General features: G+C 36.5%; 2 protein-coding genes across 2 annotated transcripts; both read left to right on the top strand.

Moving 5' to 3' along the window:
- The first annotated feature begins 35,807 nt into the window (after positions 1-35,807).
- On the top strand, positions 35,808-38,970 carry LOC139850340 (UDP-glucuronate:xylan alpha-glucuronosyltransferase 2). The gene is made up of 3 exons (XM_071839922.1): positions 35,808-35,975; positions 36,115-36,778; positions 37,876-38,970. Exons 1-3 carry the CDS (start codon positions 35,808-35,810, stop codon positions 38,817-38,819), a joined length of 1,776 nt encoding a protein of 591 aa, XP_071696023.1. The 3' UTR covers positions 38,820-38,970.
- A 25,079-nt stretch (positions 38,971-64,049) lies between these two features.
- On the top strand, positions 64,050-64,847 carry LOC139848725 (uncharacterized). Its single transcript, XM_071838431.1, has one exon. The coding sequence runs from the start codon at positions 64,050-64,052 to the stop codon at positions 64,845-64,847; it is 798 nt and encodes a 265-aa protein (XP_071694532.1).
- Positions 64,848-72,089: the final 7,242 nt, after the last annotated feature.

Raw genomic sequence — 72,089 nt, 5'->3', positions numbered from 1 at the left:
GCTTCATGTAAATCAAGATTACATGTCTTCAAAGCCCAAAATGCTTTGTGTTCAATTTCTACTGGAAGATGACATGCTTTTCCATAAACAAGTCTAAAAGGTGTGGTTCCAATTGGAGTTTTGTAGGCTGTTCTAAAAGCCCAGAGTGCATCCTCCAATTTAATGGACCATTCCTTCGGATTTGATCCTACGGTTTTCTCTAGAATACGTTTTAAAGCTCGGTTGGTATTTTCAACTTGTCCACTTGTTTGTGGATGATATGCGGTGGAGATTTTATGAGTTACTCCATATCTTTTAAGAACTTTCTCAAGTTGATTATTACAGAAATGAGTACCCCGATCACTTATTAAAGCTTTCGGTGTTCCAAACCTTGCAAAAAGACGTTTTAAAAAGTTGACTACAACTCGTGCATCGTTAGTTGGGAGAGCTTGTGCTTCCGCCCATTTAGATACATAATCAATGGCTACGAGTATATATAGATTATTATTAGATTTTGGAAATGGACCCATAAAGTCAATACCCCAAATGTCAAATACTTCACATACTTGGATGACATTTTGTGGCATTTCATCACGTTGACTTATTTTTCCGGCCCTTTGACATGCATCACAGGATTTGCAAAGAAGGTGTGCGTCCTTGTAAATTGTAGGCCAATAGAATCCAGCTTCATAAACTTTTCTTGCTGTTAGTTGAGGCCCATAATGCCCTCCTGTTGGTCCTGTGTGACAATGGTTTAAAATTTTACTAGCTTCATCTCCAAATACACATCGGCGTATTATTCCATCGGGACAACTTTTAAACAGATGTGGATCTTCCCAGAAATAGTGTTTTATATCACTGAAGAATTTCTTTCGTCTTTGGTACGATAATCCTTTTTCAAGGAATCCACAAACTAAGTAGTTTGCATAGTCTGCAAACCATGGGATTTCTTTATAATCTATCTTCAATAGATATTCATCAGGAAAGTTGTGTTGTATGGCCGATTCATTTAGAACTTCTAATTCGGGATTTTCAAGACGAGAAAGATGATCAGCGGAGAGATTTTCTGCTCCTCTTTTATCTCGGATTTCAATATCAAACTCTTGTAAGAGTAAGATCCAACGGATTAATCTTGGTTTAGCATCTTGTTTTGAAAATAGGTATCTAAGAGCAGAATGGTCGGTATAGACCACCGTTTTTGCTAGAACGAGATATGATCGAAATTTGTCAAAAGCAAAGACAATAGCAAGGAGTTCTTTTTCAGTAGTTGTATAGTTCGTTTGTGCTCCTTGTAATGTCTTACTAGCATAATATATAGGTTGAAATCGTTTTTCAATCCTTTGTCCTAAAACGGCTCCCATTGCAAAATCACTTGCATCGCACATTAGTTCAAATGGTAGATTCCAATTTGGTGTTATCATGATCGGCGCATTAGTGAGTTTTTCTTTAAGAATATTAAAAGATTTGATACACTCATCTGAAAAGATGAATGGAGCATCCTTTTCTAGGAGTTTATTCATAGGAGTGGCAATTTTAGAAAAATCTTTTATGAAACGTCGGTAAAATCCAGCATGCCATAGAAAACTCCTAACTCCTCTAACATTGGTGGGATGTGGAAGTTTATCAATTACATCTACTTTAGCTCTATCCACTTCAATTCCTTCTTTTGAAATTTTATGTCCAAGAACGATGCCTTCTTTAACCATGAAATGGCATTTCTCCCAATTAAGTACTAGATTTGATTTTTCGCATCTAATTAGCATTCGTTCCAGATTAACTAGACATGATTTAAAGTATCACCGAAGACTGAAAAGTCATCCATGAATACTTCCATGCATTCTTCTATCATGTCATGAAAAATCGCCATCATACACCTTTGAAAGGTTGCAGGGGCGTTACAAAGTCCAAATGGCATGCGTTTGTAAGAAAAAGTACCATAAGGGCACGTGAATGTGGTTTTCTCTTGATCTTCGGGTGCTATTGGAATTTGAAAATATCCGGAAAATCCATCTAGAAAACAATAGTAACTATTTCCGGCTAATCTTTCCAACATTTGATCTATGAAAGGTAAGGGAAAGTGATCTTTTCTGGTGGCGTCATTTAATTTTCTATAATCAATACATACACGCCATCCTGTTACAGTCCTAGTAGGAATAAGCTCATTTTTCTCATTTGTAATGACAGTCATGCCACCCTTCTTAGGCACGCATTGAACTGGGCTTACCCATGGACTATCAGAGATTGGATATATCAAACCTGCATCTAGTAGTTTAATAATCTCTTTCTTAACTACATCTTGCATATTAGGATTTAGTCTTCGTTGGCGTTGCACATACATTTTATGACCTTCTTCCATAAGGATTTTATGTGTGCAATACGAAGGACTTATTCCTTTAATATCATGAATCTTCCATGCAATGGCTGGTTTATGAGCTTTCAACACAGAAATGAGTTGTGATTTCTCATTTTCAGTAAGAGAAGGCGATATTATTACAGGTAATTCAGATTCACCATGTAAATAAGCGTATTCCAAATGGTTTGGAAGTGGCTTTAACTCTAATTTCGGAGGTTCTTCTATCGATGATTTATATCGATATCTGTCTTCTTCTTTTAGCATTTGAATTTCTTCTGTTGTTGGTTCATATCCATTAGCTATAAGTGTAGCTAACATTTCAGCTTCATCAATTGGTTCATTACCTTCTCCTAAAGAACATTCTCCTGTTCCTTGTAATTCTGGAAATTCTTCTAATAATTCTGCATGTGCATCTAAAGTTTGAATATAATAACATGTATCATCTGCAGATTGTGGTTGTTGCATTGCTCTATCAACTGAAAAGGTAACACTCTCATCCTCTATACTTAGGGTCAGTTTCTTACCGAACACGTCTATCATTGCTTTAGCCGTGTTTAAGAATGGTCTTCCTAATATGAGAGGAACTTGAGAATCTTCTTCCATGTCCAAAACAACAAAATCTACTGGAAATACTAAAGTACCAACTTTAACTAGCATGTTCTCCATTATCCCTCTAGGATATTTTATTGATCTATCGGCTAGTTGTATGCTTATTCTGGTTGGTTTTAATTCTCCAAGGTCTAGTTTAGTGTATAGTGAATACGGCATTAGATTTATACTAGCACCTAAGTCTGCCAATGCTTCTATTGAACTAAGACTACCCAGAAAACATGGAATTGTGAAACTTCCTGGATCAGATAATTTTTCTGGTATCTTATTCAACAGCACTGCTGAACAATTAGCATTCATAGTAACAGCCGAGAGTTCTTCCATTTTCTTTCTATTCGTGATTAGATCTTTCAAGAATTTAGCATATCTTGGCATTCCTGAAATCACATCAATGAAAGGAAGATTTACATTTATCTGTTTAAACATATCCAAGAATTTGGATTGCTCGGCTTCAAGTTTTTCTTTCTTCATTTTACTTGGGTAAGGAAGTGGTGGTTGGTATGGTTTAACATAAGGTTTATCCTTAACTGTGTTATTTTCATTAACCTTTTCAACTACCGGTTCTTTTTCCTTATCTTGATCAGGTTGTGGTTCTTGTGGAGTAGGAATGTTTTCATCAGAAGTTACAGGTATTTCAGGTGGTTTAAGTGTTGTACCACTTCTTGTGGTAATAGCTTTAGCTGTTTCATTCCGGGGGTTAGCATTTGTATCACTAGGTAGACTTTCCGGTTTTCTTTCACCTATTAACCTTGCTAGGTTACTTACTTCTTGTTCCAGATTTTGAATAGAAGCTTGTTGATTTCTAAATGCTTGAGCATTTTGTTCATTGGTTTGTTTCTGAGATGTGAAAAACTGTGTTTGAGTTTCAACTAGCTTTGTCATCATATCTTCTAAATTTGGTTTTTTATCATCGGTTTGTTGTGGTGGTTTGTTTTGAAAATTAGGTCTTTGCTGATTATAAGTATTATTGGATACTTGTTGATTGCTAGGACCTTGTTGGTTGTTGTATGGAATATTTCGGTTATAATTCTGGTTTTGATTGTAAATCGGTCTTGGCGGTTGATAATTATTCTGATAATTATTTCCAGGCCTTTGGTTTATGTATGAAATATTCTCTCTTTGTTCCATTGTTAATTCAATACTGAGACAATCTTTTGTCAAATGTGGTCCTCCACACTGCTCACAACTAATTCGTATAGCATGAATATCTTTAGTCATCTTTTCCATTCGTCTCTCGAAAGCATCTATCTTTGCCGAAATGGAATCTAAATCATGGCTAGAATCGGCTCTAGCTGCTTTAGATGATCTAATGATATCTTTTTCTTGATGCCACTCATGTGAGTGGGAAGCAGTATTATCAATAATTTTGTAAGCATCAGTTTCGGTTTTCTTCATAATAGAACCACCAGCTGCTATATCTATGTCTTTTCTTGTAGTGATGTCGCATCCTTGGTAGAATATTTGTACTATTTAACAGGTGTCTAAACCATGTTGCGGACATCCTCTTAACAACTTTCCATATCTTGTCCACGCCTCATATAGAGTTTCATTTGGCTTTTGTGTGAACGTAACAATTTCTGCTTGAAGTCTTACGGCTTTAGATGCAGGAAAGAATTGTTTAAGAAATTTGTCAATTAAAACATCCCATGTATCAATCGCCCCTTCAGGTAACGATTCCAACCAATCTTTGGCTTCTCCCTTTAAAGTCCAGGGAAATAACATGAGATATATCTGTTCATCCTCCACTTCTCGGATTTTAAATAGTGTGCAGATCCTATTAAAGGTACGTAGATGTTCATTTGGATCTTCCTTCGGCGCACCACTAAATTGGCATTGATTAGTCACCATGTGTAGAATTTGTCCTTTGATTTCATAATCTGGCGCATTAATGTCTGGATGAGTAATTGCGTGACCTTGGCCAGTGCGTTTAGCTCTCATTCGGTCTTCCATACTTAAAGGTTCCAGATTCTCCATAATTGAATTTGTTGAATCGGTATCACTAGATGATTCTGTTTTAATAGTTCGTTCCTCAACAATCTCTGTTTGAATGATTGGTGGTTCCGAAGGAAAGTTTAATGGTTCAGGATCTACGAACCGTTCCTGAATATTCTCTGGATTCTCAATTGTGATGTTGGGTTCAAAAAATGGATTATCGGAAATTTGAACTGAAGTACTTGGTTGACTGGATGACGATTCTAAAGAAAAATCAACGGCGGTTATATTTGTTAAACGATGTCTTGATCGAGTTACAGGTGGTGAACGTACAAAAGGTGATGAACGTCTTGCTCGGTGCATTCACTGAATATCTTATTAGTTTTAAAAAGGAAAGAAAAATTATAATAAGTTATCCAATCAATAGACTTTTCTGATTTTGCCCACGTTTCGAATAGCCAAAAGATGCAGCAGAGGGGCAGGATTCGTTTGGTCTCAATATAATTGAGGACTGTTTGGCTCCAATAACCCGGTCCACGTACAAATCCAACTATTACTACGAACCAGAAAATTTTGATGTCTATTAATTTAACCACTTAAAATAAATTTTCGTAATTTTAAGAAATTTAGATAAGAAGTAGAAAAAATTCTAAGTCCTAAAAACTAGAATGGCGAGAAATAAGAGAGAAAAAGAGTTCGTCGAAAAAGGTCGAAAAAGAAAAAATGGTTGAAAAATAAAAGGTGACGGAAAAATAAAAGAAACTTATAAAGACTTAAAAATACTTAACTAACCTAACCTTATTACTACAACTAACTTAAAATTATAATCGCAAATTGAAATTACTAATTGGAATGACAATTGGTACATAGTAAAAGGTCTAAAAATATTAAAGCTTACAAGGAAAAACTAAATCCCAAATGGAAATAACTTAAAAAGAAACTAAAACTTAAAAAGGCGTCGCAAAATTCTAAAGTACCTAAATCTTAGTCTAAAGAAAAAGCACTTAAGGAATTCTACGGCAAAGCCTAAAAATCTAGGAGTAAAAATAACTATAGCAAAAACTAAGTTTAAAATTAAATATGAGCTAAAAATACAAATATTACGCTACAACGATTAAAAAGGTACAAAATATAAAAATATACAAAAAGTTGTAAAAAGTACAATTTTTATAAAAATATTATTTTTATATTATTTATTTTATAAAACTACTAATTTTACAATTTAATAAAACTAATTAATACTAAATACATTAAAAAGTAAAAATAAAAATAAAACTAATAATAATACTACTTAATTAGGGTTTAATAATAATTAATTAATAATTACCGTCATTAATGCAGGATTAGGGTTTTCTGTCGTGTGTCAGATGGTCTCCGCGAGTCGCGGCAATTAAAGAAGAAAACCCCGCGAGTCGCGGGGATCAGAAATTCAGTTGACAGCTTTGAAATTTTACGCGTTTTCTTTATTTATTTATTTATTTTATTTTCTGTTTTTAATTTTTATATAAATAAAAGATATTAAAATTAAACTTATATTTTTATAAACTAAAATAAAAATAAAGAAACTTATAAAACTTAAATATTTAACAAAATCTTAAAAATACTTATATTTTTGTTTTTCTTTTTATATTTTCGAATTTTTAAAACGTATTTTTACAAAAACGACTTTTAATAAAAGTAACTAAAAATCTTTTTTTTTTCTTTTATATTAGCGTTGCGCTTCCGGCTTTTAAGATAGTCCCCGGCAGCGGCGCCAAAAATACTTGATGTCGTACGAGGTGTATATAAAATAGTTATTAATTTTAGCAGAAAACACTATTAAATACGATACAATTTTACACAAGATATTTATTTATTTATAGAATGGATATACTTAAACCTTGCTACAACACTTATAGGCAGTGTACCTAATCGTACAGTAGTGTAGTTTTTAGTAAGTCCGGTTCGTTCCACAGGGAAATCTTTAAACAAAGCTCAACGCTATATTAGTTTACTTTTATAAAAATACAAATATATATATATGTAATATTATTATTATAAAGGGGGGTTTTTACCGTTTAATGACCGGTTTGTCGATTTTAAGATTTTAGTCGCAGTTAAAACCTAATGTAAAATATAAATTAAATACAAGACTTAAATTAAAGCGTAAAGTAAATAACGATAATGAAATTGCGAATAATAAAAATGCGATAAAATAAAATTTGCGATAATTAAAAAGTACGATAATTAAAAGTGCGATTAAATAACAATAAATAAAAGTGCGATAATTAGAAGTGCAATTAAATATAAAATAAAGGAAATTAAATATGAAATAAAAGAATTATGCTTATTTAAACTTCCGTAATCATGATGTTTGACGTGTTGATTTTAGTTTTATGCCCATGGGTTAATTGTCCTTTGTCCTGGATTATTTAATATGTCCGTCTGGTTTTTGTCCATAACAGTCCATCAGTCATAAATATAAAGTGCGAGTGTCCTCATCAAATTATTATTATACCCGAAGATAAATATTCCAACTAATTGGGGATTCGAATTGTAACAAGGTTTTAATACTTTGTTTAATGAATACACCAGGTTATCGACTGCGTGTAAACCAAGGTTTTACTACTTTGTTAACAATTACACCAATTACCCTTGAATGTAATTTCACCCCTGTTTTAATTATTCTAGTGGCTATTAATCCATTCCCGTGTCCGGTTAAATGAACGATTATTCGTACATATAAATACCCCGCCCATCGTGTCCGATCGAGTGTATATGGTAATTTATAGGGACGCCCAATTGTAAATCTTTATATTAACATTAACAAACTTTCATTTAGTTAAACAAATATAAAGCCCATTAATAGCCCATAGTCTAATTTCCACAAGTGTCGTTCTTTTGTCCAAACCCCAATTATGGTACAAAGCCCAATTACCCAATTTTAGTAATTAGCCCAACATCATGATTACTTCGTTTTAAATAAGCATAATAATAACTTAGCTACGAGACATTAATGTAAAAAGGTTGAACATAACTTACAATGATTAAAAATAGCGTAGCGTTACACGGACAGAATTTCGACTTACACCCTTACAACATTCGCTAACATACCCTTATTATTAGAATTATAATTAAAATTAAAATTAAAATATAAATTATATATATATATTACGTATATATTGAGAGAGAGATAGAAATAGAATATGAAATTTGATCAGAATTCGGTTTGCTTTATAGCCAGAGTTGAATTTTGGGGCTCCGCGACTCGCGGCAAAAACCCCTTCAAACTCCGCGAGTCACGGAGGATGTATTTACAGCTCACACCCTTGGAGTTTCTCTGCCGACGGTTTTATATATATAAATATAATATATATATAATTAATATAATTAATTATATATTATATTATATTTATATACATAGTTAACTTGTAATTTTTAGTCCGTTGCGTCGAGCGTTAAGAGTTGACTCTGGTCCCGGTTCCGGATTTTCGAACGTCCTTGCGTACAATTTTATATTTTGTGCTTTGCGTTTTGAATCTTGTACTCTTGTAATTTCGAGACGTTTCTTATCAATAATTGGAACCTTTTTGATTGTCTTTTGTACTTTTGAGCTTTTTGGTCGTTTGTGTCTTCAATTCGTCGAATCTGTCTTTTGTCTTCACCTTTTATTATTTAAACGAATATCACTTGTAAATAGAACAATTGTAACTAAAAGCTTGTCTTTCTTGAGGAATAATGCTATGAAATATATGTTCGTTTTTAGCATTATCACATATGTATGTGTAGGATGGGTGCGGGTCGGGTGAAGTGGTTCTTGGTTATAGAGCTCAATTCACATATAGGTGGATTTGGTGGACTTGTGTATAGGTCCAATTGGCACGGTTGTGCGTTTTGGTTAACCACCCTTGACGAGGTGCACGCTTTGTGTGTACGATATCACACGTGTTTGTGATGTGGATGATATAACCCCAATGGCGAAGGGTTTTGATATTGTGAAGTGAGTCACGTGTGGATGCGGATTCACGATGACGCGTGTAGTTTTCAGTCATCTTATTGAGTTGTGAAGTGGATCACATGTGGATGCGGATTCATGGTGACGCATGTAGTTCGGTCATCTTATTGAGGTAGTGATCTCGTGTAGTTCGGATTCACTAAGGCTCGTGTAGTTCAGCCAACCTCGATGTTGTTGTGGTAATGAAGATAGTAGTCTCGTGTGGATTCGGATTTACTAAGGCTCGTGTAGTTCGGCCAATCTTCATTTTGATAATTGGTAATCGGTTTTGGTATTGGGTTAAGGGGTTAACCTTGGACGTTTGTATATTATTTACATATTGTTATATATATATATATATATATATATATATATATATATATATATATATATATATATATATATATATATATATATATATATATATATATATATATATTAATGTATTGTTGTGATGTAGCTAACCCTCCGGGTGTAGCTTATTGGCGTTGTTCACATCGTTGTTGATGAACTTACTTTATTGTTGTTAGCTTGTTGCTTAGTGATCGTACGGTATGCTTAGATTAGCTTGCCTTATATTTGGATGCTCCGGTATGCGTTATTTGTTTATTGTTGTGGCGTGTCCATTTTATGCATATATATGTATGTAGTATATTCTCACTCACTAAGCATTAGCTTACCCTCTCGTTGTTTACATTTTTATAGATTTCATGGATGCGGTGGCTCGGGTAAGCGTGGGAACTAGTGAACTTGTGTAGTTTGCTTTAGAAGACTTGCTTTTGGATTTGATTAGGATTGGGTAGCGTATACCCAATCTCATGCTCGGTCTATGTTTTGTATAAACTAAATTGGGTCGAAATGGTTACTTTGTTGTAACTTGGGTCGATGGGGGCCCGGTGTTGTAAAACTCGGTTTTATTGTGGAAAACTCTTAGGTTTAACTATTATAACATATTGTGAAAGTGTTTTGGTTTAAAAGTGTCGGGAAGCGGGTTTTTCGCCCGCGTGTAATTGTAAAACTGATCAGAATCTGGCAGACCATTTGGACGCCGTCCAAAGGGCTTGGACGTCGTCCAGTCCTTCAGAGCTGGACGCCATCCAGATAACTGGACGCCGTCCAGATGTGTTGTTTCAGGAAAAAAAAATTTATGGCACGTTTTTGGAAGGATAACGGGTTGGGTCGTTACAAGTGGTATCAGAGCATGGTCTAAGGGATTTAGGTGACTTGAGATAGGTGCCTAGACTTAACTTTTGTGTGTGCTTAATTGTTACGGGACTTGTATGATTACGGGTCGGAATGGGTTATAGTTAGTGCCTTCTTTGTAGGTGGACTAACGTTATATTAGTAATGCAGATATTATTAATATACTATTGTGTGTGATAATAATTCTTGCGTGTGCTTATATCGCGTAGAATTTTGATAGTGTTGTTTATATCAACGAGCGAGGCGGTCGTTGTACTAACGAGTTGATACGGCGTGTGTGCGTAATAAGGACTTGCAAACCTTATTACGGGTGCAAATCGTGTCTAACAAGTGATGTACGACGAGTGTTTAGCAAGATGGGGCGGTGTTTTTGGTTAGCTTTATACGTTCGTGATCTAACCGCTTTGCATTCCTTAGAATGGCGACGGGAACCGGGATCGAGATGAACGATTTGGAGTTTAACACTAGAGTTGCGGCCGCCGTTGCGGAGTAAATGAGTGCGTTTCGAGAAGAGATTGATAGGAAGTATTCCGAACTTCAGTGTAGTGGTGAAATGGAGCATTGTCTTAAGAGCTTCATGAGGACTAAACCCCCGATGTATGACGGGAAACCGGATCCTTTGGTAAGCACAACTTGGGTCTCGGATGTCGAAGGGTGTTTTCGTACTATTGAATGCCCTCCCGAGAAAAAGACAAGACTCGCTACTAGTTTTTTGCGGGGTAGGGCGAGGGATTGGTTAGATGGTAAGATTGATCTTGTCGGTGGTGAAACGTTTATGGCGTTATCGTGGGACGAGTTTAAGAAGGAATTCTTCGAGGAGTTCCGGACTTCAGCCAATTTGTCGAAAATGCGTAATGAGTTGCGAAATTTGCAACAAGGTTCTATGGATTTGAATACTCTCAAGACGACCTTTATGGCAAAGGCTCATTTTTTCCCGGAGTATTTGGGGAATGACCATTTGTTGATGCAAGATTTCTATCGAACTTTGAATGATGACTTGAAGAATAAGATTAGCCGGGGTTACGCAAAATCGTTTTCGGAATTATTCGCCGTGGCTAGAGGTTTCGAGTCATATACGCGATCAAAAATTGGTGAACCTTCAAGTTAGAGAAGGGTTGTATCATATGGTGCTCCAAGTAAGAGGACTAAGGGTCCGAGTGTGAGCACGGGTGGTACACGGACGAGTATATCGGATTCTAGTTCGTCTAGATGTTACAATTGTGACGTGAGGGGTCACAAGTCTTGGGAATGTTCGGTGCCAAAGGGTGATGGCATGGTGTGCTTCATTTGCCAAGAAGAAGGACATCGTAAGTCGGAATGTCCCAAGTTAGCGGGGACGGCTGCGGCAAGGAGACGTTAAGGTACGTTTTGTTTTAATAAATATGCCCTTTGATTATTTATTATGTGCCGTTTGAGTTTGTTAAATGCATTATGTTGTGCATGTTATTGATATGGGTGACGTTCCTAATGGAAGTACCCTATGGTGACGTTTGATTGTCGGGCGAAGGGCGTAAGACTTGGTGCAACCAAGCATTCCTTAGTATTTGGGAAATGTTTCTACCAAGCCATGGAAATGGGTTTTGGTGTTCGATTGTTAAGCTCGTGTTCGCTTTCATGTTGAAGTTGATGAACCATAAAGTTCGACGGGTGGGGTGAAACCCGAGAGATCGAGTGTTTGATCTCGACTTATGTTGGTAAAGGAGTCTACGTGACGCGACATTAGGTGCCTCTTTCATACCTACTAGCGTGGTGATTCGACTCCGATTGTGTTGCGGTTACATTATACTTAGGCTACCGAAGTGAAACCCTTAGGTACATGAGTGATCGGGTGAAATTTGACAAACTAAAGCAATTGGTTGATTGCGAGAGTATAGTTTGTGTAATTTGTGGTACACTTTTCGTTCGAAGTGTTTAAGGATGGGTTAATATCCTTGGTATGCTCAAGGTTGGAGCAAGATATGGGGATGGGTCGTGTGAACCCAATTATTGGTAAAGTCTACCTTTGGTAGCATAGTACGGTTGAACAAGATGCGGTTATGGAACGTAGTTCCAAGTGGGGGAGTTACACTCCCGCATGAGGAAGTTTTAGTGTGAGATTTCGGATGATGCTTTTGGTAGATCCGGAACTTGTGACGGGACCTAGATTTGGTCGATTGTGGTAAAAGTACGGTTTGGAATAAATTGTACTTATGGTTTGGGTTGAGTTATCACCACGGTGGTAATGTGGTGAATCTCGTTGAGAGATAATGGCGTGTTTGACGAGCAAGGTGAGATCCCTCGGCTAAGGGACGTGCGTGTCGGATCCTCTTCTAGAGAATTATTGTTTGTGCATATGTGCGATATAGGTGGTTCTTGCTCGATTGTGTTGGCGTTGTGTACGCGTACGTATGTTGATGGTTAGTGTATTCTGTTAGGATGCACTATGGTGTAGCAGTGCGCGATGTTACACTACTCGTTGATCGAGGCCAAAAGAGCGTGTGTTGATGGTTAGTGTATTCTGTTAGGATGCACTATGGTGTAGCAGTGCGCGATGTTACACTACTCGTCGTGATGGAGGCCAAAGAGCGTGTGTGATGGGAGTAGTGTTATATCGGCATGGTATAACATTATCGGGAAATGCGAGTACCGGTGGGAAATGCGAGTACCATTCATGTGTTGAGATTGTGGAGTGGATCCCGTGTGTTTACGGATTCACGATGACGCGTGTAGTTTCGGTCATCTTATTGTGGAAGTGAGTCGCGTGTAGTTCGGATTCACAAATAACTCGTGTGGTTGCGGTCATTATATCATGGAAATGACTTGTGTGGTTGCGGTCATTCTTTTGGGATAGTGACTCTCGTGTAGTTCGGATTCACTAAGGCGCGTGTAGTTCGGCCAATCCCGATTGTTGTGCGGTGGAGGTAGTGAGTCGCGTGTGGTTGCGGATTCACTAAGGCGCGTGTAGATTTCGGCCAGCCTTCATGTTGTTGGATGCGTGATCTATTAGTTGTTTTATACGCCAATGGTGGGGTCGTGAGGACCATGTTGTGGGATTAGTGATGCGATAGCCGTGATTTGCTCACATGATGTTACGGGTGTGACGATAGTCGATTTTGTACACCTTAGGATTAGCGTTGCCATAGTCGTTGGGCGCAATCGGTTTTTGCCGTTGGATTATGATGTTACGGTAGTTGCGTATTGGTAGTGTTGCGCACTACAAGGGACGTTAAGTGGTGAGTGTTATCCGTAAGGATTCGCTTTTATTCGGTCTTCGTCAGTTTAGATGGTTGACCTTATGTTGGTATGTGGTTACTTTGACATTGTACTTGGTAATGGTACGCTAGAGGGTTGATATCTCGGTTCGAGATTGGTTGAGTTTTCCCGATGTGAGGGATTGAGCAAGGTTTAGTGCTCGGATTGTGATTTGGGAAATTGCGGGTGACGATTTTGTTGTTAAAGGTGATTCATTGGGAAGAATCGTCTAGGAAAGTCGAATTAAGACTTACGTTTGAGGACCGTTGAGTGTGGTCTGTTCGGTTAAATGGCGCAGATCGCGAGGAAGCGATTATGTCTAAGTGGGGGAGAGTTGTAAGACCATGTTTCCATTTCAGTTGATCGGGACGCCGTCCAGGATTCGGGACGCCGTCCAGCAAAGAAGAGCTGGACGCCGTCCAATATTTGGGACGCCGTCCAGTTGGCCTGTCGGGCCAGCTGTGATATTATAGATTTTAAAAAGGGGCAAATGGGTAATTTCACTTGGGTGTCAATTTGGAGCCCTCAAAACTGATCCATTGGTCATTTGTGGATCACATTTCATCCTTACAAACACTCTCATCTATATCTATTGAGAGAGTAAGGGTTTAGAGAGAGAGAGAGAGCTTGATTTGGAGAAGAAGGAGTCGGATTCTCACCAAAGCTCGGGTTCTAAAGTTGTTCATCTCGCTCCTAGCTACGTTTTGGTAGTATTGGTAAGTTCAAACTCCGAATTTCATTTGTTTGATTTGATATTCAAGTTAGGGTTTGAGCTAGATTTGTTGTGAAACCCTTTTAGATGATGAAATGGGTTTATGGTGACTAGTTATTCTTGTCACTTGGCGGGTTTTGGGGTGGTTGACGATTTGGCCTTGATTAGGCTTTGATCATGAGTTTAATCACTAGGTTTAGTGATTATGGAAGTGTTGGAACACTTTTGGGCGTGTTTGATTAACTAATTTTGAAATGGGTCAAAATTAGGGTTTTGGTGTCAAAATGGGTAAGACACGTGTTTAACACTTGTGTTCGGGTTTAATCGGTGTGTTAGGACCATTTTCACTCGTGTTAGTGAATGTTGGTTAGTTTGGGCGCGGTTTGTGCTTGGAGGTGCAATTGGTCGAAATTGCGCTAAGTGTCGTTTTGAGTTGGTTTGTAAATCCACTTTAAGTGTGTTACTTGTATTGTGATAATGGAATAGTTACATTCCATCGGCGAGTTACGGATTATTCGGTTGCATTCTTCAAGACGACAAGGTGAGTGTTAATATCCTACGTACATATGTATGTGTAGGATGGGTGCGGGTCGGGTGAAGTGGTTCTCGGTTATAGAGCTCACTTCACATATAGGTGGATTTGGTGGACTTGTGTATAGGTCCAATTGGCACGGTTGTGCATTTTGGTTGACCACCCTTGACGAGGTGCACGCTTTGTGTGTACGATATCACACGTGTTTGTGATGTGGATGATATAACCCCAATGGCGAAGGGTTTTGATATTGTGAAGTGAGTCACGTGTGGATGCGGATTCACGATGATGCGTGTAGTTTTCGGTCATCTTATTGATTTGTGAAGTGGATCACGTGTGGATGCGGATTCACGGTGACGCGTGTAGTTCGGTCATCTTATTGAGGTAGTGATCTCGTGTAGTTCGGATTCACCAAGGCTCGTGTAGTTCGGCCAACCTCGATGTTGTTATGGTAATGAAGATAGTAGTCTCGTGTGGATGCGGATTTACTAAGGCTCGTGTAGTTCGGCCAATCTTCATTTTGGTAATTGGTAATCGGTTTTGGTATTGGGTTAAAGGGTTAACCTTGGACGTTTGTATATATATATATATATATATATATATATATATATATATATATATATATATATATATATATATATATATATATATATATATATATTAATGTATTGTTGTGATGTAGCTAACCCTCCGGGTGTAGCTTATTGGCGTTGTTCACATCGTCGTTGGTGAACTTACTTTATTGTTGTTAGCTTGTTGCTTAGTGATCGTACGGTATGCTTAGATTAGCTTGCCTTATATTTGGATGCTCCGGTATGCGTTATTTGTTTATTGTTGTGGCGTGTTGAAATGCCCCGTTCATATTAATTATAAACGTTTCATATTAATTGATTTCTTTGCGAGGTTTTGACCTCTATATGAGACGTTTTTAAAAACAACCATAACCTTTATTATTGAATAAAGTTCTTAATGACATAATTTAGATTGTCTATCAAAGACAATCTCCACAAATAAATAAGTTTTTACACAACCCATTACAATATGATCAAATATATTACAACAACACTCCGAATGCAAGTTTAAACAATATAAACAATTATGCCGACTCCAAATCTTGACCTTGGGCTGGCATACAACAGCGGAAGCATTTTTAATATTCACCTGAGAATAAACATGCTTAAAACGTCAACAAAAAAAAATGTTGGTGAGTCATAGGTTTAATTTCTATATAATAATCATAACATTTAATAAGCCACAGGATTTCATTTAATTAAATGCGCAGGATCATTACAACTGCAAAAATCATTCATACGATGAGTCGCCTGGCAACCGACCTTAACATAGAGCGCTTAAGATATCTGGCATCATACATTCCACTATTCAAATGTATGACAAGAACCCTTCGAAGTACTAAAGCATTTCCACTATTCGAAAATGGGGGTGGTTGGTGCCCGTAGATCTACCTTTAGGATTCGCGTCAATTAGTGTTTTTCACTAATTCTTAGGTTACCAAGCATAATAATAATAAGTACAAATATCCGGTATAACAAAACAATCGTAGAATGTAGTTCCATGAACTTGTGCTTATTTTGTAAAACATTTATAAATTTTGCATGTATTCTCATCCCAAAATAATTTAGATAGTAAAAATGGGACTATAACTCACTTGTGATGATTTCCAAATAGATGGTGATAAGACTTGGCCTTTTGACAAATTCACGAACCTAATAATAATATTCTTGTGTCAAGATATATATATATATATATATACATATATATATATATATATATATATATATATATATATATATATATATATATATATACATACATATATATGTATATATATAATTAATATTCCATACTTATGATACTTGTGATAATTTTAATTGTCCATTGTTAGTAGTCTAACGTTCGTAGTCCAATAGTTCAATAGTCCAATAGTCCAACAGTATAAATATATATATATATATATATATATATATATATATATATATATATATATATATATATATATATATATATATATATAAATGCGTATATTGTGTTAGAATTCACTAACACTATAATATATTGTCTTAATATAATAAGACACATAATATGTATATTGTCTGAAGCAATCCGCGACCCATTGTATACATGTCTCAGGCTCGATCACAACTCAAAGTATATAATATTTTGGAATCCACTTTGACCCACAGCTAACTCGAGATTACTGCCAATGGTGTCTAATAGTTCGTTCCAATAATATATATAGAAGAAGTCAAAATGATATGTCAAAACTTTATATACGAATCCACGGTGATCAAGTCATATATATATGGTGCCTTACGATCTTTATTAAGACTATAATATATTGTCGTAGAACTTAATCACGACTATTATAAATTGTATTTCCATAAGTTCAGGAACAAGACATGTATAAATACATGTAGGATACAAGGTAAGTTAGCTAGGATAAGGTTAGCATCCATTTTTATAAATCATGTCGGTAGCTAGACATTTCTTCAGGTTCGAAACATGAAAGGTGTTGTGAATCTTTTCTAATTGTGGAGGTTGTTCAAGTCGATAGGCCACCAGCCCAATGCGTTTTTCGATCTTGAATAGCCCAATGTATCTTGGGCTCAATTTCCCTCGCTTTCTAAAACGAATAACACCCCTTTCCAAGGTGATACCTTAAGCATAACCATATCACCCTCCTCAAACTCTAAAGGTTTCCTTCTAACATCCGCGTAGCTCTTTTTCTGACTCCGGGCTGTTTTCAATCGTTGCTGAATCTGAATGACCTTGTCGGTAGTTTCCTGGATAATTTCCGGACCTATAATCTGTTTTTCCCCCACATCACTCCAACAAATCGAAGACCTGCACTTCCTCCCATAAAGTGCCTCGAATGGTGCCGCCTCAATGCTAGAATGATAGCTGTTGTTGTAGGAAAACTCAGCTAACGGTAGATGTCGATCCCAACTGCTTCCAAAATCAATAACACATGCTCGTAGCATGTCTTCGAGTGTCTGAATCGTCCTTTCACTCTGCGCATCAGTTTGTGGATGATAGGCAGTACTTAAATCTAAACGAGTTCCCAACGCTTCGTGTAATGCCTGCCAGAATCTGGAAGTAAAGCTGCTATCACGATCAAAGATAATAGAGATTGGTATACCATGTCTAGAAACAACTTCTTTCAGGTATAATCGTGCTAATTTCTCTATACCATCCTCTTCTTTTATTGGTAGAAAGTGTGCTGACTTAGTAAGACGATCGACTATTACCCAAATCATATCATAACCACCTGCGGTTCTCGGTAACTTAGCAATGAAATCCATGATAATGTTTTCCCATTTCCATTCTAGGATTTCAGGTTGTTGGAGTAGACCCGATGGTTTCTGATATTCAGCCTTGACTTTAAAACAAGTCAAACATGCTCCTACATATGTGGCTATATCGGCCTTCATTCCTGGCCACCAAAAGTTTCTCTTGAGGTCTTGGTACATTTTCCCCGCTCCGGGATGTATTGAATATCTGGTTTTATGTGCTTCATCTAGTACCACTTTCCTCAAATCCTCATTCTTTGGTACCCAAATTCTTTCAGCTAAATACCTGGTTGCGTCTTCCCGAATATTAAGCTGTTTTTCTAATCCTTTGGGTATTTCCTTTCCAAAAATTCCTTCCTTCAAAACCTCTTGATGTGCCTCTTTTATTCGAGTAGTAAGATTAGTATGAATAATCATGTTCATAGCTTTTACTCGAATAGGTTCTCTTTCTTTTCGACTCAAGGCATCGGCTACCACATTCGCTTTCCCCGGGTGGTTACGGATTTCACAATCATAATCATTTAGCAGCTCAACCCACCTACGCTGCCTCATATTTAGTTGCTTTTGATTTAAAATATGTTGAAGACTTTTGTGGTCGGTGTATACAATAAACATGACCCCATATAGATAATGTCTCCACATCTTTAATGCAAAAACAACGGCGCCCAATTCCAGATAATGTGTACTGTAGTTTTGTTCATGAATTTTGAGTTGTCGAGAAACATATGCAATCACCTTCTTCCGTTGCATAAGAACACACCCAAAACCCAATCTTGATGCGTCGCATTAGATAACAAAATCTTCCATTCCGTCAGGTAATGATAAAATAGGTGCCGTAGTCAACTTCTTTTTCAACAATTGGAAGGCACCCTCTTGTTCGGAAGTCCATTCATACTTTTTCCCCTTGTGTGTCAAGGCAGTTAAAGGTTTGGCTACTCGGGAGAAATCTTGAATAAATCTCCTATAATAACCGGATAAACCCAAAAATTGACGTATTTGCGTTGGAGTTTTCGGAGTTTCCCAATTTTTTATGGCTTCGATCTTGACGGGATCAACTTTGATTCCATTACTACTGACTACGTGGCCAAGAAATTCTACTTCATTTAATCAAAAAGCGCACTTAGAGAATTTTGCATAAAGTTGTTCTTTTCTTAACAACTCTAATACAAGTCTCAAATGTTGTTCGTGTTCTTGGTTATTCTTCGAATAGATAAGAATGTCATCAATAAAGACAATAACAAACTTATCTAAATATGGACTACATACTCGGTGCATGAGATCCATGAAAACTGCAGGTGCATTGGTTAGACCGAATGGCATAACCATGAATTAGTAATGGCCATAACGAGTTCTGAAGGCTGTTTTTGGTATATTGGCTTCTTTAACCCTCAGTTGATGATAACCCAACCTTAAGTCAATTTTGGAGTATACGCTCGAACCTTGGAGTTGATCAAATAGGTCGTCGATTCGGGGTAAAGGGTATCAGTTTTTTATGGTTACTTTGTTCAGCTCACGGTAATCAATACACATGCGAAAAGACCCATCTTTCTTTTTAACGAATAAAATTGGAGCTCCCCATGGTGACGTACTCGGTCGGATAAAACCACGTTCTAATAATTCTAGTAACTGACTTTGTAATTCTTTTATTTCGGTGGGCGCAAGTCTATATGGTGCACGAGCTATTGGTGCGGCTCCTGGTACAAGATCTATTTGAAATTCAACGGATCGGTGTGGAGGTAGTCCTGGTAATTCGTCCGGAAACACCTCAGGAAATTCTCTTGCAACAGGAACGTCATCGATTTTATTTTCTTCTTTTTCAACCTTCTCGACGTGTGCTAGTATAGCATAGCAACCTTTTCTTATTAGTTTGTGCGCCTTCAAACTACTAATAAGATTTAATTTGGCATTACCCTTTTCTCCGTACACCATTAAGGGTAACCCGTTTTCTCTCGGAATGCAAATCGCCTTCTCATGACAAATAACTTCGGCTTTCACCTTGGAAATCCAGTCCATTCCAATAATTACGTCGAAGCTTCCCAATTCCACCGGTATTAAATCAATTGCAAACGTTTCGCTAACTAAACTAATTTTTCGATTTCGGCAAATTTTATCAACCTTAATTAGTTTACCGTTTGCTACTTCAACTATACACTTTTTATCCAAAGGCGTTAACGGGCAATTTAATTTGGCACAAAATTCTCTACTCATATAACTTCTATCGGCACCCGAATCAAATAAAACATAAGCAGGTGTATTGTTGATAAGAAACGTACCCGTAACAAGCTCCGGGTCTTCCTGTGCTTTCTCCCCATTAATGTTGAAGGCTCTCCCACGGCCTTGCCTATTTCCATTCCTGCACTGGTTTATGGTATGGCCCGGTTTTCCACATCCATAGCAAACAACGCCGTTATTATTTGTTCCGGCATTATTTACTCCTTTGTTTCTATTTGGTCCGTAGATTTCACACTTTGCCGCAATATGGCCATTCCTATTACACTTGGTACATAATTCTCTACAAAACCATTCCGTATGAAACGTATCACACCTGGGGCATATAGTTCTTTGCCTTTTGTTGTCGTTGTTGTTGTTGTTGTTGTTGTTGTTGTTAGGGTTATTGTTGTTGAGTCGTTTGTTGTTGTTATTGTTGTGATTGGATTGTTGTTGTTGTTATTATTATTGGGATGGTTGTTTTGTTGCGATTATTGTTGTTGTTAGGGTAGTTGCAATTGTTGTTGTAGTTGTTGTTTTGATTGTTGTTGTTGTACTGGTGACCCTGATCACTGCTTTCCTCCCACTTTCTTTTTCCTTGTTTCATTATGGCCTCCTCGGCCGCTTCTTTATTTATCCTTCCTGTAATTTGGCCTATCAATTTATGGGCTATACGGCTCGCTTTCTGCATTGTTGCAGGGTCGTTAGCACCTACATGCTCTTGGATTCGTTCCGGCAACCCTTTTATGAATGCTTCAATTTTTGCTTCTTCGTCCTTAAATGCTTCGGGACACATTAAAGCCAATTCATTGAAACGTCGCTCGTAGGTAGTGACATCTAACCCTTGGGTTGTCAGTGCTTTAAGCTCTGCCTTGAGCTTGTTGATTTCGGTTCTGGGACGGTACTCTTCCGTCATCATGTGCTTGAAAGCGGACCATGGAAGTGCGTAGGCGGTATTCTGTCCTACGTAATCCATGTAGGTATTCCACCATGTCAAAGCAGTACCCCTGAAAGTATGTGTGGCATTCTTAACTTTATCCTCTTCTGCGCAGTTGCTGATTGCGAACACGGCTTCAACCTTCTCTGTCCATCGCTTTAGTCCAACGGGTCCTTCGGTTCCTTCAAACTCATTGGGTTTGCAGGCCATAAAAGCTTTGTAGGAACATCCTACCCGGTTGCCATTGTTTCCTCCACTGCTGGAACCCGATTGGTTATTGTTGTTCATTACATTCACCACTGCAGCCATATTTGCAGCGAAAGCTTGAAGTTCTTCTGTGTTCAATTGTTGTTGTCTAGTAGCTGGAGGATCCATTTTCTTCAAAAATAGCCGACTGAGTTAATCATATAGAATTTTAGAAGTAGCCAAAAAGTATTTTGTAGCTTAATATGAACTTATTATTATAAAAGTCTTTTCTTCATATTAGCGTTTTATAACTATGATAATGTTCATACTTAGCAGCTAACACACAAATTAACTACTAAAATTCTAATATGAAAAACTATGGTAAGTTATTACGTTACTACGTAATAATAAGTTGTAATAATAATAATAAACCTTCCATGCTTATTCTTATTATTATACAATCATAAGGAAAATTACATTGCGGATTTTCTTACAAACTTAAACACACAATATAATACATATTATACAATGCATGGAATACAGGATAGCTGCCGATGGTTCAAGAACGGCGAGATTTCTTAGATGTTGACGTTGTTTCTTTCTCGGCCAAACGTTTGGATTTTCGTTTGGATAGTTCTTTTTCCAATTCCTCCCAATTGGTTCTTTCGGCTAATTGTTTGGGAGCAAAATCAACAGTCGTTATACGAGCGGTCATTTTATAAACTGGTCTCTTAGGTGGTTCATGTGGATGATTACAAACATTTTGGGTCATAATAGATTCATCGGGTTTGGGATCGGTGCCAAAGATTTTCCCAAATCACGTTGTGGTTCGGTAATTTCCACAACTTCTTCAGGATCCTCTTCTTCGGGTTCCTCTTCGGGATCTTCATCTGGATCCTCTTCTGGAACCTCTACTAGCAATTGTGAATCTTTCCAATTTTTCCAACAATTTTCCACTTTAATGGTAGCACCAAAAGTTAACTTTTCTGTTGGTTCATAAGTCGTATGCTTTGACTTAGCCTCCGAATCACTTGATAAGTAAATGAAATCTGAATCACTAGAGATGCTTATATGATCGGATGAAGTCATCTATCACATAATAGCAGGCACGTTAAGAGAATGATATATCTTATAATATTTATATGTTAATAATCTTATGTTTCCAACAACTATATTAAGCAATCATTTTTAAAACAATTACGGTCAAAGTCCAGACTCACTAATGCATCAAAAATCAGTTAGACACACTAATGAAAAATTTTCTGATTCTCTAAGACCAACGCTCGGATACCAACTGAAATGCCCCGTTCATATTAATTATAAACGTTTCATATTAATTGGTTTCTTTGCGAAGTTTTGACCTCTATATGAGACGTTTTTCAAATCTTGCATTTTTTTTTAAAGACAACCATAACCTTTATTATTGAATAAAGGTCTTAATGACATAATTTAGATTGTCTATCAAAGACAATCTCCACAAATAAATAAGTTTTTACACAACCCATTACAATATGATCAAATATATTACAACAACACTCCGAATGCAAGTTTAAACAATATAAACAATTATGCCGACTCCAAATCTTGACCTTGGGTTGGCATACGACAGCGGAAGCGTTTTTAATATTCACTTGAGAATAAATATACTTAAAACGTCAACAAAAAAAAATGTTGGTGAGTCATAGGTTTAATTTCTATATAATAATCATAACATTTAATAAGCCACAAGATTTCATTTAATTAAATGCACAGGATCATTACAACTGCAAAAATCATTCATACGATGAGTCGCCTGGTAACCGACCTTAACATAGAGCGCTTAAGATATCTGGCATCATACATTCCACTATTCAAATGTATGACAAGAACCCTTCGAAGTACTAAAGCATTTCCACTATTCGAAAATGGGGGTGGTTGGTGCCCGTAGATCTACCTTTAGGATTCGCGTCAATTAGTGTTTTTCACTAATTCTTAGGTTATCAAGCATAATAATAATAAGTACAGATATCCGGTATAACAAAACAATCGTAGAATGTAGTTCCATGAACTTGTGCTTACTTTGTAAAACATTTATAAATTTTGCATGTATTCTCATCCCAAAATAATTTAGATAGTAAAAATGAGACTATAACTCACTTGTGATGATTTTCGAATAGATGGTGATAAGACTTGGCCTTTTGACAAATTCACGAACCTAATAATAATATTCTTGTGTCAAGATATATATATATATATATATATATATATATATATATATATATATATATATATATATATATATATATATATATATATATATATATATATATATATATATATATATATATATATATATATATATATATATATAATATATAATTAATATTCCATACTTATGATACTTTGTGATAATTTTAATTGTCCATTGTTAGTAGTCTAACGTTCGTAGTCCAATAGTATAAATATATATATAAATATAAATGCGTATATTGTGTTAGAATTCACTAACACTATAATATATTGTCTTAATATAATAAGACATATAATATGTATATTGTCTGAAGCAATCCGCGACCCATTGTATACATGTCTCAGGCTCGATCACAACTCAAAGTATATAATATTTTGGAATCCACTTCGACCCACAGCTAACTCGAGATTACTGCCAATGGTGTCTAATAGTTCGTTCCAATAATATATATAGAAGAACTCAAAATGATATGTCAAAACTTTGTATACGAATCCACGGTGATCAAGTCATATATATATATATATATATATATATATATATATATATATATATATATATATATATATATATATATATATATATATATATATATATATATATGGTGCCTTACGATCTTTATTAAGACTATAATATATTGTCGTAGAACTTAATCACGACTATTATAAATTGTATTTCCATAAGTTCGGGAACAAGACATGTATAAATACATGTAGGATACAAGGTAAGTTAGCTAGGATAATGTTAGCATCCATTTTTATAAATCATGTCCGTAGCTAAAAATTAAGAAAAATATCCAATTTGTTTTACCCATAATTTCTTCGTTACAAATCCATTTTAAGTGATTCGAGTTGCCATGGTTTCGTATCGAACTCAACATTATTAATCTTAACAGAAAAAGTATAGGTTTATAGTCAAAAATACAGCTTAGGTGTCAAATAAGAGAAGATAGTCATATCCGTCGTAAAAACGACATCTTGATGACCCTTTTGAAAAATATACTTCCACTTAGAGTTTAACCATGAATTTTGAATATATTTCATATCCATATAAAATAAGATTTTTCACCAAAGGAAATATTTTAATTCAAAGTTTAAGATAGGTTTTTAAAATTAAACCCAAAACAGCCCTCGTTCGATAAGACGGCGTATATTCAATTTTAAGGTGTTCTTCGTGTTTACAAGTTTTATATCCTTATGTTAGCTTGATATACTGTCATAATACATGTGTTGAAGTATTTTAAAAGTCAAGTTAGAAGGATTAAGTTTATTTGCAAATAAGTTTAGAAATAATCTAAACTATGTTCTTGTTGTTATTAGTTATAACTAAAAATTAGATAGCTATGTGAATATGAATCGAATAAGATTATGAATAAGGCTACTACCTCAAATCAAATGAACAAAGTTGCTGGAAAAATAAGGAGAATATCTTGAGTTCAAAGATACCCTTGATGGCTTGGAATTCTTGAAGTAAAATCATGAAATGAACAAAAGTTTGAATAAGAATTCTATCTTGAAATAAGATAGTTATAAGTATATGAATTGAACTAAAGCTTATATATAATTCTTACCTTGATTATAAGATGAAAATCTACTGGAAAGAAAGTAGAATTAGTGATCCTAAAGAGTTGTTGAGTTAGCTTGAAAGACTGGAAGTAAACTTTTTCATGTTGGAAGGTTATCTTGATATGTTCTTGAATGATTCTTGTTATGATGTTTTAAGCTTGTTCTTGAAGTGGTTTATGAGATATATGATGAAAGGTTGCTGAATACTTTGAGTATGTGTTTAAGAGTGAGTTAAAATGAAGATGTAAATGAAATGAGATGTGTATATATACACATGTGAATATAGATATAGATATATGATATGTATAGTTTTGTTTTGTTACAAATAAGTCATGGTTAATGACAAAGGATGGTTCCCACAAGTCTCCATCATATCTATACATGTCTAACAACTGATTGAGGGCTGCTAAGATCAATGATTTGGTATGTATATACCAATAGTAATTACATTGAGAAGCTAGGTATGATACGGGTATAAATACCGAATAAATACGAGTAGAATTCTTGATAGAGTTGAATGAGATTATGAGTATAGCTATCTTTGTTGAGTATAATTATGTTGATATATGTATTTAAGTCTTTCAAAAGTGTATTAATACATCTTAATACAATACATATACATTTAGTTTAAATTAGGGTTTAAGACGTCGAAAAACATTACATATATGTATATTGTTTTGAAGTCTTTAAGTTAGTAGTCTCATTTTATATATATAACCAATTGTTAATATACTTAATGAAATACTTAAATATCATTTTAACAATTTATAAATATATATATCCATATATATATTCCATTAAATAATTATTACACGTTATGACGTTCGTGAATCGTCAGACAAACTGGGTGGCCAAACGTTTGTATGAAATTCATTTCAAATAGACAAGTCTTAACAAGTTGGATTGCTTAACATGTTGGAAACATTTAATTATGTAAATATTAATCTTATATATATTAGCGGAAAAATCCGGGTCGTTACACGTGTCCATTTTATGCATATATATGTATGTAGTATATTCTCACTCACTAAGCGTTAGCTTACCCTCTCGTTGTTTACATTTTTATAGATTGCATGGATGCGGTGGCTCGGGTAAGCGTGGGAACTAGTGAACTTGCGTAGTTTGCTTTAGAAGACTTGCTTTTGGATTTGATTAGGATTGGGTAGCGTATCCCCAATCCCATGCTCGGTCTATGTTTTATATAAACTAAATTGGGTCGAAATGGTCACTTTGTGGTAACTTGGGTCGATGTGGGCCCGGTGTTGTAAAACTCGGTTTTATTGTGAAAAACTCTTTGGCTTAACTATTATAACATATTGTGAAAGTGTTTTGGTTTAAAAGTGTCGGGAAGCGGGTTTTTCGCCCGCGTGTAATTGTAAAACTGATCAGAATCTGGCAGACCATTTGGACGCCGTCTAAAGGGCTTGGACGTCGTCCAGTCCTTCAGAGCTGGACGCCGTCCAGATAACTGGACGCCGTCCAGATGTGTTGTTTCAGGGAAAAAAAAATTTATGGCACGTTTTTGGAAGGATAACGGGTTGGGTCGTTACAGTACAATTGATGTAGACCATACAAGAAACCACTATTCTTGTAATGGAGCATAGTTTGTCTAAGTGTTGTATGCTGCTACCAGCTATACTGGTTCTTCTACTGGTTCACTTGATCTTCGTAATTTGTTGGGCACACATCCTGTGCTTATTGAAGAATACTGCCTACCTTGTGCTGGTAGACTAGGCAGCATACTGGCACACTTGACACATCAACAAATGTTGTCTATACATAAATAAACATGTGATGGCTGCACATAACACTTTAATGTACATAATTGCTGTTTTATCATAATTAAATTCTTAATTATTTTGGGGACTCAACACTTTGCGTGACCGATAGGATGAACAATTTACTTTTGTTGACTCAAAAATAAGTCCTTCGTGAATGGGATGACTTCAAACACCAAGGAACTATGAGAGATCTCCAAGATCTTTATGGGAAAATTTATTGGCTAAACATTGAATGAACTCGTTTAAAAGAGTTGTGTCGAGGCTTGTGAGAACAATGTCATCAACATAGACAATGAGATATATGGGTGCACCTCAAGTGAGATTAATAAATAATGATAAATCCGACAATGATCTCTTGAATCAATAACTTTGTAAAAAAGTAGCATGTTCATTGCACACGCCTTGAGAGCTTGTTTTAGCTCTTAGATAGCTTTGTTGAGTTTACACATGCGTGAAGGAAATCTTAGATAGCTTTGTTGAGTCAATAAAAAGGAATTCTGGAGTCAATAAAGTCCGGAGGTTGTGACATATATACATGCTCGTGTAAAGTGCCATTAAGAAAAACATTGTTGATGCATGTCGAGTTGACGAAAGGATTAATTTTGAGTAACGCCAATAATGTACCTATGGTTCTAGGTTTAACCACGAGACAAAAAAATTCGTATGGGATCAACTGTTGAAACCCTTTTCCAACCATGCTAGCATGGTAGCTTTCAAGAATTTTTTTTTGAAATAGTAATATTTTTTAATATGTTTATAAAACTAGAAATTTGGAAAAAATCTTTACAAAACTAGTAAAACCGGAATTTCAAACTCCGGTTTGGGCCAAACCGGTGTTCCAAAGTCCGGTTTCTATCTACTTTGCCCACATGGCAGAGTGACATGGCAAACCGGACTTTGAAACACCGGTTTGCCACGTGGAATTTTTTTTTTTTTTTTTTTGTTTTTTTAAGGATTTTGGGATGAGCTCGTTTATTTGTTTAGAAAATAATTTTAATTGTTTTAAAAGTTATATATATATATATATATATATATATATATATATATATATATATATATATATATATATATATATATATATATATATAGTTAAATAATGCGTAGATGACATGATGACTTCTCATACTACATTAAAAGAAGTTTCAAATTAGCTTATTAATAATTGATATTCGTCCCCTAAATCTAGCAAAAATAATTAAAACTTTTTTCTAAAAAAATAAATGAGCTCATCCCAGAATTCCTAAAAAAAAAAAAAAAAAAAAAAAACCACGTGGCAAACCGGTGTTTCAAAGTCCGGTTTGCCATGTCACTCTGCCATGTGGTCAAAGTAGATAGAAACCGGACTTTGGAACACCGATTTGGCCAAACCGGAGTTTGAAACTCCGGTTTTACTAGTTTTGTAAAGTTTTTTTCAAAATTTCTAGTTTTGTAAACATATTAAAAAATATTACTATTTCAAAAAAAAATTCTAGCTTTCAATGGGCAACTTCAAGTTCACCCTTTTGCAACTCATCAAATAATGTTAACTTTAAGTGATTATGATAACTTTATGTGAAAATTACATAAAATAGAATTTTAGGACTTGGAGAATAAGTCATACTCTGTAATATATAAGGTTCATTTTAGCGGAAAAGTTACAGAAGAATTTTCATCTTATATTAAGAAATTTTGTTAAAATAGTTTCAACGTTCTATTTTTCATATCCTTTTTTATTTTCCTCTTGGCTACATAGGTGAAGTTGAATTTTTTAATTGAATGCGAAAATGATAACATGACTATAATTTTGGAGAAGACGATCGAGTAATGTGTATAATTCATAAATAATTAACAAATAATAAAATTTACAAATTAAATTAGAGATCAATTATCAAGATAATCAATCATAATTTATATTAAATATTAATATTAGTTTCCCTCTTTTTTATCTCTCTTTTTACTTGTGTGCTGATTATGGGCTTAGCATCGACCATTTCATAACTTTTAGTCGATTAAATTTCTAAGTTATGATGCTAGATTGAATCTGTTACATTTATTATTTGATAACTATAAGTAAGTAAATTATGGTCCATGTTTATATAAATTATTATTATTAGGTTGATGGTAGCTTCGCTATTTCGTAACGCTAATAGTGACATTTCATCTCTCATTAGAAAACTTAGAAAGTTGACAACTGAACTAATGAGTTGTTGGCCATGCGTTACATACCAACATTATCATTGTTGCATATTTACTGTTATACCCCTGTACATGTTTATTACTCCGTATTTCGAACAGCTTTGGTGCGTCTAACGAATTCTTAATTTTTCCAAATATTACAAATCACAAATATAACTAATCAATAAATACATTAAAAAATTAAATATTGGATTGAACTAGTTTACGAACCCTCGCTTCGCGCCGGGGTTCGGTTTTCAATGTATTTTATTGCGTTTAGTTTGTAAAATTATTTCGTGGCTAACGACGATGTCGTTGAAGCGCAACTCGAGTCGAACTAAAAGGTATAATCCGTGAAAGATTTAAATGTTATTTTAAATTAACAATATATGTGCATCTTCGCGTTTCGCTATGGAGTTGTCGACTTTTAAAAATTTAACGCAAAATCAACGTGTATGAAAAGTACCTCAAATATTTAGCGTTTTTTAAAAAGCATCCGTTTTGCGTATAGTTAGTGACATTGTGTTCCTAAAATTATTTCGAGTTTAACGATGGTGTCGGAAAAATTTAACTCGTTACGAGCGAGAAGATATGATCCGTTGAATATTTGGGTAGAGTTTAGTTAAGATTTTTTATGAAAATGATTATTTGACACTTTACCCCCTGTTTGAGGAGCCGCTATTAATTTTAGAACAAAGTTTGGGTTTTTTTTTTGGAAAAAGGAAAAAAAAAAGGTGAAAACACCAAAAAAAAAAAAAAGTGAAAAGCCGAAAGTGCCACTGATTACTATTCACGGTTTTTGCCTATTAAATAGTATATAAATTACTAAAAATAAAATAAAATTCAAATGCTAATATTTAAAAAAATTGACTAATTAAAAAATTAAATTAAATACAACTTAATACTATAACATAAACGACAATAGGGAAAAAAAAAAAAAAAAAAAAAAAAAAAAAAAAAAAACAAAGCCCCCATTTAGAAACACTTTACTAAGGAGTAATATTATCTACATCCGAATCGAATTACAGTACGTGCGCGATCAGTCCACAATAACAACGGTGTCTTCAGTTCAGTTTCATTGGGTTTGGTTTCGGGATCCAACGGGGAGAACATCGAATGAATTAGGTGAAGTTGAAAATCTGGTGCGGTCATTTTCTTTCGATTTTAATGCTCATGAATTTTGGAGGTGGGTGCTTGCAAACAATGGTCTATTTACGATTAAAAGGTTGTCTTCGTTACTTGATGTGCAAATTCTTGGCAACACAAATCACTCCTTACAAAAAACATTAAGAAATAACCGTGTACCAAAAAAGGTTGAAATATTTGTGAGGAGAGCCTTGAAGAAGCGCATTCCGGTTCGGATCGAACTCATAAAAGATGCATTGATCTTTATACTGTCCGGTGCCCGCTATGCGATGATGATCTCGAATTGATTGATCATACGTTAATAAAATGTAAGCAATCTTTGGATGTGTGGAACGAGTATTCAAGTGGTGGAATTTTGGTGTTTGTTCTCAAACAAATTTTTCCGACTTCCTCCATGGTAATTCGCCGCATGCCATGTCCTCTCTCGGCTTAAAAATTTGGCAAGCCGTCGAATGGGTATGTCCTTATTACTTATGGAGGAATCGAAATATGATGGTGTTTCAAAATAAAGGTTGGAGTGTTCCGGTTTTACTTAATGAAATTCAAGTGAAGTCGTATGAATGGATTTCGGATAGGATCAAGGACAAAAGCATCGATTGGATTAGTTGGCTCACAAACCCTTCTTTGTATTTAAATTTGTAAATTTCGTGTGGGTTGCAGCCTTTGCACCCTTGTTGTAGTTTGTGATGTTTTTGGCTGGGCCTTTCTTATGTACGGTCGTAGCCTTTTGTAAGACATTGATAGTTTTATATAAAATTCCTTGCTTTTCAAAAAAAAAAAAAGTTACATATATTGATATTAATATAATAAATGGTCTGAAAAAATAATCTAAGTTATCTAATTTGATAATAAAGTTAACGCCCAATTTGCTAATGCCCAAAAAGAATTACGATTTTTTATTTGGTACAGAAAAGAACTACGATTTCAAAAAGTGTGAAATGGGGGTAACATCGTCAGATATCATAACGATCGTTAGTAAAAAACACACGATTGGTCCCTGAAGTTTGTTAAAAAATTGCACCAACATCCTCTCTATTATCTTCGTCATCTTCTTCATACCTTGTTTTAACATGTGATAAAGTTTTAAAAAAAACTCATAATATAAACGAATACTAAACCTAATCCTTCATACTAAACTTGATCTCAGCTACTCTTGCCCTCTTTGAAGAACGTTGAACCCTCGAATTTTGGCCCCCCTCTTCAACACTTTGTACCTTTAAAATCAACAAAAAAAAAAAAATTTACTAATTTTTGTCATATTGAAACACAATCAGTGGACCAAAGTCTAAAACTAATTAAACTACACTTAACAACTTAATAATGCATAATACCTCAAAATTATTCCCTAAATTTCATCAACAACAATGTCAATTGTAGTTGAAAACTTAACAACTGTACTTGATTAACTTCTGACAAATAAAACGAGCTCAAATCAGAAAATTGGATGTTCGGATCAGTAAACTCGGATGAATAATCACCACAACCGGAACTCCGCCTCGATTTGAGAAATCAACGGAACTCCGCCATTGCTTTCACCGGAACTCGACACGATCTGAATATTCACCACAACCGGAACTCGCCACTGCGTTCGAACCTTCGATTCCGATTTAACAATTTCAGACCACCACAAACTTTGATTTTGATTTTAAAAGGTTTAGATCCGATTTCGATTTTTCAGTGTGTGACGCCCCGTACAAAACCATCGTGTACGGTTCATCAACAACAGGACCATTACAAGGTCAAACACTATATGCTGTTTGAAAACCTAGTTTTACATTCATAAAAGATAACGTTTTACAAAAGATAACGTGCTTCCTATGAATAGAAGCATTAACATAAGTAAGTGACACAAAGGTCGTTACAAAGCCATTGTTTGAAAATAACGTAAGTTGCAAATGCACAATAAAAGTTTCATGATTGAGACATCTCTAAGTAATGCAGCGGAAATCTAACACAGCAGGTCCATAACAGCAAGTCTATAACACCAAGACAGCAAGTCTAACAGCGGAAGCAACAACGTCTAAGCACCTGAGAAATACACGCTTAAAAAGTCAACACGAATGTTGGTGAGCTATAGTTTGTTTGTAATCAGTAACGTAATGTAGACCACGAGATTTCAGTGCTTCAAACAGCGTTTCAAAACAGTAAGATAAAGTATATGCTTAACCATGGGCACCCGGTAACTAACTTAACGTAATAATAATACCCCCTAAAAGTACACTTGGAGAGTGCGTATGTCCTTGAAGTATTAAACACCCGTTAAATGCTAGCGCGACTAGCCCGAGTGGGGATGTCAAACCCTATGGATCCATATCTAATATTCGCGTTCACCGGTTCAAATATCAATAATTAAACGTTACCGTGCTAAGGGGAAAGTTTATGCCGTTATATAACCCACACATATGTAAAGTTTAAGTACTCGTGTCAAGTAAGTAAAACATAAAAAACGCATGTATTTTCAGTCCCAAGAATAGTATAAGTAAAAAGGGAAGCTATAACTCACAGTGAATAAGCAGTAAAAGTCGATATGAAACGTATGCAGGTAGTAAGTCGGTCCGAAAGGTCGTCAACCTAAGTCAAAGGTCACTAGGTCAGTACGTCATCTCAAAAGTTTAAAAGTGAATAAATTAAGTTTAAGTGTCATCATCAACATCATCATTATCATCATCATTCATCAACACTAAGGTAAGTTTAGCAAGAATAGAGATCGAAATAAAAGGCTGACTTCGGACAGCTGTTACGACCTCTATAAAAATCGAAAAGACGCGTAGTTAGTGGTCATGGCTCCATATGTGAGTCCTATAACAGCTGACCAATTTTCAGAACCTAACTCGTCTTCGTTTGACCGTGGCGACGGTTTAAGTGCTAGTAGGTCAGAAATTTCAGCACAACGTTACAAAGGCGTAGTGACTTTCGGAAGGCTATAAATCCTAAACCGTATATCGGATTAAGTCGACACCTAAACGAAAAGTCATCTACTCGAAACGAACTATCTGACAATCAATTTTCTAGAAGCCCATAAGTCTGATCAGACCCCGAAAATCAGCAAACAAATGCTCCGGTGAGGTTCTTGGTGCTTGATGCTCATCACGGTTCTCATCCTTGATGCTTGTAAGCTTCAAGCAGAGGCGGATCTAGAGTGTAAGGAGGGGGGGCGCCCGCCCCCGGTGGATTTCGAAATTTTAGTGTAAAAATTTTGGATTTTTCGACTTTACCCCCGGTGAATTTTTTTTTTTGCCCCAAAAGCTTTATATTTTGCCCCAAAACCTTCAAATTTTGTTCAAAATTCTCCAAATTTTGACCCAAAACCTTCAAATTTTACCCACAAATGTTCAAATTTTGCCTAAAAACTTCAATTTTTTGCCCCAAAACCTCCATATTTTACTCAAAAAAATTGCTATGGTTTTAAAAAAAATTTCGCCCCCGGTGGGAAAAAATTCTGGATCCGCCACTGGCTTCAAGTGTACAACTCGTTGATGTTTTAGCATCACTTTGACCAAGGTTCAACCATCAATAAACAACTAAGAGTAAAATCTATCATCCTACAAGTTTTGACCATCAAGATTTTTCTTTATTGCATAGATCCAATAAATCTTCAACCTTTGTCCATTTTACACAAGTTTATGCATCTCCATCATATATGATGATGAAGACTTGATCTTTATCATCACAACAAACACAAAAAGGTTCCAAGTAAGTGAGATCTACAATAATAACTTAGATCTCAAGTATTAAAAAAACTCTAAGCTAGAAAGCTTGGATCTTTACAAGATTAATGAGACCATAAGCTAGAAAGCTAAAATCTTTAACAAAATAATGAAAGTAATGAGACCATAAGCTAAAAAGCTAAGATCTTTAACATATTAATGAAACCCTGAGCTAGAAAGCTTGGATCTTTAGTGTTCTTGAAGATCTTGAAGCATAAAGCTTGGATCTTTAAGATACATGAAGATCATAAACACAAGTTTTGATCTTTATAATAAAATAAAGAAATCACAAGCTAGATCTAACAAGTAAATGAAGATTCCAAGCTAGAAAGCTTGAATCTTTCATGTTCTTGAAGGATTCAAACCCAAGTTTGAATCTACAAGATATAACAAGATCAAAAGCTAAAAGCTAGATCCATTAAATGATGATGATGATGTCGACTTTATGAAGAAGAAAAGAAGAATAAGAAAAATTTAAAACTTACACTTTTTAGAGTGAGAAAGACTAGAGAGAGAATTAGAGAGTAAGTGTGTGTAATTTGTAAATGAAATCAAGTGTGAAATGAATGGGATAAGCTTGGTATTTATAGGAAGTGAGGGTATGGGGAGGGTATCAAAACTGTAGGTACGGAGGGGGACAAGTGGGGGACAACTTTTGCTTTTTGGTTAATGGTTGTCTAAAGTTGGTGCTTATGTTAGGATCCCATGCAACATTAAGGATAATGCTTAACAAAAATGCTAGTATGTTCCCTCTAATAAATGGGCATTTGTCTTTCATTATTATGGATCACTAACTTATTATAATTGGGCTAATTAAATAGTCCAATAGCTAGTGTAGGGTGGGCTAAAGTCCAACAAGGTAGAAAGTCCAACAAGACTAACTAGTGTGCTCTAGTAAATTACTAAGCGTAATTAAGCATCCAAAAACTCAAGTAATTGCTATTATAAAATAACAATTAGTGTTTCGTAGTCATAATATTCCGAGTATGACCAAAGTTAAACGTGTACCGAAATACATAGCTCGTTTCAAACGTCAAGTGACACCAACGGTCGTAAAAGCTTTCGGGGATCAAGTTAAGTGATTACACACTTAATAGCACGTTGTAAGATATTAACCAAAGTAATTAATCATTAAATAAGATCCCAGAGCATAAACTAGCTCAGTACGCACATATACGCAGTTTCGTGAAAGCACAAAGCACAAAAGCAAGTCGAAAAAGCCGGGTCGTTACACAGTGAAACAAGTGGCGGCGGTGGTGGTTTCGACGGGATTAGTGGCGGTGGTGGTGGTCGGAACCTTGCCCCGATTATTTGCAAGAAGAAGATGAAGATTGGGATTGAAGCTGATGATGAAGATGATAAAGAGGATGTTTGGTGCAACTTATTAACCAACTTCAGGGACCAACCATGTATTTTTTACTGACGAACGTTAATAAATTTGACGATGGTACCCCAAATTTAACACGTTTTCAATTCATAGTCCTTTCTGTGCCAAATTAAAAATTGTAATCCTTATCGGGCATTAGCAAATTGGGCATTATCTTTATTGTCAAATTATTAGATAATTTATGTTACCTTTTCGGGTCATTTGCCCTATTAATACTCCTATTGATTACCTCCAAAGCATTGTTTACTCTGTATTATTTTTAGCTACAACTACAATAATACCGTAAAAGGTTTCTAAATCATATGTTATTATCTTAAATTATTATTGGTGCTAATTAAAATAAATAGAAGTTCATGTTTATTTGAAGAAGCCAAACGTGATGGGCACTTTTGGAATCTCACTAACACGTACGTTTAGGAACCATGGCCAATTCGCCATAAAAACCAACTTTACATATATTTCGTGCAAGTCAGCAAATCAAGAATATTGTTCATTGTGGTTCTCAAAAATTTGACACTTGGAGACCTTCAACTACTACATATTTTTCTTTGATTAAAATTCAATTCTAACCTCTTCCCATTCCCGTTTATATCAAGTCCAGTAAACAAAAAAATTAGTACTTAGGATCAGATTCACCAATTTTGGAGTCTTGTTTCCCCCATTCAATTTCAAGAAAAATGTGGAAGGTAACACCTTCTAAATCTTTAGTCATTAGGATCAATCTTGTTTTCCTATCTTGTTTTCTTATTATTTATGCCACCCTCCTTCTTTGGCCATCAACCTCGGCGTATCAAGAAAACGCAACGGCTTATGTTCGTTGCTCACTCCGTGATTGCCATCACAAGGTAAGGTGAGCTGGCACCCTACTTGCCTAAAAAACTTGCATTACTGAATGCAAGTTTTTCGGGCAATTTGTATTCATATATATTGTTTTTGTACATTTTTTTTTTTTATCATTGTGGCACCTTTTTGTTTGTTAATTAGGTGGAAACCGGATACAAGATGAAAGCGGTGTTGTTAGAAGATGAAATAAAGTCAAGTAGTAATCATTCAAAGAAAAATAGTGTTGTAAGGAAAATGGTGAAAAGAGAAAGGCCAAGTTTCTTGAATGCAAGTGGTTTTATGGGGAGAGGAATGAGAATGGGAATGGTGAATATGGAAGGTGAGGATTTAAGCGATTGGAACGTTTTAGGAAAGACGATTCCTATAGCGTTTGAAAAGGTATCCGATTACTTTGAATGGAAAGATTTGTTTCCGGAGTGGATAGATGAAGAAGAAGAGATGCATGGAACAATGTGTCCCGAAATTCCTATGCCGGTTTACAAGAAATACGGGTACATGGACATGATAGTTGTCAAGGTACCGTGTAAGTATCCGAATGAAGGGTGGGCTAGAGATGTTTTTCGGCTACAATTGCATCTTATAGCGGCGAATTTGGTGGTGAGGAGAGGGAGGAAGAGTTGGAATATGAAGCCAAAAGTGGTTGTTTTGAGCAAATGTAGGCCAATGTTGGAGATTTTTAGGTGTGATGATATGTTGGTGCATGATGGTAATTGGTGGTATTATGAACCTGATATTAAGAGATTGGAACAGAAGGTTGAGTTGCCTGTTGGTACTTGCAAGTTGGCTTTGCCTCTATGGGAAAAAGGTATAATTTTTACTATTTTTTGTTTAAATTAACTTAAATTGTTCATATAACAGCCTAAGATAATTCTTGTCACAACTTTAACTCTTAGAAGACTAATACAACAAGTCAACAACTAATTAAAGGTTTTATCACTATCATGTTGGTTGTAATCGGTTCTTAGTTGATAAAGGAAATCATCATCTAAAAAATAAAAAATATAGAAGGATATGGTATAGTAGGTGATTGGGGGTGGGAAGCACATCATTGTTTGAACTTTAAAGTAGTTGAGACTTCATGCAAAGGACATTGTTTGGTATACATCCAAGTCTTAGTGAAAAGTTAGCTTTTCACCTACAAGATTATAAAGGTGCAAAACTTTTTTTTTTTTTTTTTTTTTTTTTTTTTTTTTTTTAAAGATGAAAAAAGCTCTATAACACTCTTATGTGAAATCGTGAAGTCCTTCATTTCATTCTGAGTTTTTTCATCGGAAAGTAAAAGAAACGGATTAATTTAGAAAATATAGTCATTCTTGAGTATTTATTAAAAGCGGAAGAAAAAGGAAAGTCGAATATTAGGAATGAGAGTGTAAAAGTTTTTTTGTTAACAACAATTTTCGACTATATTTGAATGAATTTCAAGAGAAATCTACCTACTTATCTTAATATCATATTAGAAATTAGAATACGGAGTATCATCCACTATACTATTAACATATTATGACATTATTATCCGTTATACGTAATAAGAAAGGGCAAATGGCAATTAGCCCGAAAAGATAACCTATAATATTAAATTTGATAATAAGGGTAATATGACTTTTTCAAATGCCCGAAAAGGATTACGTGTTTCAATTTTTGCCAAAAAGGATTATGATTTGAAAAAGCATTTGAGGTAATATCGTCAAATTTATTAACGATCGTTAGTCAAATTTCATTAAATGCTCACATGTGTTTGACATGTGAGGGACAAAATCACACAGATGGTCTCTAAAACCTTATAAAAGAATATTGTGTAAATACCAAACAATGTAAAATACAGAATTTAATGATAATTATAAGTTATTTATCATATGGAAACAATTACGCACATATACATAAATCTTACGTTATCTTCAACAGGAATCGATGAAGTATACGATGTAACAAAAATTACAAAAGTCAACTCAAAGTCAAAATCAACAAAACGAGAAGCTTACGCCACAGTTCTCCACTCGTCAGAATCATATGTTTGTGGGGCAATCATGTTAGCTCAATCAATACTAAAAACCGGAACAAATCGCGACTTAATTCTCCTCATCGACACTTCAATCTCAATCGCTAAACGCGAAGCTTTAACAGCCGCTGGTTGGACCATACAAATCATCGAACGTATTCGCAACCCACGAGCTGAAACTGGCACTTACAACGAGTTCAATTATAGCAAGTTCCGATTATGGCAACTCAGTGACTACGATAAAATCATCTTCATAGACGCTGACATCATCGTTCTTCGTAATCTCGATCTCATCTTCTCATTCCCACAAATGTCAGCAGTTGGAAACGATAATTCGATCTTCAATTCGGGGATTATGGTAATCGAACCATCGAATTGTATGTTCATGCATTTCATGCAACAAACGAACGAGATTATATCGTATAATGGGGGTGATCAAGGGTTTTTAAATGAGGTATTTGTGTATTGGCATAGATTACCAAGAAGGGTTAACTTCTTGAAGAATTTTTGGTCGAATACGACGGTTGAATCGAGTATGAAGAATCAATTATTTGGTGCCGATCCACCGAAACTTTATTCGATACATTACTTGGGACTCAAGCCATGGTTATGTTATAGAGATTATGATTGTAATTGGGATATTGATGATCAAAGAGTTTATGCAAGTGATGTTGCGCATCGAACGTGGTGGAAACTTCACGATACGATCGATGAAGGATTGAAGAATCATTGTAATTTAAGTAAAAAACGAAAGATCGAGCTAAAATGGGATCGAATGCAAGCTAAAAAAATTGGGTTTGGTGATGAACATTGGAGGATTAATGTTACCGATCCAAGACGACGAGGTTGATGTAATTAAACCGATATATATGATCGATTACATGTTTTGAATATTGGTTGATTTTGATCGATTTTGTTAAACATTTTTTATTGTTCATGTTGTTGTAGTGAATTATTGATGTACATAGGAAATATGTATATGTATCTGTATGTACGGATATAATATATGGTTACGAGTTGGGTTATAGTTAATTATTGATTTAATAAAGATAATTAATTAATAATAAATAATTCTTTTACGGTAATTGATTTGATTTTAATTGATGGATTTACATTTTCGCGATAGCGAAACTGTGACGCCCCGCACAAAACCATCATGTACGGATCATCAACAACAGGATCATCACAAGGTCAAACACTATATGCTGTTTGAAAACCGATTTGCATTCATTAAAAAGATAACGTTTTACAAAGATAACATGTCATAAGACTTATTACAAACCATTGTTCCAAAATAACATAAGTTTACGAATGCAAAACATAATTTTCATAATTTGAGACATCTCTAGTAATGCAGCGGATAACTAGTACAGTAGGTCCATAACAGCAATTCAATAACAGCATGACAGCAAGTGTAACAGCAGAAGCAATAAACCTCTAGGCACCTGAGAAATACACGCTTAAAAAGTCAACACGAATGTTGGTGAGCTATAGTTTAAGTTGTAATAGTAACGTAAGATAGGCCACGAGATTTCAGTGCTGCAACAGCATAACAAAACAGTATGACAAGTATATGCATAACCGTGGGCACCCGGTAACTAGACTTAACGTTTATAACCCCTGAAAGTACACTTGGCGAGTGCGTATGTTCACGAAGTATTAAACACCCGTTAAATGCTAGAGCGACTAGCCCGAGTGGGGATGTCAAACCCTATGGATCCATATATAAGATTCGCGTTCACCGGTTCAAAAACCAATGACTAAACGTTACCGTGCTGTGATGACCCGAAATTTTTTGACTTATTTAAACCAATTCTCTATACGATTTATTATTTTAACACGCTAAACAAAGTCTGTTAGATTGAGTCTCAAAATTTTAGAACTGTTTCATATATACAATTACCTTTGATTACTCTCGACGATTCATGAACAATTATATGTATGTATATATATATATGTACAAGTAAAAACGACTTTCCTACAGTAAAACCCTATTTGCTACAGTAAAAATTACTTTGCTACAGTAAAACACAATTTGCTACAGTAAAACACTATTTGCTACAGTAAAACCGTATTTTGCTACAGTGCTATTTGTATTAATGCAACGCACAAAAGTCATCGCATACGCCTCACGACAACTAAAAATTCATGAAAAGAACTATACGACGCACGATTTGGAACTTGGAGCAGTAGTTTTTGCACTCAAAATATGGAGACACTATCTATATGGCACCAAGTGTACAGTGTACACCGACCATAAGAGTCTTCAGCATATTTTTGATCAAAAACAACTCAATATGAGGCAACGTCGCTGGGTAGAGTTGTTAAACGATTACGATTGTGAAATCCGTTACCACCCCGGAAAGGCTAATGTTGTAGCTGATGCCCTAAGTCGAAAAGAAAGAGTAAAACCTCTTAGGGTCCGAGCTTTGAATATTACAATTCGTACTGATCTCACAAAGCAAATTCAAGCAGCACAGTTAGAGGCTTTAAAAGAAGAAAATGAAAAAGGCGAAATGAGCAGAGGGTTAGAAAAACAGCTTGAAGTAAAAGCCGATGGAACCCTGTATTTTGCTGATAGGATATGGGTACCAAAACATGGTAATCTAAGGCAACTAGTACTAGATGAAGCACACAAAACGAGGTACTCAATTCACCCAGGAAACGGGAAAATGTACCACGATCTCAAGAAGTTTTATTGGTGGCCTAATATGAAGACAGAAATTGCTACTTATGTAAGCAAATGTTTGACGTGTGCAAAGGTCAAAGCTGAGCACCAAAAGCCGTCAGGATTACTGCAACAACCAGAAATTCCGCAGTGGAAATGGGAAAGAATAACTATGGATTTCATTACGAAATTGCCAAGGACTGCAAGTAGTCATGATACTATTTGGGTGATAGTTGATCGTCTAACTAAATCAGCTCACTTTCTACCAATAAAGGAGACAGACAGTATGGAGAAATTAGCACGCCTATATTTGAAGGAAGTAGTTTCCAGGCATGGTGTACCCATCTCTATCATATCTGATCGCGACACCCAATTCACATCACGTTTCTGGCAGTCATTACAAAAAGCATTGGAAACTCGATTAGATATGAGCACCGCTTATCACCCACAGACAGATGGTCAAAGTGAAAGAACAATACAAACATTGGAAGACATGTTACGGGCATGCGTGATTGACTTTGGAACCAGTTGGGATCGACACTTACCGTTGGCAGAATTTTCATACAATAACAGCTATCATACGAGCATCAACGCAGCGCCATTTGAAGCACTTTACGGTAGAAAGTGCAGATCTCCTATATGTTGGAGTGAAGTAGGAGAAAGACAACTTACTGGACCAGAAATTATTCACGAAACCACCGAAAAGATCATTCAAATACAACAGCGATTGAAAACGGCCATGAGTCGCCAAAAGAGTTATGCTGATGTAAGAAGAAAACCGCTAGAATTTCAAGTGGGCGACAAAGTCATGTTGAAAGTGTCACCCTGGAAAGGCGTTGTACGATTCGGTAAACGAGAAAAGCTAAGTCCTAGGTACGTAGGACCCTTTGAAATCACCGAAAGAATTGGAACAGTTGCTTATCGATTAAAGCTACCGCAAGAACTTAGTAGTGTTCACAACACATTTCACGTGTCAAATTTGAAGAAATGTTTAGCTGAAGAGGATGTCGTAATTCCTCTTGACGAAATACGAATCAATGATAAACTCCATTTTATCGAAGAACCTGTTGAAATCATGGACCGTGAGGTCAAACAATTAAAACAAATTAAAATACCGATAGTTAGGGTTCGTTGGAACGCAAGACGAGGACCCGAGTTTACTTGGGAACGTGAAGATCAGATGAAGCAAAAGTATCCACATTTGTTCACTGATATCGCTCATGAAACAGGTACTACTCAAAATTTCGGGACGAAATTTTCTTTAACGGGGAGGTACTGTGATGACCCGAAAATTTTTGACTTATTTAAACCAATTCTCTATACGATTTATTATTTTAACACGCTAAACAAAGTCTGTTAGATTGAGTCTCAAAATTTTAGAACTGTTTCATATATACAATTACCTTTGATTACTCTCGACGATTCATGAACAATTATATGTATCCTACATTAAAACCCTATTTGCTACAGTAAAAATTACTTTGCTACAGTAAAACACAATTTCTACAGTAAAACACTATTTGCTACAGTAAAACCGTATTTTGCTACAGTGCTACAGTGAAAACACTATTTGCTACAGTGAAACACTATTTGATACAGTAAAACACTATTTGCTACAGTAAAAACACTATTTGCTACAGTAAACAGTATTTGCTACAGTAAACACTGCTTGCTACAGTAAACACTATTTGCTACAGTAAACACTATTTGATGTCGACGAACTAGCAAACAAAAACAGAAAAGGCGGCCATGCGGTCGCATGGCAAAAACACTGAAAACTCATGCGATCGCATGAGCTACAGTAAATCGAAAAGTACTATAAAAGTTCAGTTTTGCTCGACGATTTTTTTTCATTCTTATTCTGTACTTAAAATTTATATTTATAATTTTAATTATAATTTTAAGTTTAATAATAATAAAGTATATTCGAGGGTATTTTTAATTCGGGTTTCAAACCGTTTTAAAATAAGGAAATATTGGGTATTGTTCGGGGTATTGTTCTTGAATCCAAGGCCAACCATACATTCGTCTACCATCATCACGTCTACGCAATTTGCCTACAATATTGAGTCTCAATATTGAATCGTGAGTTATAGTCTCCCTTTTTAAATACTTTAAATATTTTTGGGCTGAGAATACATGCAATTTATTTTAAACGCAATAAGACACAAGTACATACTAAATTCTACACTGAGTTAAACCGAAAATCCCTTAGCTTTGGTAACTAGTAGCTGCCAGTACATAGGATATGGACTGGTAGACGCGAATAATTGTATATGGATTCATAGGGCTTGACATCCCCGTCCGAGCTAGAGCGCTAGCCTTTTAACAGACGTATGTTATTTGAGTTTAAGACACGTTGGTTTGCGTGTATTAAAACGAATGTGGTAATTATCACTATAGTGTTAAGTTTAGTTACCAGGGTGCTCTGTTACGTAGAATCTATTGATAAACTTTTGATGAAATCTTGTGGTCTATCTTTATACATGTTTATGACTCGAGCAATTAAACCTATAACTCACCAACATTCGTGTTGACTTTTTAGCATGTTTTATTCTCAGGTCCTTAGAATGCTTCCGCTGTGATGTGCTTGTTGCCTGCATGGAGTCTCTCATGCTTTGTACAAAGTTTATTGCATTCAAAATAAAACTGCGTTGTGTAATAAATAATTGGACTGTGATGGCAACCTGTAAATTAAAGACTTATGTATTTCGGGGTTTTGCTTATACCCAAACACTCGCCCACATGTTTATAACTTTCTATGTTTAGAAAGTCACTTATTTTAATGAATGCAATATTTTATCAAAACGTATCATATAGAGGTCAAAACCTCACTGTGGAATCAATGATTAACGTGCCGCGTCAATAGCGATTTTGACGGGTCGTTACACGTGCTAAGGGGAATGTTTATGCCGTTGTATAACCCACACACATATAAAGTTTAAGTACTCATGCCTAGTATGTAAAACATAAAAAGCGCATGTATTCTCAGTCCCAAAATAGTTAAAGTAAAAAGGGATGCTATAACTCACAGTGATAAAAGCGGTAAAGTCGGTAATGAAAGTACGCAAGTAGTAAGTCGGTCCAAAAGGTCGTCAACCAAAATCAAAGGTTACTAGGTCAGTAGGTTGTCTTTATAAGTTCAAATAGTTCATAATTAAGTTTAAGTGTCATCATCATCATCATTCATCATCATAAAAACTAAGTAAGTTCGACGAGAATAGAGATCGAAACAATAGGCTGACTTCGGTCAGCTGCTACGACATCTACGTAAATTGAAAAGACGCATAGTCAGTGGCTATGGCTCCGTATATGAGTTCCCTAACATCTGACCAATTTCTAGAACCTAACTCGTCTTCGTTTGACCGTGGCGACGGTTTAAGAGCGAGTAGGTCAGAAATTTCAGCACAACGTTAATAGGGTGTAGTGACTCTCGGAGGGCCATTAATCCTAAACCGTAACTCGGATTAAGACGAGGCCTAAACGGAAAATCATCTACTCGAATCGAACTAACTAAAAATCAACTTTCCAGTAGCCCAGGTGGTCTGATTAGATACGAAAAACAGTAGGTAAGTGCTCCGGTGGGGTTCTTAGTGCTTGATGCTCATCACGGTTCTCATCCTTGATGCTTGTAGCTTCAAGTGTACAACTCGTTGATGGTTTAGCATCACTTTTGACCAAGATTCACCATCAATACACAATATGTTAAGACTAAGTAAGAACACAACTCATTCATGAGTCTTAGATGGATGATGAACCAAGGTTACATCATATCCTTAGTCTTAACACAATTTCAATTCACAATAACAACTAAAGCTACAAACTTTACATCATTTCAACAAGTATAAGCACAATCCAAGTCAAAAGAGGTGATGGAACCCTAAGCTAGAGAGCTTGGATCCATTTCACACAAGTTACAAGGTTGCAAAGCTAGAAAGCTTGAACCTTTGATGTTCTTGAAGATCTTGAAGCATAAAGCTTGGATCTTTAAGATATATGAAGATAACAAACACAAGTTTGAATCTTTTTAACAAAACAACATGATCAAAGCAAAAAGAACTTAGATCTAACAAAAAGATATGAAGATTCAAGCTAGAAAGCTTGCATCTTAATTGTTCTTGAAGATCTTGAAGCATAAAGCTTGGATCTTGAAGATGCATGAAGATTACAAACAAAAGTTTGAATCTTTATCACAAAATAGAAAGATTAAAGTATAAAAGAAGTAGATCTACAAAAGATATGAAGATTCAAGCTAGAAAGCTTGAATCTTCCATGTTCTTACAAGATTCATGCTTGAATCAACAAGATATAAGTAAGATCAAAGCTAAAAGGAACTTTGATCTCCATAAAATGATGATGATGATCATGAAATTGAAAAGAAAAAGGAAGAAGAAAGAAAACTTACAAGTATTACTAGAAAGGAAAGAAAGAAAGGACAAGTGTGTGTGAAAATCAAATGAACAAGTGAGAGGTAAATGGCTAGTATTTATAAGAAAAAATTGACAAGGATTGGTGAGGTGTAGGCCATAGTGGCCGAAATTTTGAGGAAGGGGGGAGGGGGACACCATGTTGCTTTTTGGTTAGTGGTTGTCTAAAGCATGTACTAATGCTAGAATCTCATGTGACAAATAGATAATCCTTATCCATTATGCTAGTATAACTCATTAATTAATTTCTTTATTTATTTATTTATTATTATGGGCTACTAGTAATAATACTTGGGCTAATTAATTGGGTCACTAGCTAGAGTAGGGTGGGCTCGAGCCCAACAAGGTAAAAAGTCCAACAAGACTAACTATTGGGCTTTAGCAAATAAATAAATAAAATTAAGCATCCAAAGGCCCAAGTAATTATTATTATAAAATAATAATTAATATTTCGCAGTCCAAAAGTTCCGGTTCCGACAAAAGTCAAACGTGCGCGCAGTTCGCGGTTTATTCGAAACGTTAAATAACACTAACGGTTATAAAAGAATCCAATGGACAAGTTAAGCATTCTACATACACCAAGGCACGTTTTAAAGTATATATGAATATAAAACACGTGTGCCAAGGTTCTGGAGTAATAAAGTAACACAGTACGCACAAATACGCAGTTTCGCAAAAATACAAGGCATAAAAGCAAGTCGAAAAAGTCTGGTTGTTACATTACCCACCTGTTATTGGAAATTTCATCCCGAAATTTAAGCTGAGGCAGGTGTTAGAGTTGGGAAAAGGTGAGAGTACTTCTGCATCATTTGATCCTCTCGCTCCCAGGTAAACTCAGGTCCACGCTTGGCATTCCATCGAACTCGGACAATTGGAATCTTATTGCGTTTCAAGGTTTTGACCTCACGGTCCATAATTTCTACAGGTTCCTCCACGAAGTGGAGTTTGTCATCAATCGTAAGTTCTTCCAATGGTATGATAAGTTCCGGTAGAGCATGACACTTTTTCAAATTTGATACATGGAAGGTAGGATGAACAGCACTCAACTGAGTCAGAAGATCCAAACGGTAAGCAACGGGTCCAACACGTTCCAAAATTTCAAAAGGACCAATGTATCGTGGGTTTAACTTTCCGCGCTTTCCAAAGCGAATTACACCCTTCCAAGGTGCGACCTTCAACATCACACGGTCAACTACGTTGAATTCGAAGTCTTTACGTTTAAGATCAGCATAACTCTTTTGGCGATCACAGGCCGTCTTAAGTCTTGCCTGAATCTGAGAAATCTTCTCCGTCGTTTCATGGACTATCTCAGGTCCGGTGATTTGCACTTCGCCTAACTCGGCCCAACAAATAGGAGAACGGCACTTGCGACCATACAACGCTTCAAAAGGCACGGCTTTAATACTCGAATGATAACTGTTGTTGTAAGAGAATTCGGCTAGCGGCAGATGCCTTTCCCAAGACTTTCCAAAGTCAATAACACAGGCACGCAACATGTCCTCCATTGTATGAATTGTTCGTTCACTCTGACCGTCGGTCTGTGGGTGATAAGCGGTGCTCATATCAAGATGATTTCCCAAGGCTTCTTGCAAAGATCGCCAGAATCTGGAAGCAAAACGGGGATCGCGATCGGAGATAATTGATAAGGGCACACCATGACGAGATACAACCTCTTTAATGTACAGTTGAGCAAGTCTCTCCATTGTATCTGTTTCTTTCATCGCTAGAAAATGAGCAGATTTAGTAAGACGGTCAACGATAACCCAGATTGTATCTTATTCACCCACCGTCTTTGGTAGCTTCGTGATGAAATCCATTGTAATTGCTTCCCATTTCCATTGTGGGATTTCTGGTTGTTGAAGTAATCCAGATGGCCTCTGATGTTCAGCCTTAACCCTCGAACAAGTCAAACACCTTCCAACATAAGTTGCAACATCCTTCTTAAGATTTGGCCACCAATACTGTTCCTTAAGATCGTGGTACATTTTTCCGGCTCCTGGATGAATCGAATATCTCGACTTGTGGGCTTCATCAAGTATAAGGTTCCGTAGATCTCCATAACGAGGTACCCAAATTCTTCCGACATAACATCGGAGTCCAGATTCCCTAACCTCGAATTTAGAGACGAGAATGTTCAAGTATTCATAACGTAAGTTCTTCTCGATGAGAGCCTCTTCTTGGGCTACTCAGATCTGGCTATGGAGGTTCGAATGGATGGTGATGTTCAGAGCCCGAACACGAAGAGGTACCATTCTCTCCTTTCAACTCAGAGCGTCAGCTACAACATTGGCCTTACCAGGATGGTAACGAAGTTCACAATTATAGTCGTTCAGTGTCTCAATCCATCATCGCTGTCTCATGTTCAGCTGCTTCTGATCAAAGATGTGCTGGAGGCTTTTGTGATCGGTGAATATGGTACTCTTTGTTCCATAGAGATAGTGTCTCCACAGCTTCAATGCGAAGACAACGGCTCCAAGTGCGAGATCGTGAGTAGTGTAGTTTCGCTCGTAGACCTTCAGTTGACGAGATTCATAGGCAATGACCTTCGTTCTTTGCATCAACATACAACCAAAACCATTCTTCGAAGCATCGCAGTACACAACGAAGTCGTCACTGCCTTCAGGAAGAGATAAGATAGGTGCGGTGGTTAACTTCTGCTTCAGGGTTTGAAATGCTGCTTTTTGTTCTTTTTCCCAAACAAACTTCTTCCCTTTATGAGTTAACGCAGTCAAAGGACGCAAAATCAAAGAGAAACCTTCAATGAACCTTCGGTAATAACCGGCAAGACCTAGAAATTGGCGGATGTGAGTCGGAGTAGTGGGTGTCTCCCACTTGCTGATAGCTTCAATCTTGGCGGGGTCAACTTTGATACCTTGATCACTCACAATATGACCCAAAAATTGGACTTCCTTCAGCCAAAATTCATACTTGGAGAATTTGGCATAAAGTTGCTCTTGTCTCAAGAGTTCAAGCACTAGTCGGAGATGTTTCTCATGTTCTTCTTCGCTCTTGGAGTAGATGCAGATATCATCAATGAAGACGATAACGAATTTATCCAGATAAGGCTTGCAGACACGATTCATGAGGTCCATGAACACGGCTGGTGCGTTGGTTAATCCGAATGGCATCACGAGAAACTCGTAATGATCATAGCGGGTTCTAAACGCAGTCTTCATCACATCACTCTCTTTCACTCTCAACTGGTGATAACCGGATCGCAAATCGATCTTAGAGTAAACGCTTGATCCTTGCAGCTGATCAAAAAGATCGTCAATTCGGGGAAGAGGATATCGATTCTTGATGGTCAATTTATTGAGTTCGCGGTAGTCGATACACATGCGGAAAGATCCGTCCTTCTTCTTCGCGAATAAAACAGGTGCGCCCCAAGGCGACTAGCTCGGTTGGATAAACCCTCGGTCGAGCAATTCCTGTAGTTGACTCTGCAATTCTTGCAGTTCTGAAGGTGCCAGACGATAAGGCGCACGAGCTACGGGTGCAGCTCCCGGCACTAGATCGATCTGGAACTCCACGGCTCTCGGTGGCGGTAATCCAGGCAGTTCTTCCGGAAAGACGTCGGGGAATTCATTCACGATTCGCACATCATTCACACTCTTCTCTTCTGTTTCTAAAACCTTCACGTGTGCTAAAACAGCAAGACGTCCTTTTTTCATGATCTTCTGCGCTTTCATACAACTAATGAGGTTCAGTTTCGAACTACATCTCTCTCCATATATAACCAGTGGCTCACCATCTCCTTGTGGTATACGAAGAGCTTTATCTCCACAGATAACATCAGCCCTTACTTTAGTCAACCAGTCTATGCCGACAATCACGTTAAAGCTTCCCAATTTGATGGGTATCAAGTCAATTTCGAAATCCACGCCAGCTATGTTAATAATAGCTCATCGGCCAAATTGGTCAACTTTCTCAAGTTTCCCATTGGCTACCTCAACTAGCATACTTTCTTTTAAAGGAACTAATGACCAATTTATCTTATTGCAAAAGTGTCTACATACATAACTTCTATCGGCACCAGTATCAAATAGGACAGAAGCTAAAAGGTTGTTGATAGTGAATATACCTGTCACCAAGTCGGGGTTCTCGCGTGCATCCCTTGCATTAACATTAAAAGCTCTACCTCGCGGTAGTCCGCAGCCTTTTCGCTTGTCGGGACACTCATTCCTGAAGTGGCCCGTCTTTCAGCATCCGTAGCACTTCTTCGGCCCGGTGGGGTTTGCCCTTGCATTCAAAGTAGTGACCTTGCAATCCTTACCTATATGCCCAGACCGTTGGCACTTCTCACAAACAACATTACAATACCCAGTGTGGTGTTTGTAACACCTCTTGCATTGCGGTAGGGTACCTTTGTAGTTCGGGTTGGAGTTTGTGCCGGGGTTGGGGTTTCCACCGTTGTTGTGTCTCTTAGCGGGGGTTTGATCATAGGTCCTCCCCTTACTGTTATCCCACTTTCGCTTGTCACTACTACCCGCTTCAGACTTGGACTTCTCCGGTTCATCGATGAGAATCTGATTCATGAGTGTATTCACCATGCGCATTGCTTTGGGAACATTCGGTGGCTTGGACGAGGTGACATTACCCTTGATGGACTTAGGGAGTCCCCAAAAGTATCTCTCCATACGCTTAAATTTCGGGGTGACCATGGTAGGACACATAAGAGCTAACTTAAGAAACCTCCGATTGTAACCATCGAGATCGTTGCCAACAGCTTTCAATTGCATAAACTCCATTTCCATCTTTTGTATCTCGGTTCTCGGACAATACTCATCAATCATAGCCGCTTTGAACTCCTCCCATGGCGTAGCATACGCATCATCAATACCTTGTGCCTGTGCCATGGTGTTCCACCACGTAAGGGCGCCATCAGATAGCGTGCAGGAAGCAAATTTGGTTTTGTTGGACTCGGAACAGTTGCTGACTCGGAATACTGATTCAAGCTTTTCAAACCATCTTGTGAGACCAACAGGCCCCTCAGTTCCGCTGAAGTTATGTGGTTTACAGCTCTGGAATTCCTTGTAGGTGCACCCGTTTCGAACGGGTTGGATAACCGGCAGTGGTTCAGTTTGAGGGTTCATTTTCGCCAAGGCTGCGGCGACTCGTTCATTAATCATTTCTTCGATTTGAGCTGCTGTGGGTGTTGTTCGTGTGTTTGCCATTGCCCTTCGAAACAAAAGTTTTGACTTAAGTCAAAATCCAGCATACAACATACAATAATACAGTATATAGTAAACAGGGAAACAACACAACGCATGCCAATATAGTAACGCAACTAGGTACAAATACAACAAAACCAACATACAGTAACGTAAATAGAACACTATGCAAGGATTAAACAACGCAAAGTTCCATTAATTAATAAAGAGTTGCATACATTCGCATAAGTTCGCACATTACATAAGGAAAATATGGAACTACAAACGAGATTACAAAATGAAACCTACTACAAAGCTCTATGGTGACGGTGGGTAAAGGATGTCCAGCACATGGGACATCTGCTCCTCGAGCTCAGTTACCCGAGCATGGAGGATCTCCACCTCCCTCTTCAGTTCCTCGACAGAGGGAGGGGCTGGCAGAGCAGGCGGAGCTGCTGGTGCAGGTGGTGCAGATGGTCCGGCTCCAGAGGTAGATGCTGCATGGAGGTAAGGCTTACACACGAACGGATCAGCCGGGTAAGGCACGACCCACTTACGGGCGGTAACCCTACAACGCTGGCCATGTGCGTCAGTGAATGCTCGTCCTCTGTTGATCCCCGGAATGACGGTACCATCAAAACGGTACCGCTTCTTCGGTGGGGTGGAGGGTGGCTGCACAGGTGCATCATCAAGGTCCTCCTCGTCGGAGTTATCATCACTAGAGTCATCTGTGGATGAGCCGTCGGATGATGAATCAGCTGGGAGTGGCTGCACGGGTGGATGTACTGGCTGTCCTCGGGCGGCCATCATCTGTCGGTATCTGCCGGGTGGAATCGGCACAAGACGTCCATCAGGAGTGCGTCGGCACCACATGCGTAAATAATTACGGAATGGACCTTCCTAGAATTCTGCGGGAATCACAACACCACCGGGGCTGGGCTGTGGCTCCTGAGGTACTGGGGCAACTGGAGCTGAAATCTCCGGAGGGTCCTGGGCTCCGACTGTGGTAACCACTGGTACAGGTGTATGGCTGCTGGTTCCGGAGGATGAAGCGCCAAGGTCACTGGTTAACGGGATCTGTGTGTCGGTAGCAGCAGTAGGTGAGGTGGCTGACGAGTCCGAATCGCTGTCCAAAATGATGACAGGTGGAATATCCGACATCTGAACAAGGAAAATAAATTTTCCATATCAGTAAGTCATAAGCAAGCAAGTATTAGGCACTATAGCAACCTAGCATGGTAATCAGTACTAATCAGAGATAACATGTGAAAGCAGATAGTAATCATGCAAAGGCAGAAATAGGCATACAGCAGGTTCGCATGGCAGTGAAGATAAGCAATAGTATGTAGTAAGATCACATAGCAGTAAAAGTAAGCAGTAGCACGTAGTAAGTCTCGCAGAAACAAGTAAACTAGCAAGTTGTAGATTAGTCCTATTAGTGAATCCTACTCGGGTCGGTCTAGACTCACTAATGCAACCTAATTCCCTACAACCAATGCTCTGATACCAACTGTGGCCCCCCGCACAAAACCATCATGTACGGATCATCAACAACAGGATCATCATAAGGTCAAACACTAAATGCTGTTTGAAAACCGATTTGCATTCATTAAAAAGATAACGTTTTACAAAGATAACATGTCATAAGACTTATTACAAACAATTGTTCCAAAATAACATAAGTTTACGAATGCAAAACATAAGTTTCATAATTTGAGACATCTCTAGTAATGCAGCGGATAACTAGTACAGTAGGTCCATAACAGCAATTCAATAACAGCATGACAGCAAGTGTAACAGCGAAAGCAATAAACCTCTAGGCACCTGAGAAATACACTCTTAAAAAGTCAACACGAATGTTGGTGAGCTATAGTTTAAGTTGTAATAGTAACGTAAGATAGGCCACGAGATTTCAGTGCTGCAACAGCGTAACAAAACAGTATGAAAAGTATATGCATAACCGTGGGCACCCGGTAACTAGACTTAACGTTTATAACCCCCTGAAAGTACACTTGGCGAGTGCGTATGTTCACGAAGTATTAAACACCCGTTAAATGCTAGCGCGACTAGCCCGAGTGGGGATGTCAAACCCTATGGATCCATATCTAAGATTTGCGTTCACTGGTTCAAAAACCAATGACTAAACGTTACCGTGCTAAGGGGAATGTTTATGCCGTTGTATAACCCACACACATATAAAGTTTAAGTACTCGTGCCTAGTATGTAAAACGTAAAAAGCGCATGTATTCTCAGTCCCAAAATAGTTAAAGTAAAAAGGGATGCTATAACTCACAGTGATAAAAGCGGTAAAGTCGGTAATGAAAGTACGCAAGTAGTAAGTCGGTCCAAAAGGTCGTCAACCTAAATTAAAGGTTACTAGGTCAGTAGGTTGTCTTTATAAGTTCAAATAGTTCATAATTAAGTTTAAGTGTCATCATCATCATCATTCATCATCATAAAAACTAAGTAAGTTCGACGAGAATAGAGATCGAAACAATAGGCTGACTTCGGTCAGCTGCTACGACCTCTACGTAAATCTAAAAGACGCATAGTCAGTGGCTATGGCTCCGTATATGAGTCCCCTAACAGCTGACCAATTTCCAGAACCTAACTAGTCTTCGTTTGACTGTGGCGACGGTTTAAGTGCGAGTAGGTCAGAAATTTCAGCACAACGTTAATAGGGTGTAGTGACTCTCGGAGGGCCATTAATCCTAAACCGTAACTCGGATTAAGACGAGGCCTAAACAGAAAATCATCTACTCGAACCGAACTAACTGAAAATAAACTTTCCAGTAGCCCAGGTGTAACAACCCAAACCAACCCGCGAACAAACCACGTGAAAATACAAAAAAAAAAAAAAAATTGCTGCACAGTGAACTGGCGCGGCGCGCCATTCGGGTCTGTCCGGAAAGTCTCAAAATGCGAAAAAGATTGACTAGTTCCCGACACTTTTAGACGAAACGCTTTTTACCATACATCCAAATATGTAAAACTAACCTGTTTCAAATATAAAATCAATGTTTTACAAGCGGGGCCCACATTGGCCGTTTTACGAGTTTAATACAATTTACGAGTTTCGACCACCAAAAAGTTTAAGTTCCAAACTACACAATGAGCATGGCGTTTGGGATTAAACTACCCAACTATCGGTCAAACTCCAAGAGCTACTAAAGCCAAAAGCGTTCTCTAGCATCAAGCGGGATCTCTAGTCCAAAACGATGCCCTTACCCTTGTCCAAAACCGAACCTATAAAAATAGTAAACAACGAGAGGGTAAGCAAAGCTTAGTGAATGCAATAATTATACGAATACATATATAATTATACCTACCTGCATACACTTACACACCAAACCGCAAACACGCTAGCATACACATTTAGCTTATCGTCACAATAGCAAGCTATAAATCTCCAATACCACAAGCTAGCATAACAACCGCATATGAATATAACTCGAATAATATAATATGCTTACAACACAAATAACCATGGTTAACCAATAGTACAAGGGAACGGCGCTCGCGAAAACGCCATCGGTGTTCGTAACATCCGTTAGGGCACTTAACACCTCGCACCACTAACCCCTAGGGTGGCACCTTAACACCTCGGCACATCACCCCAAGTGGCATCTTAACACCTCGATGCATCACTCATTATTTTACGGAGTGGTGTCTTAACACCTCGATACTACACTCCTAGGTGGCATCTTAACACCTCGATGCTACACCCGAATGGCATCTTAACACCTCGATGCTACACTCTTCACATGAAACGTGGTGTCTTAGCACCTCGACACTACACATTTCACGCTACAACAAATACATACATTATATACATACGCATATAATTATTCCACTCACCTCAAAGTCTTGTGAAAAGATACCCGAGCTTGCAAGACCTCAAAGTAACGTACCTATCATATTATACACATCATCAAACGCAAACTCAAGTCGGTCAACCAAACCCTTTCATCATTCTAAGCCATTTTGACCCAATGGTGCAATTTCAACCCATTTGCACCCTTAACCCTAAATTGGGTCAACACACACCAAAATCCTAATCATTCGTCAAGATGGGTTTAAAACACATTTAGGTCACAAGGCTAACTCGTTTTCATAATTGCTAGGCCACTTAGGTCATTAAAGACTCATTTGACCCATTTCAAAGTCAACACACCCATTTGGGTCATCCATATCCAATAACACCCATTTACATATTATAAAAGTGTTCTAGCCACCAACTAACCAAATTTTAAGACTCAAAAGTCCAATTAACACATTCAAATCCTAGGTTAGTCATCAATGAGTCTTCATAACCCATAATCACCCAAAATCTCCAAAATACTAACAAAATGGGTCTTTGGTTCATCACTAGCCCAAACCCTAACCCTTAAAGCAATTAAAGTAAGAAATTAGGTTTTATAACTTACCAACACAATCACCACGTAGCTATCGACTAGATGAATGACTTTAAAACTTGCACCAAGACCCGATTCAACCTCTTTCACCCTTAAATGGAGCTTTCTCTCTCAAGGATTGCACTCTCTCACTAAACTTCAATTGGAGGAGATGAGGTTGTTGTGGGAGTAGTAAATGAGCTCCCCAAAACTGATCTAGGGTGTTACATTCGGCCCCAAAGTGAAATTACACAATTGCCCTCAAAATATCTATTTTAAAAAGAAGAAAGGAATCTGTTGCAGACAGATGGCGCGGCGCGCGACCCTCCCAGTTCAGCATCTTTTGTCTTTTTAATTATGTGCAACAAAAACCCCAAACTTGAGTAACCCATATACACATATGTACACTACGAATACTCGGGACTTACAACTCTCCCCCACTTATTCGGATTGCGTCCTCGCAATCCAAGCCGCATGACACGAGGGAAGATAAACTAACACGAACTCTTCGGGCTCCCAAGTGAACTCGGAACCTTTACTTCGTTGCCATTGAACCTTAAAGGTCTTCACCTCTTTATTCCTCAACATTTTCACCTTCTCGTCAAGGATAGCAATCGGTTCTTCGACATATTCTAACTTGTTGTTTAGCTAGATCTCGTCTAAAGGCATCCATGAGGAATCATCCGCAAGACACTTAAAAAGGTGGGAAACATGAAATGTATTATGGATCCCCGCAAGCTCTTCGGGTAATTCTAATCGATATGCAACTTCACCAACACGAGCTAAAACCTTGAACGGCCCAATAAACCGAGGAGCTAACTTTCCCCGTTTTTGAAATCGAATAATACCCTTCCTTGGCGAAACCTTAAGCATCACCATATCGCCTTCTTGGAACTCAATCAATCGCCTACGTCTATCGGCATACGACTTTTGCCTATCTTGAGCCTTTTTCAAATGTTCCCGAATCAAATCGATCTTGCTATTGGTCTCTAAAACCAAATCGGTACTTCCGATCTCTCTTTGACCCACTTCTCCCCAACAAACGGGAGTTCGACACCTACGCCCATAAAGCATTTCGTAAGGTGGCATCCCGATACTAGTATGATAACTATTATTGTACGAGAATTCCACTAAAGGCAAATGCTCATCCCAACTACCACCGAAGTCAATGATGCACGCCCGTAGCATATCTTCCAAAGTTTGATTCGTACGTTCGGTTTGACTGTCCGTTTGAGGATGATACGCCGTGCTCAACTTCAATTGCGTACCCATATCTTCATGAAACTTTTCCCAAAACCGAGATGTAAAACGGGTATCTCGATCCGAAATAATAGATATAGGAACTCCATGTCGCGAGACCACTTCCTTGATAAACAACTTAGCCAAGGCCTCCGACGATATCGCTTCTTTAATGGGAAGAAACAAAGCGCTTTTTGTCAATCGGTCAACTATAACCCAAATCGAATCAAATTGGGTTCTCGCCGTTTTAGGTAACTTTGTAATGAAATCCATGGTAATGTGCTCCCATTTCCATTTCGGGATTTCTAACGGTTGCAACTTACCATACGGCTTTTGGTGTTCGGCTTTTACTTGTACACACGTGACACATTGCTCAACATACTTCACAACATCACGTTTCATGCCCGGCCACCAATAATCTTTCTTCAAGTCATGATACATTTTCGTCGCGCCCGAATGAATGGAATATTTTGACTTATGTGCTTCATCAAGTATCACCCGTCGGTAATCACCCATCTTAGGCACCCACACCCTTCCTTGAAAGGACAACAAACCACGCGGGCCCATAGTAATGAACTCCGATTGGCCCACGATTCGTTCCACATGCTTATTGTGAACGTAAGCCTCTATTTGAATCTCGCCAAGCTTTTCAAGAAAATCGTTGGAAATAATCAAACGTAAAGACCCCACTTTTATCGCCGGATGTTGACTCTTTCGAATCAACGCATCCGTGACAACATTCGCCTTACCCGGATGATAAAGTATTTCACAATCGTAGTCTTTCACCACATCCATCCACCTACGTTGGCGATAATTCAAATCTCGTTGATTAAAGAGATGTTTCAAACTCTTATGATCTGAATAAATCATACACTTGACACCATACAAGTAATGGCGCCAAATTTTCAACGCATACACAACCGCCGCCAACTCAAGGTCATGAGTCGGATATCTCGTTTCGTGTTCCTTTAATTGTCGAGAGGCATAACCGATGACTTTACCTCTTTGCATCAGAACACACCCGAGCCCATTTAGCGAAGCATCACAATAAACCGTCATATCTTTGACACCTTTCGGTAATACTAACACCGGAGCTTGACACAACTTCTCTTTTAACAATTGAAAAGCAATTTCTTGCTCGTTCTCCCAATTAAACTTAGCATTCTTTCTCGTCAACTTCGTTAATGGAGAAGCAATCTTAGAAAAGTCTTGGATAAACCGACGATAATAATCGGCCAATCCGAGGAAGCTTCGGATTTCCGTAGGCGTAGTCGGTCGTCCCCAACTCTTCACCGTCTCGATCTTCCCCGGATCTACTTGAATACCGTCTCTGTTCACAATATGACCAAGGAATTGTACTTCCCTTAGCCAAAATTCACATTTGGAGAACTTAGCATACAACTTCTCCTTTTGTAAAGTCTTCAATACTTCACGCAATTGACGTTCATGTTCGTTCATACCTTTCGAGTAGACTAGTATGTCGTCAATGAACACAATAACCGACTTGTCCAACATAGGTTGGCACACCCGGTTCATAAGATCCATGAATGCCGCTGGTGCATTCGTAAGACCAAAAGGCATCACCACAAACTCAAAATGCCCATACCGCGTTCTAAAATCCGTTTTCTCAATGTCTTCCTCACGGACCCGCATTTGGTGATAGCCGGACCGTAGGTCGATCTTAGAGAAATACGTTGCACCTTGAAGTTGATCAAATAAATCGTCAATCCTGGGTAATGGATAACGATTCTTGATCGTCACTTTATTCAACTCACGGTAATCAATGCACATACGCATACTACCATCTTTCTTCTTCACAAATAACACCGGAGCGCCCCATGGCGAAGCACTCGGTCGAATAAAACCCTTCTCGAGCAACTCTTGGGTTTGATTTAACAACTCTTGCATTTCCGTTGGTGCTAAACGATAAGGAGTTTTAGCAATAGGAGTAGCTCCCGGAACCAACTCAATACGAAACTCAACTTGTCTTTCCGCCGGAACACCCGGTAATTCGTCCGAAAAAACGTCTTCTAATTCACTAACAACCGGAATTTCACGAATAGGTGGTGGCTCATTACGAGTATCAACAACATGAGCAAGGAAAACCATGCCACCATTAACAACAAAACGACGTGCCCGTGCAAAAGTGCATATCGGCACCGGTCTCCTTCTCTTATCACCATGAATAATTAACTCTCCCCCACTTAGGGTCTTCACACGAATAAAATTATCATGGCATGCAATATCGGCTCTATAAAGATCGAGCCAATCCATACCAACGACAATATCAAAGTCGCCCAAGGTCATTGGAATAAGATCAATTTTAAAGGTTTCGGCACCAAAAACAACATCACAATTTTCACACATATCAACCACTAGCACCGTCTTGCCGTCTTGCCGTCCGCTATTTCGACTTCTATCGGACGACTTAACTTAGCTAATTGTCTATTAAGTTTAGGCACAAATTTAGGAGACACAAACGACAAATTTGCACCGCTATCGAAAAGAATCCTCGCCGGATTAGAATTAACCATGAAAGTACCTGAGACAACTTCGTTCGATTGTTTGGCTTCATCATTAGTCATCAAGTAGTTGCGACCCCTAGCCGTACCCGCCGCCTTCTCTAACCGCTTCACATTATCGTTTCGCAAGTCGGGACACTCCGGCTTCTTATGCCCCTCTTTGCCGCAATTAAAACAAGTGACTTTGTTTCCGGAAGATGGTTTCGGACACTCACGAGCCATATGACCCGGTTGCCCACAATTGTAGCACGTATAAGAAAACCCACCGGTAGTGCCCTTCTTTGCACTATTGACACTTTCGGCCCCCCTCTTGCTCTTGCTCTTCTTGCTTGAGGCGTTAGAGTAACTAAAACCTTCAAATTTTCTTTTGGAAAACATGAAATCACTCTTTCTTGGAACCTCCGGCTCAAAACCCCGAGCCAACTCGAACAATTCATCAAAAGACTTAGCCATACCCTGACTAATCTTCCCCTTGTACTCATCATTCAAAGTACGGTAGAAATCCTTCATGAGCTTATGATCATCACCCACATATTCTGGGCAAAAACGAGTCTTTGCCAAGAATGTAGACTTGAATGTAACCAAGTCCATTGACCCTTGTTGCAAATGGTGCAACTCGTCCCAGATTCTATCGAGATCGGATGAAGTTCGGTATTCTCTGAAAAATTCTTTCTTGAACTCCTCCCATGTCAAGCCCATACATTATTCTTCACCATACAAGTTGATTTTATCGTCCCACCACAACTTAGCTTCTTCGCGTAACATGCTAGAACCATACCTCGCCTTCTTTTCGGGAGGACATTCCGCGGTACGGAAAGCTCCCTCAATATCGGAGATCCAACATGTACTTTTTAAAGGATCCCGAACCCCATTAAACATCGGGGGTTGAGCATCCTTGAAGTTCTTGTAGTGGAAGTCCCGCCTTCCTTCACCTCCTTCACCGCGAGGATAGATATTCCTAGCGTCAAGGGCCTCTTCGATAGTGGCCTTCATTCGTTCATTAATTAGATCGGTTATTTGCTCATCAATCGAATCTTGAAAGACCTTTCGAACGTCCGCAAGAAAATCCGCTTTTAACTTCTTAAAGACGGCCTCGACCTTGGTTGAGAACTCGGCGTCCTCACTTGTACTTCCGTTATCATGATTGGGTCCGTTTCTCGTCTTCATTCTATAAAACGAAGTAGGTTAAGCGGCGACACAAAAGGACATAACACGTATGTATATTCATATACACCACACTACCCTATCTTGCTCAACAATCGTCGTACATTGCTTGTTCGACACGATTTGCGCCTGTAACAATGGTAGCTAATCATTGTTACGCGAGCACGTCGCATTAACTTGCTAGTACAACGTCCATCTCGCTCGATGCTCGCTAAACATACATAACAAGTAGCGCATGATTAGTTTACATAAACCTATGCACAAACTAATCCCGGTCCGACCCAAAGTCCTACAAGTCCCGCATAACGCACACACAAAAAGTCTAAGTCTAGGCGCCTATCTCAAGTCACCTAAATCCCTTAGACCATGCTCTGATACCACTTGTAACAACCCAAACCAACCCGCGAACAAACCACGTGAAAATACAAAATAAAAATAAAAAATTGCTGCACAGTGAACTGGCGCGGCGCGCCAGGATGGCCGCGCGGCGCGCCATTCGGGTCTGTCCGGAAAGTCTCAAAATGCGAAAAAGATTGACTAGTTCCCGACACTTTTAGACGAAACGGTTTTTACCATACATCCAAATATGTAAAACTAACCTGTTTCAAATATAAAATCAATGTTTTACAAGCGGGGCCCACATCGGCCGTTTTACGAGTTTAATACAATTTACGAGTTTCGACCACCAAAAAGTTTAAGTTCCAAACTACACAATGAGCATGGCGTTTGGGATTAAACTACCCAACTATCGGTCAAACTCCAAGAGCTACTAAAGCCAAAAGCGTCCCCTAGCATCAAGCGGGATCTCTAGTCCAAAACGATGCCCTTACCCTTGTCCAAAACCGAACCTATAAAATTAGTACACAACGAGAGGGTAAGCAAAGCTTAGTGAATGCAATAATTATACGAATACATATATAATTATACCTACTTGCATACACTTACACACCAAACCGCAAACACGCTAGCATACACATTTAGCTTATCGTCACAATAGCAAGCTATAAATCTCCAATACCACAAGCTAGCATAACAACCGCATATGAATATAACTCGAATAATATAATATGCTTACAACACAAATAACCATGGTTAACCAATAGTACAAGGGAACGGCGCTCGCGAAAACCCCATCGGTGTTCGTAACATCCGTTAGGGCACTTAACACCTCGCACCACTAACCCCTAGGGTGGCACCTTAACACCTCGGCACATCACCCCGAGTGGCATCTTAACACCTCGATGCATCACTCATTATTTTACGGAGTGGTGTCTTAACACCTCGACACTACACTCCTAGGTGGCATCTTAACACCTCGATGCTACACCCGAGTGGCATCTTAACACCTCGATGCTACACTCTTCACGTGAAACGTGGTGTCTTAGCACCTCGACACTACACATTTCACGCTACAACAAATACATACATTATATACATACGCATATAATTATTCCACTCACCTCAAAGTCTTGTGAAAAGATACCCGAGCTTGCAAGACCTCAAAGTAACGTACCTATCATATTATACACATCATCAAACGCAAACTCAAGTCGGTCAACCAAACCCTTTCATCATTCTAAGCCATTTTGACCCAATGGTGCAATTTCAACCCATTTGCACCCTTAACCCTAAATTGGGTCAACACACACCAAAACCCTAATCATTCGTCAAGATGGGTTTAAAACACATTTAGGTCACAAGGCTAACTCGTTTTCATAATTGCTAGGCCACTTAGGTCATTAAAGACTCATTTGACCCATTTCAAAGTCAACACACCCATTTGGGTCATCCATATCCAATAACACCCATTTACATATTATAAAAGTGTTCTAGCCACCAACTAACCAAATTTTAAGACTCAAAAGTCCAATTAACACATTCAAATCCTAGGTTAGTCATCAATGAGTCTTCATAACCCATAATCACCCAAAATCCCCAAAATACTAACAAAATGGGTCTTTGGTTCATCACTAGCCCAAACCCTAACCCTTAAAGCAATTAAAGTAAGAAATTAGGTTTTATAACTTACCAACACAATCATCACGTAGCTATCGACTAGATGAATGACTTTAAAACTTGCACCAAGACCCGATTCAACCTCTTTCACCCTTAAATGGAGCTTTCTCTCTCAAGGATTGCACTCTCTCACTAAACTTCAATTGGAGGAGATGAGGTTGTTGTGGGAGTAGTAAATGAGCTCCCCAAAACTGATCTAGGGTGTTCCATTCGGCCCCAAAGTGAAATTACACAATTGCCCTCAAAATATCTATTTTAAAAAGAAGAAAGGAATCTGTTGCAGACAGATGGCGCGGCGCGCCACCTAGCCGCGCGGCGCGCGACCCTCCCAGTTCAGCATCTTTTGTCTTTTTAATTATGTGCAACAAAAACCCCAAACTTGAGTAACCCATATACACATATGTACACTACGAATACTCGGGTCTTACACCAGGTGGTCTGATCAGATACGAAAAACAGTAGGGTAAGTGCTCCGGTGGGGTTCTTGGTGCTTGATGTTCATCACGGTTCTCATCCTTGATGCTTGTAGCTTCAAGTGTACAACTCGTTGATGGTTTAGCATCACTTTTGACCAAGATTCACCATCAATACACAATATGTTAAGACCAAGTAAGAACACAACTCATTCATGAGTCTTAGATAGATGATGAACCAAGGTTACATCATATCCTTAGTCTTAACACAATTTCAATTCACAATAACAACTAAAGCTACAAAATTTACATCATTTCAACAAGTATAAGCACAATCCAAGTCAAAAGAGGTGATGGAACCCTAAGCTAGAGAGCTTGGATCCATTTCACACAAGTTACAAGGTTGCAAAGTTAGAAAGCTTGAACCTTTGATGTTCTTGAAGATCTTGAAGCATAAAGCTTGGATCTTTAAGATATATGAAGATAACAAACACAAGTTTGAATCTTTTTAACAAAACAACATGATCAAAGCAAAAAGAACTTAGATCTAACAAAAAGATATGAAGATTCAAGCTAGAAAGCTTGCATCTTAATTGTTCTTGAAGATCTTGAAGCATAAAGCTTGGATCTTGAAGATGCATGAAGATTACAAACAAAAGTTTGAATCTTTATCACAAAATAGAAAGATTAAGTATAAAAGAAGTAGATCTACAAAAGATATGAAGATTCAAGCTAGAAAGCTTGAATCTTCCATGTTCTTGAAAGATTCATGCTTGAATCAACAAGATATAAGTAAGATCAAAGCTAAAAGGAACTTTGATCTCCATAAAATGATGATGATGATCATGAAATTGAAAAGAAAAAGGAAGAAGAAAGAAAACTTACAAGTATTACTAGAAAGGAAAGAAAGAAAGAACAAGTGTGTGTGAAAATCAAATGAACAAGTGAGAGGTAAATGGCTAGTATTTATAAGCAAAAATTGACAAGGATTGGTGAGGTGGAGGCCATAGTGGCCGAAATTTTGAGGGAGGGGGGAGGGGGACACCATGTTGCTTTTTGGTTAGTGGTTGTCTAAAGCATGTACTAATGCTAGAATCCCATGTGACAAATAGATAATCCTTATCCATTATGCTAGTATGACTCATTAATTAATTTCTTTATTTATTTATTTATTATTATGGGCTACTAGTAATAATACTTGGGCTAATTAATTGTATCACTAGCTAGAGTAGGGTGGGCTTGAGCCCAAAAAGGTAAAAAGTCCAACAAGACTAACTATTGGGCTTTAGCAAATAAATAAATAAAATTAAGCATCCAAAGGCCCAAGTAATTATTATTATAAAATAATAATTAATATTTCGCAGTCCAAAAGTTCCGGTTCCGACAAAAGTCAAACGTGCGCGCAGTTCGCGGTTTATTCGAAACGTTAAATAACACTAACGGTTATAAAAGCATCCAATGGAGAAGTTAAGCATTCTACATACACCAAGGCACGTTTTAAAGTATATATGAATATAAAACACGTGTGCCAAGGTTCCGGAGTAAGAAAGTAACACAGTACGCACAAATACGCAGTTTCGCAAAAATACAAGGCGTAAAAGCAAGTCGAAAAAGTCGGGTTGTTACAGAAACCACTTGGTGTGATTTTTGAAGTTTTAAAGAAGAAAATCAACAATCATTCTCAACTAACTATTAAGTCCATATCTTAATTAACACAATTTTACATCAATGCTATTTTACCATTCTCATTACTAACCAAACATTTCTGCCCGACCATGACACACCTCTTAATGGACCTAATTTTTTTTAAGTTAAACTTTATTATTATTATTATTATTATTATTATTATTATTATTATTATTATTTAGATAATATTAATAATATTAATAATTTATTGTTATTATTGTTATTATTATTAATTATTATTATTTATATTATATATATATATATATATATATATATATATATATATATATATATATATATATATATATATATATATATATATATATATAATTATTAAAAACTACAAAACTAATACTTTGTGTGGTACCGAAAAATTCTGCAACCAATTTAGAAGACTATACATGCTCGAAAACAACAAACATGCTCTGGTTGTCGATCGTATAACGACACAAGACTCTATAACCACCGGCGTGTGGAATTGGTCTAGAAATCCATATGGGCGTACCCTCAACGAATTAACGGAACTCAACAATCTTCTAGCCACCATTAATTTAACCGATAAACCTGACACCTGGAAATGGACCTTAGATAATGATGGTATCTTCACAACTAAGAAACTTGCTTCGATCCTCGACAACTCCAAACTCGCCACTCCACAACACACCTTCAAAACCCCGAAAAACAAATTTTTACCCCAAAAAATTAACATATTCATCTGGAGATTAATTTATGGTAGAATTCCCACTCGCATTGAACTAGACAAGCGTAATATTGATCTCAACTCACTTCTTTGCCCATTATGCAACTCACATGTTGAAACCACTGAACACAACCTTTTTCTTTGTCCGAAAACATCAAGTGTATGGCTATCTATATTAAAATGGTGGAACCTTCCTTCTAACACCCTCACCACCATTAATGACGTCACCATCTCGGAGCAACCGTTCACTACATCGAAAACCGGTTTACACATATGGCAAGCCACTAAATGGGCCTCTTCATACATTCTTTGGAAACATAGGAACCTCAATGTTTTTAGCAAAAAAGAATGGTGTGTCGCTACAATTTTAACTGTAATCCAATCACAAACATACGCTTGGATATCCAAAAGATCAAAGAAATCTACAATCGATTGGCATCAATGGCTCATCAATCCGTCAACCTACACCTCGGATCAACAAAGGTCGGGCATTGGCTAATTTACATCACGTCCAAATCAGCCCTTATTGTACCCACGCTTCTTCATGGATAGGTTTTGCATTCTATCACTTGGTTAATTTGGTAGCATTAATCAACTTTGTCACCGCAATGTCGGTATTGTTCGGTTAATCCTATCCAACTTGAAGTTTCAAGTTCCGCGGTGGCAAAATGTTTGACTTATTCTTGGAGTCGCCATTTTTATTTCCGTTATCATTATATTGTATAGAATTTATAGGGCATGTAACTTTTCATTATATAAATAAAATTTCTTGCTTTTCAAAAAAAAATATAATTATTAAAAACTACAAAACTAATAATTATTTAAAATATAATATTTCATTAATTAAAAACACATTACATGAATTTAGACGTTACATAAATTTAGACGTTACATAAATTAAAAAGTAAAATACGTTAAAAACAACAAATTAAAAGTGACGGAATTATTCTTCGTCGTCGGAGTCAAACGCACTGGCATACTTCTTGTGAATCTTGTTCTGAGTTTTCATGACCAAATCATATTGTTCGCATCGAAGAATATCTTGAGAAACCGAATGGGGGAAAAAGTTTTAAACCTTCAAACATTGACGCGAAAAAGACGGGAGTGTGGGGAGTGGTCTAACAATTACTCCGTACATTATACTCCTTAATACTAAATCTATAATTTTTTTTTTTTTTTTTTTTTGACAAAGATACGGAACGGAGGGTGAAAGTTAATGATTAAACACTGTTCAGTACATCAACCATCGTATATTTAAATAACATTTAATATTAAAACATGTCAAGATTGCTACCTAAAAAGAACAATTTATTGGCGTGTTATTAAAGTAGAAATAAGTTGGATTATCTTGACGGTAATGTCATAATTGGGTAAAATTGAAGCATTAGAAAGCTTAATTATTGAGATTATATAATAATTATTGAGGCATCATAGGAAGCTTCAGTTATATGAGAAAAGAATTATATTAAACGATTGGTCGAACCTCCAAACTATAGGTGTACCTACTATGACTTAAGTATCACTAAGATATTGTTTTAAAACATTTTTGTTTTGTGTATATCTAATAAAAGTACGGAGTAGATGAGATCGACATTCACGTATCTTACGAATTGTTACATATTATGAATTGGTAACAATCCGACCCAAGCCTCATTTAGGAGTTATATATTAAATCATTTGTTAAAATTAATTAAAACTTCGAGGACGTATTTAACTACGGAGTACTTCAAATTTTTACAACGAAAATAGGTACTTGAATATGAGAAAAATCACAAGATTTGAAACCCATGTTAATTAGTGTTTCACACTTTCCACATTAGATGTGACTTCAATTTAAATACGTTCAAAACTAATAAAGAAAACATGTGGGTCTTTTGATATTTGTCACGTTTTATACGTTCTTGACATATGGTGAACATTTTGCGTTGTTAACTTAATGTCCTACTAAATACACGTGTGGCACGGTCATACACCTTGCCAAACAAATCTTGAGGCATTATAAATTATATTATTATAATATAATTATTATAATTATTATATTATAATTATAAATATATTAGTATAATTTTACTATTTCTAACATTATTATATTACTAAAATTTACTTTTTTAAAATAACCTTCAACTTTAACTAAAATACAAATCGACCCTCGAAACTATGAATTCAATATTTCTAATATTATTATATAACCAAAATTCACTTTTTCAAAATAACCCCTCAACTTTGGTCAAAATACAAATCGAATGACCCCCCCCAACTTTAGTCAAAATAAAAATCGGCCCCCCAACCAGAATTTCCAAAAAAATCTTACAGGACATATCTTCTCGCTCGCCGCGAGTTAAATTTTCCCAACAATACCGTTGAACTCGAAATATTTTACGAACACAACGCAACTAACTACTCACAAAACGGATGTCTTTTAAAAAATGCTAAATGGTTTGGGCCACCTTTTATACACATTATTTTTTTCCCAAACATTTGATTTTTCATTAGGGCCTGCTTTGGAGTTCCGCTGCGAAGCACGGGCTCCTTAAATTGTTTGGATTAGTTTTAGTAGCCGTTTATGAATAGTTTGTTGATGAGTAGTGATTTAATCATCCAACTAATCATTTTATTCAAAAAAAAAAATTTAACAGCGATTTTTTGACATTAGTAGGTCATTTATTTCAACGACACTCATCATTTGCACGTGAACGAATCCGGTAACACATGGGGGGAACCGTTAAGGTCCGTGAACGAATCCAGTAAAACCTCCCTATATAGTCAATATATACCACTATTATCGGCGTTCAATTGGTTTAAAGAAAATAATGTCATCCCTAAAGATCGAATCCATGACCTCTCACTACTACTACTAACACCACCACCACCACCACCACCACCACCACTACCACCACCACTACCACGACTACCACTACTCTCACACCCCCCAAAATGGACCAGGGGTAATTGTGACCAATCATATCATAACACAGTTGTATAAACGAGAACGACTCTATATGAGACTTTTTAAATAAAACCTTTGTTAATAAAACAGCGAAAGCAGTAATACATGTTTACATTATTATTAAAACGTAAAATAAATGTTTATGAACTAAAATATAATATGCGATGTGAACTCCATGCAAGCATCAAATCTATCATCACAAAGTTGCAAACAGCTAGCTCAATCATCACCTGAGACAAAACATGCTTAAAGTGTCAACCAAAAAGGTTGAGTGAAATTCACAGGTTTATAAATAATATCCAAAGTTTTAGACCACAAGATTTAGTTTAAAGTTGATTGATATAGAAATATCAATCTAAAAGTGTTGCTGCATTTTGTAATATCGCTACTAAACAAGTTTACCCTATGACACCTTGTACTGTCAGTGTCGTGGAATCATTATTATGTAACCAAAGACCAACGGTCGAATGGTTAGAGACGTTACTCTCAATAGGCCTACTCACAATAATTAAGTTTGCATTTAAACGTAGCAATTGACGATATTACGGTAGGGATTTAGCATGAATCAAAGTATGACAGCATAGTTAACAATTTAGTACTTGTGTCTAAGTGTAAAACAGTTATAAAGCAAGAATGTGTCTCACCCCAAAAGTTATAAATAGTTAAGTAAACAGTAAAAGTGGGGCTATGAAAATCACCTTAGTAGCACAAAAGAGTATTCCACGAAAGAATTGAACGGAAGGACGTGACCGAGATCTCAACCTAGAGATAGAACGTATGATCAGACATTGCCTAACAGACAATAGTATATAGTACTATATTGATAGTAATGGTTCACTAAAGAATTTTCATTTTCGGAGGGTTACTATTTATGGAAAGTTTCCACTTATAGTAATTTTTCAATTTTAGAAAGTTCGGGTTAATCTTTAGCAAGACGTTGTATAACTTTACTCAAACTTCATTGCTATCAAATAAGTCAGGAATGACCAGATGTAACCGGGAGCCCAGGACTCTTGACCAGAATCTAAGTCATGGCATTCGAGATCCACAAGCTTACCCATAAATGGCAACCTAAACATCATTCACTTACGACCGTGAGTAGCGATGAAGTTCACATGAATTGTACATTATCTTTGATTAACCTTCACTTTAGGTTTATATGTTATATTATATTTATTAATGTATTAACAATTTGATTATCTTATATTATATACTATAAGTTATTATTATTAAATTAGTATAGTTATAAAATAAGTGTTTATTAATAATGTATTGTTATTAACTTACATTATAAGCATTATACTTTATTATATAGTATACTTAGTTATTAACCGTAAGTTATAATAATAATATTAATTTAGTATATGTAATATACTTATGTTAATCGAAAATCATACTAATATATGTTAATTCGAATATTAATTCATTAAATATTATGTTTATAATTTTTATAAACTTAGTTAATTATACAATTCAGTAGGATATTTTATAAAAATAATTTTATCAAGTTTTTGTATTTATTTCCCACTTTTCTTTATATATATACTCGGTTTATATTAATCAAATTTAATTAGGTAATAAATATTAAATCAACCTAAATAAATAATTTTATATTTTTACAGGTTCTATATTATGTAAAAATGTTATAAAAATTATTAAATCAAATTTTATATCAAAATATTTTTTTATTTAATGTTTTCTAATTATTTAACCATTGTAATCGGCCTATAATTAAATAAATAGGATGGATAATTTAAAATTAATTTTTATATTTTTTTTAAAGTATCTAGTGATGCTACTAATCATATAAAAATTTTATAAAAATATTTAATACACGTTTGTATTTATTTTGTATTTTCTTTATTATTTCTCTCGGTTTAGAATAATGCAAAAGTAAATTCTTTTTAAATACTAATTGTCCCATTTATTTAATTTTTATAATTTTCGCTTCTTTATAAAAGTATAATAATCTCAAAAAAAATTATAATTATTTTTATTACTGTTTAATATTTTATTACGAATTTTATATTGTTTTTATGTTTAAATACTACATAATTCGTATTTAATTATAAATAATATTCCATAAATTATGAAAACTATTTTTATACATCATAATACTTATAATACTAATTATAACATGTAAAAATAATTTATATATATTAAATTCAAAATTTTAAAGAATATACAAAAAAATAAAAGCAATTCGATAAAAAATATAGAAAATACCTCAAGTACTTTCCCAAGTTTGTGAGAGAGTTTTTCCAAAGATTTGATACAAGTTTTTATGAAATGGAAGTGGGTATTTATAGGAAAAAATGGTTGGTGAAAAGAAAAAATATAAATAAAATAAAGGTGCCAATTTTGACAAAAAAATAAAAACATGTTAAAAATGTTTTTAATAAGTTTTTATTTTTGAAAATATTTAGTCAAAATTCATGGGCTCATTATTTAATTTATAAAAAAATCTTTTTTTTATAAGCTAAAAATATATATATAATGATTAAAATAACTTATCATTTAATTAATAATTATGTTTCATATAGTTTTAAATATAATACGCATTAATATTAATATTAACTAAAGTTATTTTATATAATTAGTGTAAACTTTAGTTAACAAAAAGTGTCGACTAAAAATAAATATTTGATCAATGTCAAATTTAATTATATATTACGTATGGATAACAACCCTATAGTCAAATTAGTCAATTCAGGTATGGAAATATGAGGGTTGTTATAGTACCTACCCGTTAAAAGAAATTTCGTCCCGAAATTTAGTTGTTGCCATTAATCGGTGTTGTTCGTACGTAGACGAGGATATTTATGTTTTATTTGGTTTTCACGTTCCCAGGTATGCTCGGGACCTTGCGTGAATTCCAACGGATAGAATATTGTTCTGTTTCAAGAATTAAAATCATACAAACCATAATTTCTACAAATTCTTCTACGAAGTGCATTTTATTATTAATGAGGAGATCATTCAAAATGATGATGTTATACAAGTCATTTCAGTAAATTGGATATGTAAAATGTGTTATGAATAATATCGAGCTCATTTAAACCTTGAGCGTTTATGCCACCACGCTAGGGTAGACAAAATAGAGAGGAGTTCATGAAAATCATAGTCGTGAAATTTGATAGTGATTGTCATTCTTTACAACAAGAATGATGAATATGAGTTGAAAATATTGTTTTATCAACATTGAGTAATATGAATAAAACGATTCGATTATAGGAAGAGTATAAATGAAGTTATCTTAAAAGTTTGAAATAAGGAAATATCAGTTTGCCTTAACTTTTGACATAATTAAAGGTGATTTCTGGAATTCAAGGGATTTAAAGGAAATCTTTATAATCTGTATAAGATTTGATTCTCCGGTAATTAAGGAAATTAAAATTGCCTTGATTGTTGTGTCTAGAATTTTGCTATAAATTAGCTTCTTCTGTTTCATTATCTTCACCACTTCTATACTTTTTTTCTCGATTCATACTTCCAAAGATTGTGAAAATGCTCCATCCAGTTCTTATCCTGGATATTTTTCTGACTATCGTTTCTGTTATTCTTCTTTTTCATTTACCCCCAGAGGAATCTGTTTACTTCTACAATTACCTTGGGGTTATAGTGTTTTTAATTCTCCCGTGTCTTTATGTTGCTATATGCATTGATATACACGGTTTGTAATTTCCGTGTTGTTATCGGGCTTTATATTTTCCCTTATATGTCGGAGCTCTATGCTCTTGTTTTTCCTTCCCGACTTCAAGTCAAGCGAATAATGGTCTAGAATTCGTAGGTATGGAGTTTCGAATGATCATAATATACAAAGCAGAAGGAAAGGTAATAGCACGATTTGATTTGTCAAATTACTAGAATTACTAAGGATAGAACTATCAAGAATATATGTTCTTGATATGTTCAGAGGTTAAGTAGAATGTAAAAGTCATGTAACATGGCAAATGATGATTATAAAGTCTATGAATTATCATCTTCCATTAAAAAATTTAGCATGACTTACTGTAATATAATCACGTTGGCCTGACGACATTATATTATACTAACTCATGCTTCAATTCCCAACACTACCTCAAATCATTCAAAATTTAAACTTGTATGTTATAGAAATATAGAAACTAAAACAGTTTCCTTTATTATGTAACACAGATAGTGCGAAGTGATAAATAATTTCGGACAAGAATAGTTATGAAGGTATCTTCAGAAATATAGAGGATATTTATAACGAAAGATACGATGATATCTTAGAATTTTCTAAGATCCAATGATAATGAGGAAAATTCTTCTGTAAGGATTTAGAATGCGTAAGGAGATCTTTTGTGGTTTTCATCAGAATTCAAATCATCTAGATTCTTTGATTACAGGTTTAGTCCTTGTGATTTGTCCATGGTCTCCTTCATGGTTAACTCAATCTGTTTTTCAGTTCTAAATCTGAGCTTTTTCAATATGTCATTCTTTATCATCAAACTTTTGGCCATTAAGACCACCTATAGCTTTTGCTGCTTCGTCAGCATTCTCAAGGTTAACGAATCTGAATCACTGATTATCAATCTGAGGTGTTTTCAAGAATTTTGAATTTGAAGTGTTTAAGCGTAGGATGTAACCATCAATGGTTCTAATTTTGGTGGTTTGACGTGATAATTCATCACAAAATACGAATGAATATATATATGAATTTAGTAATCTTTAGGAAGATAACACCTGCTAAAGCTTTACTTGGATTCTGATATGTCAAAATTAGAATATGTAATTGAATTTGTACGAAAATGGTTGTTCTTTAGTGAA

This window comes from Rutidosis leptorrhynchoides, chromosome 5, assembly GCF_046630445.1.
Source record: "Rutidosis leptorrhynchoides isolate AG116_Rl617_1_P2 chromosome 5, CSIRO_AGI_Rlap_v1, whole genome shotgun sequence".
NCBI classification, from domain to species: domain Eukaryota; kingdom Viridiplantae; phylum Streptophyta; class Magnoliopsida; order Asterales; family Asteraceae; genus Rutidosis; species Rutidosis leptorrhynchoides.
The sequence above is the reverse complement of the archived record's forward strand: the minus strand, read 5'-3'. Positions and strand labels throughout refer to the sequence as shown.

Excerpts from the sequence above, each read along its gene's own strand:
- LOC139848725 (XM_071838431.1), top strand. The coding sequence starts at position 64,050 with ATGCTCGAAAACAACAAACATGCTCTGGTTGTCGATCGTATAACGACA.
- LOC139850340 (XM_071839922.1), top strand. The coding sequence starts at position 35,808 with ATGTGGAAGGTAACACCTTCTAAATCTTTAGTCATTAGGATCAATCTT. Across the intron at positions 35,976-36,114 it reads TCCGTGATTGCCATCACAAG|GTGGAAACCGGATACAAGAT; the intron begins GTAAGGTGAGCT and ends TTTGTTAATTAG. Across the intron at positions 36,779-37,875 it reads TTTGCCTCTATGGGAAAAAG|GAATCGATGAAGTATACGAT; the intron begins GTATAATTTTTA and ends TATCTTCAACAG.